The sequence below is a fragment of the Diabrotica virgifera genome, chromosome 9 (genome assembly GCF_917563875.1).
Source record: "Diabrotica virgifera virgifera chromosome 9, PGI_DIABVI_V3a".
Lineage (NCBI taxonomy): Eukaryota > Metazoa > Arthropoda > Insecta > Coleoptera > Chrysomelidae > Diabrotica > Diabrotica virgifera.
In genome coordinates this window covers 102,278,960-102,351,048 of record NC_065451.1, presented here as the reverse complement: position 1 = coordinate 102,351,048, position 72,089 = coordinate 102,278,960, and the positions used below count along the sequence as shown (strand labels likewise).

Sequence of the window (72,089 nt, the reverse complement as noted above, 5' to 3'; positions counted from 1 at the left end):
GAATCTGCTATAAGGACTATGTCTTCCGCATACAATAGGGCTTCTATTTTTATTGGCTGTAATCTTTGGTATCCTATTGTTGTCTGTATTTGGTTCGTTCTTTCTCCAGTATTTCTAGTCAATTCATTCATGACTATTATGAATAGTAGCGGACTAAGACTGTCTCCTTGCTTGATACCTCTTTCCCAATTGAATTCTTCAGATCTTTCTCCTGCTATCTGTACACGTCCTTTTACTACTCCGTATATATTTTCAAATATTTTTATCAGTGTACTTGGTACTTTCATGTTCTGCAATCATTTCCATATAATTTGTCTTTCTATAGAGTCGAATGCTGCCCTTAGATCTATGAATGCTAGAATGAGCTTTCCCCCCGAGTCAATACTTATTTCTATTATATTTCTAATGATGTAAATGTTATCGTTTGTCTGTCTTTCTGGTCTAAACGCTGCTTGTTCTTCTCCCAGTTCTTTTTCTACCTCTTGTCTTAGCCTCTTCTCTACTATTTTCGTGTATATTTTAAAACATACCGATGATAAACATATTGCTCTATAATTTTCGCAGTTGACGTGTTCTCCCTTTTTGTATATTGGCACTATAAGGTTACTTTGCCAGTCTTTTGGGATTTGCTGCTTTTCCCATGCCTCTTTGTATATTTTCAACAACCAGTTTATCCCTTCTTCTCCCATGTACTTGACCATTTCCGGGTCTATGTCATCATCCCCTCCAGCTTTACCTATTTTTACGTTTGATACTTCCAATATTATTTCTTCTCTATTTATTTCCTCTAATTCTTTGTTCTCGTTATCTTGATATGTTTCATTTCTATCATCTATTATTGCATTTCTAAATTTGTTTTCATAGTATTCTTTCCATACTTTAGCTATTTGTTCTGGAGTTGTTTGGATTTGGTTTGTTGTATCCCTTACGGCTGTTATTTCTTTATGTTTTCCTTTCTTCATATGTCTGATTGTTGTCCAGAAGCTTCTATTATTTGTTACATAGTTTTGTTGTAATTCTTCTCCAAACTCTTCCCACGTTTTTGTTTTTACTTGTTTTATGGTGTTTTTCTCTAATCGTCTCAGCCTTTTGTATTCTTCTTTATCTTCTTCCAGTTCGGTCTCAATGTATTTTTTCCATGCTATTTTCTTTTTCTTCACTGCTGTTTTAACTTCATTGTTCCACCATCTCGTTCTTTTATGGAGTTTGTTATGTTTTCTGATTCCACATATTTCTGTTGCTGTAGACTTTATGACTACTTTGAAGGCGTTCCATCTTTCTTCGTGTCCACGCCTCTTTTTGGTTTTCTAGTTGTCTTAATCTTCTATTTGTTTCTTTTTTGTAATGTTCTCGCACCTGTTCTAATTTGAGCTTATTTACTTTTACTCTTTGGTAATCTTTTCTTTCCACCTCCTTTATTTTTTCATCCTCGAGTTTTGCAGTAACCATCCTGTGCTCTGTAGCTAGTTCCGGTTCCTTTTCAGTTAAGACGTTATGTATTTTATCTTCTAGGTTTATCGTATAAACTATGTAATCTATCAAACTTTTCGCTCTTCTCTCTTCCGCCACGAACGTATATTTGTCTTCGATGTTTTGGTTTGTAAATGTGTTTCCTATTAGTAGGTCATTTGCTTGGCAGAAATCTAGCATTTTGACACCATTCCTGTTCAAACATTCCTCTCCGTATTTTCCAATGCATCCTAATCCTTTGTTGACATCCTTGCCCACTCTTGAATTCCAATCTCCTAAAATTATGATTTTCTCTCTCGATTCTCTTAATTTGTCTAGTGCTCTTTGGAGTTCATTGTAGAATTCTGTCATCGTTTCTTCATCTCTGCCTTCAGTTGGTCCATATAATTGTATGAATCCTATTTTGTCTTTTAGGTCCGTTTGGATTGTTATAATTCTAGATGATAATGTTTCATAGTGTGTTATTCTTGGTTCTAGTCTCTTATTTACTATTATACCAACTCCTTCCTTTGCTCTTTGTCCCTGCAGTACTCCTGAATAATAAAGACTATATTCCTCATTTAGATTTATGTGCCCTCCTCCTACCTTTTTTGTTTCACTTATTCCCATTATTTGGATACCCATTTTTTCCATTTCTTCAGTTATTTCTATTTCCTTTCCATTTAGAGAGGTCACGTTCCATGTTGCTATTCCTATTTGTTCTGATTCTTCATTTACAAAACTAGTATTTGATTTTCCATTATTGTTATTACTACTACTACTACTATTTATACTACCTATACTACCAATATTTCCACCACCCATCCTATTTCTATTATTATGTTTAACATTTGAACTCCTAAACCTAATCTTATCACTAATCGAGTCTATACTTTTATTTTCATTGTCCAGTGTATTCGTAATTTCCTTGTTCTCTGATCCTTGTCTGGCATCTACTTCGTCTCTTCTCTGTCGCTCTGCTAGTTTTTTGGACTCGCTACCTCCACTACCTTTTCCTCATTGTAGTTCCATCTCCATTCCTTACCATCCACTGTAATTTTGTTGTACCCAATTTTCACTGTTTTTCCTTTATCTCTCATTTCCCTTGCTTTGTCTCTTAGAGATTTCATTTTTTCTCTCTCTTTTTTTGTAAGGTCCTCTGTTATCCATATTTTCTTGGGTTCAACATTCTTTAGTTTGTTCCTATTTCGTAGAATGGCTGTTTTATCTGTTTCGTTTCCTAGTTCTATTAAGCATGTTCTTATTCCAATCTTACATGCTCTTTTAATATTAATATTTACACCTAAATGTTTTCCAATCATATTTGTTGCTCTTTCTTTCAATGTTGCTGAATCGTCAGTATCAATTTCTAACCCACTAATAATTAAATTATTTTTCCTTTTGTCTTTGTCCATTATTTCTATTGTTCGTTGGAGTTCTTTTATATCTTCTGTTATCTTTTTATTTTCTTTTTTAAACAATTCATTTTCTTCTATCAAATTTTTCTATCAAATTCTTTTATCAATTCATTTTTCATTTTTTGGATTTCTAGTTTTATAATATTTATTTCTTCATTATTTTGTTTTATTTCTTCTTTTAGTTCTTTTATATCACTTCTGGTCTTCTTATTTTCTTCCTTCATTTCTGTTTTTAAGTTATTTATTTCTGTTTTAATCTCCTGCTTCAGTTCTGCTAATATGTTCTTTATTTCATCCATTTCTTGCTTTTCCTTATCGTCTTTTTGGGGTGGTGTTCTTATTGTTGACTTACTTTTCTTAAATGCTTCCCCTTTGTCAAACGAATTGTCATGCTCCGGTTTGCTCCTTTTATTGTTCATTCGAGTGGGATTATACCCGTAACCTTATTTTGTTTAAAGTTGGCGTCCGGCAGTGTCTTCCACCCTATCCGTTCAGAGAAAAACACTACCTACCTACTTTAATTTAATTTATCTTCCACCTGATTAAATTTTCCAAAGCCGTCCCTGACTTTTATATTTAATTTTGCTAAACGGCTGGTCTTAATCTATTCTCGACAAGTTTTTTGTTCCTGGTTTATTTTATTTAGTTTTTGATTATAATATGCTTAAATATTAGGTACTGGATTTTTGATTTTATGAATATTAATCTAGGCATGCATTAACTTACAGTTTTTCTGAAGGCTTTTGCGTTGTGTCGTACACTGCACTTTCCTTTAACTATTAATCTTACTTTTAATATTTTATTATTTGTTTATACCACTTAATTTTTGATTTTTATGAGAGCTAAATTTTTCACGTTGTTCACTTTCGATTTCCAGGACCGACCACAAAATTATATTTGTCTTATAATAATAATAATTCTCTTTTATATTTGTCTCGTCGAAACTCTAAGATGAACAAATGATCTGGGAATTTTTAAAAAGGACTAAGAGAAAAATTTAACTTGTACTGAATAAGTGCGGTTGAATGTGTTTAGCAATTATTGTTTTTTTATGTTTATCCTTATGTAATATTACCTCCCTATGAAATTGTATTAAGTAAATTTTGCAGGGAAGTAATAAGAATAAAATTGTATAAAAATTTATATTGAAAAAACTTTATAAATAATAAATAATATGTATACATAAAAAATTAAAAAAAAAACCAAAAAAAAAATATTGAAAAACAAAAAAGAAAACAAAACAAAAAAGTAAAAATCAAATCAAATTAAAAAAGATAATAAATAAAAAAAAATAAAAACACAAAGAATGCCAAAACTTCCGAGGTGTTGAACCGGGTTGGACACTTAGTGCTGTGAAAAAAACTTTTGTTATTATATCTGAGATATTGTAGCAAACAGTAATTTAGTATCTATCGTTGGTGAATGGATCAAGCAATACAAAGCCAATAAGAAAAGAAAAAAGACTTAACAGTTATTATTAGGTTATTAGAGCTTTGTACTCTGTAAAAAATCTTTTTTATGGAAAAAAAAATTGTGCAGGTGCGCATAATTAAAGATGGCCGCCGCCAGCTGCTATTTAAGACTACTTTGAGGTTATTTGGTAAATATCTTATAATATTTTTTATCAAATGTTAATTTACATGTTAATTAAAGCTCTGTCAGACATGATGTGTCATGTAAACACCAAAAGAATTCAGAGAAATTAGTTTAAAAATAAGAAAAAGAAAAGGACATTACACATATTACAGATTAATTTTGCTATGCCCTTTATCTGCGAGTACCAGAACGAGGTACAGAGTGCGTTATGGTCACGCAAAAGTGTCCCCTTTTTTAGGACAAAACTGAGTTTGATGTGACACAAAAAACAAAGACAAAGATACAATTTTTGTGTTTTTGGATTTCTTATATTATGAAGAAATTATTAAAGAGGACCTCGAAATTTTAGAAGTGATTTGGAGTGATTGTCCCTCTTCAGAATTAAAAAGTTAATTCATGGTGAAGACAGTGCAGTTGCTATCTGTTGGAAAAATATAGTTATTATTAATATGTAAACTGTAAGTTTAAGCATAGTTTTAAGTTCACGTACACTGTGTGTCTGACAGTAGTCAGTTAATTATATATTAATTTGTCATGTTGAAGTTTTTCATTAAAACTTAAAAAGCACCATTTATGATTGTATTCTATATATTAAAATAAAATCCTAATAGGTTATGGGCCCAGTTTGCGCCACATACATATATTTCCATTGTGCTACAAAAGTGAAGAAAACAAATATTGTTAAAATCTTTTTCACGTGGTGCCTATATTTTGTGGCGTCTAAGTTAGACGTGTGTTTGCTGCTGTTCTATTGAATTATTTAACTCGACGAAATGTCTGAACAAAAAAAAAATTGAAACGAGAACCATTAATAATGTTTTTGTTAGCCCTGGTGCCCCAAATATCGAAGAATTAGATGGAAGACGAAACTACGAAATCTGGTAGTTTCAAAAGAAAATGTTTTTGATAGATTATGGTCTATGGAATTGTATTACTGGAAATAATAAAGATTCAGATAAAGACCAAAGAGCGTTAGCCAAACTAAGTTTATCGGTGAAACCAACTTGCTTAGCTCATCTAAGAAAAGCAACTACCTCGAAAGAAGGTTGGGATAACTTAAAAAAGGCGTATCAAAGTGCCGGTTTAACTAGGCAAATGTTTTTAAAAAGAAAGTTATATCATGCAAAGTTAGAAGACTTTTCTTGCATTAGTGATTATATATCTGGAATACTTGACATTGTTCAGGAACTTGCAGAATTAAATATAGTGATTGATGATAGTGAACTTGGGACACTGATGTTATGTGGACTTCCTGACACTGAAGAACACGGTTGTTAATGGATACTGTGCAACACATTCAGTTATTAAAAGTGAAGAAGTCATAACCTTGTTGAATGATATTACTGATCGTGAAAAGTTGAGAGAAAATGGTGAGGATTAAAAGTGAAAAATACAAGATGAAATTTTTTATTTTTTCCTAATATATACATATTGTTCTGGTCTGCCTATCCATCCTGGTCTGATTTGCGACCCAGAGGAGAAAGCCCGAGTTATTCTGGAGCATGGTGTCAGCATGGAACCTCTCCAGCCCATCTATGAGGTAAATAAATATTGGATACACACTCTATCATTCTCAATTACCTGTGTCAGTCCGGGCATAGCTGAAGAACTCAAATCGACCAATGTTAAAAATCTAAGATACCTTCATGAGAATATAACAGCTTTCTACGCTTCTCTTGCTACTTCTCAAATTAACTCTACCCAAGGCATTGCCTCCCGGGGCAAAATGGAAGTTATAAATATTAGGAATAAATATATAAATAAATATATAAATAAATAAATAAACTTTATCCTAATAAATATCAAAGAACATTTACCTGGAAATCCCTTGCCACCTCGCATGGCAAGGGTGTAGTAGACGAGATTTGTGGAAACATCAAGCGCTTAATAAGAACAAAAATGATGGCTTAAGGAAAGAATGAGTGTATAGTACAATCAGCTAAAGACTGCTGCAATAGCAGCTGAAGTAAGTTCTAACAGTGCAGTATCGTACATAGGGGAGGACCACATAAGCAGAGAAATTTTATGTCAAAACCCTTGGGAAAATTTCCAGCCCATTCATTGAATAAAAGGACTTCATGTTTTACAGTGCAGTAATAGTTCTCTTCTAACAAAAAAAACTGTTTGATGGAATCTCTGAACCTGTCTCGCCAGCGGGTTCAGTTAATTTTGTTCTTGGCAATTGGGTAGTTGTTACCTATGATGAGAAAGAGCTCCCAGGAGAAATTTTGTTCATAGAAAATGAATATGTACAGGTGAAAGTGATGGTTACAACTGGTCCACCAAATCACTTCAAATGGCCTCAACCACCCGACTGCATTTTCTACTCTAAGGAAGATATATTACGAGAGATTGACCCTCCTATAGTAGTTAATAATAGAGGACTGTACAAATTTATTTTAGTTTAATAATACGTATTGATATTTTGTTTCTTTACAGCCAATAGCAACTTTAACATTTTTGGTACGTACTAGGTTTGCCAATATTTTGGTAGTGTAATACCAAAAACTACAACTTATTGCAAGGCCAAATTAAAAAGTGGAGTTTAAGTTGTGTGTTATATTTTAAATATTAAAATTGCATTCTAACCAATAATATTAGTTTTTATGTCATAATATGTTAATATTTATAGAATTCATAGATATCTGCATACACGGTTATGTTGCTTGTAATTATGGCTTCACACACAAAAATTACACTTAATACTATACTACGCATTTGAGCTGAAATATCACAATGAGTTCCTGCCTACAAACAAGTGGTTGACTTGAGATGCCCCCTAAGTGACAGCTCTTCTTTTTGAGGCAGTGAACTCACCGGACGCAATAGTTATTGATAACACATGTTAAAAAATATATTTTGCAAGTCTGTTCAATGCGAGTCTATGAAATATATAAATATTGTGCTCTAAGTATAAATTGTCAAACATTATAATCTTGGAAAAATTGTGCGAATGTCCCGTACTTAACAGCGGAATTCTTCAACAGGCCACATATTCTACATATTATGGAACCAACCCCTTTAAAATACTAATACTTAGCATGCTCTGAAAAGAGTGAAATTATTCTTTACTCTTCTTAATTATTATACTTTCGGCCAGTTTCATTGGGAAAGTAACATACGTTAACTGTAGAAAGAGGACACTTAGGCGGTCTCAAAAATACCATACTTAATGGGTCTTTTTTTTGGAGGTCGGCTGACATATGTCTCCGATGGCACTGCAGCCTCATGGGCTAATTGTGCCAACCATCCTACCTTTTATGTCACCCAATCCACAAGCTTGGTTCCACGTACCAAATTGCACACCCCTAGCATGGGTTGGGTGGCATATTCTGCTGAACTTAATTTTGGCTGTCCATAAATAGCCTGCCTCTTGTGATCCAAAGCCTCACACTCGTACAGTACATGGTATGCTGTTTCAGTTCCCCTATTGCACAGCCTGCAGTTAAGGTTCCCTTCGTACAGCCCAATTCTATTCAGGTGTCCTTTCAGGGCACAGTGACCCGTGAGAAGACCTGTAATTATGCGGAGCTGACTCCTATGTAGTTTTATTAGTTCCTCTGTAATTATACGGAGCTGACTCCTATGTAGTTTTATTAGTTCCTCAGCTCTCCGTTTTGAGGGTTCCCTTATTAAGGGCCTCCCGTGTCGCTGGCCAGGTACGTTCCCCCAGTATTCTTTGTGTTTGTTTTTGACCCATTCCCTGACTTGTCCCCTAATTATTGTTTTAGGTACTCCTAGAGCAGGTTCTGGGCCAAAATATGAAGTTGATGAACCGTTCCTTGCCAGCTCATCTGCTTTCTAATTACCGTCTATCCCGGTGTGTCCTGGCACCCAGAATAGAGTTACACTATTTCTTTCGGCCAGTTCTTCCCGGTATTCCCATACCAGCCTTGACGTCACTTTCGGGCTCATTAGTGCCTTCAGTGATGCTTGGCTGTCTGTGAGTATATTGATCCGTCTATTATAGGCCCTCAAGTTGTTCATTGTGACACACTGCAGAATTGCGTACATTTCCGCTTGAAACACAGTTGTGTATGTTCCTAGTGAGAAACTGAGTCCGACATTCTCTGTTTTACTAAAAATACCGGCTCCAGTGCCTTCATCGGTTTTTGATCCGTCCGTATACCAGATCGTTCTCCTGATTTTGCTACTGATGCTGTTCCACTCCCTTCGGTCATTGATTTCTATTCCGAAGTTCCTATTAAATGTGTATTTTGGTACCATGTGGTCAGTGTATGTATCAGATATACTTACCCCACCTTGGTTCCAAATTTGATTATGCCCAAGGTTCTCGTATTTATCCCTTCGTTTTCCTTGCAGCCTGTATGCTCCCATCCTCGCTTCCCCTTTGATAAATATATCAAGAGGGGGTAGGTCTAACAGGGTTTCCAGTGCCGCCGTAGGTGTTGTTTTTATTGCTCCCGTTATTCCCAAGCATGCAAGTCTTTGTATCCTGCTTATCTTGTTTATAGCGGTTCTTTGCTGCATCTTTGTCCACCATACCAAGGATGCATATGTTATCATGGGTCTGTATATTTATTTTATATTTAACACGCGAATATTCTTTTAGGTGTCCAATCAATTAATTTGTTTACAATTATAAAAAATCCAGATCTGGATTAAAAAATATTGTAATTTCCGACCCAAAAAAACACCCTGTATGTTAAATTTGAATTCTGAAATTATGTCAATTGCGAGAGCTCTAAGTAGAAAAAATTAAAATATGTCTTTATTTTAACTAATGCCATTATTTAATCTAAATTGGTAAAATGTTAACATTTCAGTGTTTTTTATTATATGTGAGAAATAGTTTATAGCGAATATTTATCTTTAAAAAATGAATAAATAATATCTAAAGAGTCAATAAAGAATACAATAGTCAACAAAGTACCTAAAAATTAAAACAAAACAGCGAAAATTTGCAGGATAATAACTATTCACAACTAAAGTACTTATTCAAAATTACCGCCATCAAATATTTGGTATTTTTGACATATTATGTCTGAATAAGCAACAATACCAAGAAAAAAATGAATAATATGCATTAATATTTTCAAATTTTATAACAGTGTGCGGTGAAAATGACAAGACCTCTTTGTTGCTTAGATACGGTGATTGTCATTTGTTTTAAATAGTTTACTACTGTCAAAAATACTAACTGTTATTTGATTTTTTATCGCATTGAATAATCTCGTTGTATTTTCATACATTATTTCTGTAAACTAATAATACGCCTTATCAATTCAGCAATGAAGAATATGCGGATATGATATATGTGTACGGTTTTTGTGATGGTAATGGTAGAGCAGCTAAAAGAGAGTATGAAACTCGGTTTCCTCAACGAAGAATACCAAGTTATTGAACTTTTGGAAAGGTATATGATTATTCCAGAAGACACGATCAATTTCCAACCGTAAGACTACACGAACGTAATGAAAGACAAAACGTTAATATGGAAAATAATATTATTAATGTAGTTGAGAATAATCCAAAAGTGAGTACCCGACGAATTAGTAACGCTCTGCAAATTCCGCATACCAGTTTGGCGCAGAATTAAAAAGAATAATCTCCATCCTTACCATATACAGGAAGTACAAAGATTGATACCAGGAGATGAAATACTCAGAATTGACTTTAGTAGGTGGATCATCCGAAATCGAAGGATTGCAAGCAGATGTTTATTCACTGATGAAGTACAATTCACGAGAGATGGAGTATACAATCTAAGAAACTCTCACATTTGGGCAGAGCAAAATCCGTTTGCCACAAGACACAGTCGCTCCCAACAGAAATTTTCTGTTGACGTATGGTGTGGAATATTTGATAACAAATTAGTAGGACGTAGGATCATATATTTTACCTTCCACCCTAACCGGTGAAGTGTATTTAGATTTTTTAGAAAATATTTTACCAGTAATTCTACATGATGAAAATATCAATAATACAGGTGGAATATATTTTCTGATGGTGTTTCACCGCAGTACCGACGCATAGTCAGAGATTTTTTATCTGACAATTTTCCCAATTGATGGATTGGTAGAGGTGGTCCTCATGTCTGGCCTTCACGATCATGTGATTTTAATCCTATCGATTATTATGTTTGAGGATATCTAAAATCCAAAGTTTATAACGAGGAAATAAATAGGGAAGAACTTCTTGACCGGATTCAAGACGTCTTCCAAGAAATGAAGAATAACCCTGACAAGATTAGAAAGTCAGTCAGACAAATATCAAAAAGGGCAAGACTTTGCCTTCAACAAGGTGGTGGTCATTTTGAACAATTACTATAGTTTTGTTATTTTTATTATTTTTCTTATTTATTTGTAAGTCATTTTTCAGCAAATTTGTTCTCTTGTTTTTTTTTATTTTAAAATAGTTCGTTGATAAAAGTTATGTATTTTTTTGGACCTTTTATTATTTATTGATTTATTAAAGATGAATATTAATCATGAATTATTTGTATTTGTATAATAAAACAACACTAAAATGTTAATATTTTACCAATTAAGATTAAATAATGGTATTAATTACAATTAAGTCACATTTTATTTTTTTTACTTTTAGCTTCGCAATTGACATAATTTCAGGATTCAAATTCAAAATTTTACCAGAAAAATCATTTTGCCGAAAATTCAAAGTGTAAAACTAAATTTAGTTTTTCATCTTCTTTTCAAATGCAAATTCCATTAAAAAAAATAATATACAGGGTGTTTTTTGGGTCGGAATATTTTTACAATATTTTTTAATCCGGACCTGGAATTTTTATAATTTTAAATAAATTAATTGATTTTACACCTAAAAGAATATTCGCGTGTTAAATGTAAAATATCCAGTAAAATCTAAAAGTTAAATGTTAAGTCCAGTTAAATGTAAAATCAACCAGTAGAGCAGGCAGGATTCCGAAAGGGATATAGCACCCCTGACCATCTTCTAACAATTAGGACACTAATAGAAAAAGCTAACGAATACCATATAGATCTGCACTTAGCGTTCGTTGACTACGAAAAAGCATTTGACAGCGTGGAAATGTGGGCAATAGAAAAAGCTATAAATAACTGTAGAATAGATTCCAGATACAGAATGCTAATACATAATATATACAGGAAAGCAACAATGACAGTACAATTGGAAGAAACCACAAAACCCATACCAATTAACAGAGGAGTGCGACAGGGAGATGTTATTTCCCCTAAACTATTTACATTAGCACTGGAAGATGTTTTCAAAACAATGGAATTGACAAACATGGGGATAAACATAAATGGAAAGAAACTAAACCACGTAAGATATGCAGACGATGTAGTAGTCATAGCATCAAGTTTTGAAGAATTACAAACCATGCTAACCGAACTAGCAAATGAATCCGAACAAATAGGTCTAAAAATGAATTTTGCCAAAACAAAAACAATGACAAACACACAAGACAATAGAAACGTAATACTAAACGACACCACAATAGAAGCGGTTAATGATTATATATATTTGGGACAGATGATAAAAATAAATAAGGAAAACCAAACAGCGGAGGTAAAAAGAAGGGTCAGATTGGCCTGGGCAGGATTTGGAAAATTAAAATGGGTCCTAAAGAATAAAAAAATACAACAACACTTAAAAACAAGAGTGTTTGACCAGTGCATACTCCCAATTCTCACATACGCATGCCAAACATGGACCTTGACCAAGGCAAACATGGATAAAATAATGAAGACACAAAGAGCCATGGAGAGAGCAATGTTAGGAGTAAAATTGACAGACAAAAAGCAAAACAACTGGGTCAGAAATAGAACAAAAGTCAAGACGCAGGCCAACATATAGCCAGGCTAAAATGGAGCTTCGCAGGTCATAACGCTAGACAAACGGACAATAGGTGGAATAGCACGATACAACAATGGAGACCATGGACAGGAAAGAGAGCAAGAGGACGACCCCGATGAGATGGAGAGACGACATTAAAAAGATAGGAGGAACGCACTGGAAACAGAAAGCACTAAACAGAAGCGAATGGAGGAAACTGGGGGAAGCCTATGTTCAAAATTGGACGAATTAAAGGGCAAAAGAAATGTAAAATAAATATACAGGGCGGTTCACAAGGTGTAAGTTGTATTTCAATTTTTTTCTATTTAGAGCTCTCGCAATTCACATAATTTCAGAATTCAAATTCAAAATTTGACCAGAAAAATCATTTTGCCGAAAATGCAAAGTATACCACTAAATTTAGTTTTTCATCCTCTTTTCAACTGAAAAATCCACTTTAAATAAAAAATTTAATGTACAGGGTGTTGTTTGTCCCCTTACTAACAAAGAAACGTATCTCGAATTTCACTGTTTTTGAGATAAATTTATGTTTGAATAACAAATAACTAGTTCTATTTAATAACAAAGCCACGTATCTCAATCTTTCTTATTTAAGAGTCTAAACCTTGGCGTATCTCTGTAATACGAAAAATATTTAGAAACAGATACACCTATGTGCAAATACGTTTATGTATTTCTGCTATGCTTAGAAATAAACAAACGTAACTGTTGTACACATTTATTAGTGGCATCAGCTGGCAACTGAACACTGGTCGATGTTAGTTTGTAAACTTATGACAATAGGCACTTGTTTCAACGTGGTTTTTAGTTTAATTTCTGTATTTGAAGTAATTAATTATCAGCGAGATGTCGAGAAATCCTAGAATAGCTAATATTAACGCTTTATTAGCAAAAGCAGCATCCGAAGAATCAAATAAATACGTTACTACTGGTAAGTTGAAATATTGTTAATAATAAAAATAAAAATAAAAAATAAAAATAAAAAATAAAAATAAAACGGGATAATACCCGAAGGTTGGCTGTATACCATCTAGTTAAATAAAATTAACATCAATTAAAACTCACTAGTGTAGTTGGTATATTTAATAAAAATTCTAAAAAATTTTAAAAATCCAAACGGATTACGTTCAACACGTTTTCGGACTTATCAGTCCATCATCAGTGAACCTAAAAGTAAGTAATCTCACTTAATAAAATTGAAAAAGGGTGAAATTTTGAATGTTAAAAAATTGAAAAGTGTGGTTACGATTACTTACTCTCTGTCCTTGCTAAATAGCCACAATGACAAACACTGGTCAAGATGTATTTTCTAATTACATGGTGAAATTTGTTAAATAATTTGGCTTACATTGGATGCCAAAGGATTATTACTAGGTACATGATGCTCTACTCCATTAATTAAGAGATTTTTTATGAATAGGTCTATATTGAACTAAGTTTAGTCTGTCAATGATTTAGAAGGAAGTAGAAATACTTCAAATGTCAGTGACATTGACATCCAGGAAAGGAAATTTTTAAGGTATTAACCAAGGTCAAGATCCAATGTGGTTACGGAAATGTAAGTTTAAGTCTGTGTTGGAATTTTAATTTTTAATATTAGAATTTAAATTTACTTTTTTAAATATTACAACCAATACTATAAAATTGACTATAAAATTAAATTTGATCGAAATTATTGTCATAATATGGTAATGAAAACAAAATGTAAGATTGAATTAGTGGTTAATGAAAGTTAAAAAAATTTGTATATAGCCTTGGGGGTGAAAGTTAAAACGTTGAATTGATAGAGAAGTTGTTTAGTGTGAATAGAAAAGGTAACTTTGTTAACTGTAATGTTGGTTGTATAAGTATAGCAGGATATTGATTCTGTATGAAAATAACTATTTGAAAAAATTGGTGAGAATTGAGGTAACTGATATAAGATTTTGAGGTGAAAAAATATAAATAATTAACGGAATGTGAAAATGTGTTAGTTATAGTCAAGTTATAGTCACATTCCGTTAATTATTTATATTTTTCACCTCACAATCTTATATCAGTTACCTCAATTCTCACCAATTTTTCCAAATAGTTATTTTCATACAGAATCAATATCCTACTAGACTTATACAACCAACATTACAGTTTTTACCTTTTCTATACACACTAAAAAACTTCTCTATCAATTCAACGTTTTAACTTTCACCCCAAGGCTATATACAAAATTTTTTAACTTTCGTTAACCAGTAATTCAATCTTACATTTTGTTTTCATTACCATATTATGACAATAATTTCGATCAAATTTAATTTTATAGTCAATTTTATAGTAATGGTTGTAATATTTAAAAAAGTAAATTTAAATTCTAATATTAAAAATTAAAATTCCAACACAACTTACATTTCCGTAACCACATTGGATCTTGGCCTTGGTTAATACCTTAAAAATTCCCTTTCCTGGATGTCAATGTCACTGACATTTGAAGTATTTCTACTTCCTTCTAAATCATTGATAGACGTACTTAGTTCAATGTAGACCTATTCATAAAAAATCTCGTAATTAATGGAGTAGAGCATCATGTACCTAGTACTAATCCGTTGGCATCCAATGTAAGCCAAATTATTTAACAAATTTTACCATGTAGTTAGAAAATACATATTGACCAGTGTTTGGCATTGTGGCTATTTAGCAAGGACAGAGAGTAAGTAATCGTAACCACACTTTTCAATTTTATAACATTCAAAATTCCACCCTTTTTCAATTTTATTGTTAATAATATTTATATTGGGGGTATAAAATCATATTACAAGTGACAACTATTCCAATAGTACCTACATATTTTTTATTTCAATACCTACCTACTTTCCTACATATTATATAAAAGTAGATTCTTATAAAATTTTAATTTAGATAATCATTAATTTAAGCAATTTAAGGTTGTGCCTAACGTGTTTCTTGTAGTGAGATTCTGGCACGACAGAATGCGGTGTTGCCGGTTATAAAAATTTTATATGTTTCTGGAGACATATTTTTCTTTTCAGAATATCCGACTGGAGACTTTTCAAATGATGATTCGTCGGATTCTTATATCGCTTCTGGTGATTCTGATGATAGCACCGATTCTGGTAATTCTAAAAGACGTGTTTACATTTCATTAAAACCTAGAAAAAGACGCCAATCCATTCTAAAAAAAAAACATTCTGTGAGTACTGCTAGTAGAGAAGAAGTTCCTTCAACGTCAGTACTTCAGTCATGATTGAATGCCCTGGTCAATCGAATGATATACTTACAGACGAAGTACATTCTGCGAGTAGTTCTAGTAGAGAAGAAGTTCCTTCAACGTCAGTATTCCAGCCAATAATTGAATGCCCTGGTCAATCGAATGATACACTTACAGACGAAGTTCCTACTGTGTCAGTCGATCAAGACTTGTTTCAACATCCTAATCCATCAGTAGAAGAAGTCTCTAAGAAATCTCGAAACAAACGACCTGTTCCTTCTCAATGGAAACAAAATATTAGAAAGTGTTTACGACAATCTGGAAAAGCCTACATTTCAATGAAGGGTGCAGAAGTAAATTCCCGTGTCGTAAAACAAAAAGATTGAGTTTTGAGTGAAGTGTCCCAGAAAATGCAGTCAAGTTTTTTCTGAAGATCACAGATTAGAAATCCATAATACTTATTGGGCCTTAGGAAATTCGGAAAAACAAAGGCAATATATATCAACGTTGGTTGATGTGACGACCAAAAAAGTCAAAACTACTGGCGAAAACTCAAGACGGAACAACTCGCGGCAGTTTTTCCTGTTCAATGCTGGCCAAAAAGTACAAGTATGCCAAGGATTCTTTCTTGCAACATTACATATCTCTGAAGGATTCGTGCGAAATATTTTAAATAATAGAAATGAGGCTCATATTGTTGTACCCAGCAGACGAGGAAAGCACCAACCTGGTATCACTAGATCGACTGAAGCCAAAGAAATGATAGAAAATCACATACTATCATTTCCTAGCGTGCCATCCCATTACTGTCGAAAAAAAATTATAAATATTTAGCAGAAGATCTTTCTCTTTCAACAATGTACAATTTCTACGTTGATCGTTGTAATGAGCAAAATTCTATACCAGAAAAAATATGGCACTACAGGAAAATTTTTAATAATTTAAATATTAAATTTCACAAACCAAGCAAAGATATGTGTGATTCTTGCGTCAAATATAAAAATTGTACTGTAGAACAAAAGCCTAAGTTATTCCCATTACACATATCCAAGCTATATAGCAATGTTAACAACTTTATACAAATCGATTTAGAGGCTGTGAGATATTGTCCAAAAGTATTATCAAAAGCAATTTATTATAAACGTCGACTTTCTGTGTATAATGCCACAATCTATGAGGTGAAGTCAAGACGTGCATCAAATTATATGTGGCACGAGGGTATTGCTGCAAGAGGCTCTAATGAAATATCCTCATGTTTGTATAAGTATTTATCAGACCATGCTAATGGTAAAAAATTTGTCATCATGAGTGATACTTGCGGTGGCCAAAACCGGAATGTTTTTTTAGCAGCGACTCTTCTTTATGCCGTACAGGTTTTGGATATTCCTGAAATTGAACATGGTTATTTTGAACCAGGTCATTCAATGATGGAATGCGATTCGGTCCACGCTCATATTGACCAATCGACCAGAAACTTGAATATATCATCCTTCTGGGTGGTATGCAGCGGACGGAATGGCATCAAAACAATCCAAATACAAGGTAATAGAGATGAATCAAGCTATGTTTTTTGATGCTGCAGCTTTAAAAATAGAAATTATTAAAAACAAACAATTTGACACTGATGGTAACAAGGTTAACTGGCTGAAAATAACCGTACTAAAATATATTAAAAATGATCCAAATCATATTTATTTCAAATACAAGACGTGACCCGAATTCAAAAGAATAAAAATTGTACGACGAATGACAAGGGAATGTCGCCAGATCGGGTCACTCCCATTTCAGATTCTGACCAATCACGAGCCCCGATCTGAACGGATGCTGCACTAGAGCTCACAGAGACGTCTGATTGGCCCATCCAATTCCGGCATTGTTCAGGACAAGTGAAACCGTTAGATCCTTTGTTCGGAATTGGATAAAAGCACATGCAAACTTTCAGACGGCATCTTACCGAGTCCGAGCTCTTGGTGATCAGACCTGGTATGAGGAATACTCGACCAGAAAGTTGTTTCATTAGTTCTCCTTCTCGTGCCTTCGGAGTTCAGGCTTAGAGCCCTGAACTCACCTTGCTCCAGCTTATTCTATAAGTGTAAGAACTTGAAAGTGGCCTTAGGCCTTACTTTGCGGTTGGAACTTATTCCCAACCATTTTACGTATTTATTCTGTCTTGTTTAGTTACAGGCATCTACAGTCGCAATCCTCCACGCTGGTTATGGAATATTGCAACACTTATATTTCTAATTTACTTTATTTCTCTAGGTATATATTTAGTTTTACGTTTATTTTTACTTACTTTTATCTCTAGGTTATTACTATTTATATTTCTATTTTACTTTTACCCTCTAGCATTACTATACCGTATTTTTACCTTTATTTACCTATCTCTTTATTTTTACAGGTTGTTTGATATTTATATATTTAGTATACACTGTTGTGCTTCTTAGTAACTATTACGTTACCTTATTTTACCTTATTATATACTTCGACATTTAACTCGCTTTATTTTCTAGAGTCTCCGACGTCTATATTATTTTACTTTATAATTTTGCTGCTATTTTTATTCCTTATTTCTAGGTTTATATTATCATTTTATATATTTATATTTGCATATACATATACATACGAACTTTTTGCTGAACATTTTCCATCATTTTTCCAAATTTCCTAATTTTTCCTTATTTAGTTATGTTGTCTCATGGAATAAGAACTGTACTGAATTACAAGTGAAGTAGGTGACTTCTCTTATATTCAGCCTTCTCTTGTGTATCTAGAGGCAACGTTACTCTCATATAGGAGAAATTAGGCTTTGGGTTATGACTCCCAAACCCTGGGGTAGTCAACTTCTATAAGTATAGTAAATTTTTCCACTGTTGTCTTTTCTTGATTTCTAGCTAGCCTACCGTGATGTCGAAGGCTAGCTCACCACCCTACAGTCTTAGGTCTGTAAAAGAAGCAGACGGAGCCTCTGTGGACGCTCCTGAACAACCAGAGAACGTCCCACAAGGACATGGCGCACAACTTACGGGGATTGATACGACCCCACAACCCAAGACGGAGCCAACGATCGAACAGCAGACAAACCCACAGCCCGCCAACCAGCAGGCAATACCACAGCCCGCTAACCCTACACAGCAGGCAAATCCACAACCGGACCTGACAACATTAATGGCCCAATTGATGCGAATTATGACGACCCTATGACGACACAGATAGCCAAGATAGAGCAACCAACCCCACAACCGCCTACACACCCCAAGTGGAGGTCAACCCTCCAGCGATTCTCCGGCGGGAACACGAGAGCCCGGATGACTTTATAGAAAATGCCGTGGACCACCTCATCAACATGGGGCTAGAGAACAGATACTGGACGGCCTACATCCTGGACCAAGGCCTGACCGGCGAGGCAGCCGCATGGGCCGAGATACACGCTACCCAGAGGCTGGAATTCCCGACGTTTTGCAACAGGCTGATAGATCACTTCAGCCACTCCACCCAAATCACCAAGCTACTGTCAAAACTATACGGCCACTGGCAAAGAAAAGAGACGGCCACCGAGTTCATCACGACAAAGATGGCCCTCTTTAGGCGAGTAGCGCCGAAACCACGGAGGAAAGACGCTGCCGCATCATAATAGATCAGCTCAAGCCCGAGCTCCGCAAACACATGCGGATTTCCCCTCCAAGGACCGAAGAGGACCTTCGCCGACCAGCCGATGAATTAGAAATTGACAACCGCTTCCAGAGCTCGTCCAATCAAAGACAAGCAGAGCGACCCCAGAGACAAAGGGAAGACAACCCTCCAGCCCAGAGACCACCCCGGGCCTCCGAAACAATTGATGACTGGCGTAACCTAGGACAAAACCGCCAATCCAACCGCCCTACACCCAGGCCAAGGGGACAAAACTCCGAACGGGACCAGGGAAACGACGACCGGGGCGACCAACACTAAGGACCTCAACTAGTGTGGTGCCCCAGCTGAATCCGATGGAACAGAAACACGCCTCTACCCATCTCCCTAAGATCTCAGCCGAGGTCAACTCCAGGAGGATCAGAGCCCTGATAGATACTGGCGCCTCAGGGAATGTTTAGACATTTTATAAAATTTATTTTGTTACACTTTTTAATGTAAGCTTTGATTTAATGATGGATGTTGCTATGGTTGACGCAAACAACTGAAATTAATATTAGAAAACTAACTCTTGTCAAAGCAGCAATAAAAAACTCAAAATATATCCCTTTTTGCAAATGAAGTTTTTATATTAAAATGATTAATTCAAGAATATGGTCAATCATCATTGATTAGCCCGAAGTTTATACATAATTAGTTTGGTCCAATTCGAGCGGATAAAGAAATTTTTTGCAGCAAATAAGGTTTGCTCCAGGTTACGACATTCAGTGCGAAGGAAGCCGATGTCCATTTGAAAAGGTTCACACAAGGTTACGACATTCAGTGCTAAGGAAGCCGATGTCGATTTGAGGTTTAAAAAACCGTATACGGTAGGTGACTTTTGATTCATTGTATTTTTTCATCTGTGCAACAATGGCTGAACAAGAGTTAAAGAGTTTAAAGGCAAGAAGGGGAGTAGTTAAAGGTAAACTTACAAGGTTTAAGAATTACTTTGATAAAATTGATAAGGATGATGTTTCTAAAAAATTGATCACATATGTAGAGTTTAGGTTAAGCAAAGTTACACCCTTGTATGAAGAGTTTCATGAGATTCAGGAAAAAATTGATGAACTAGAGGTCAGTAAGGATAATGAGAATGAAATTAATACTTTTGAAGCTTCGTATTTTGAACTTGTTTGTGATATGCAAACATTTTGCGATAATTTTAAAATAGAATATAATGCCGATATTGTATCAGTTCATAGTGATTCAAATCAAGAGGTTAATAATAATAGTTTTCAGGCATTGGTTAAGTTGCCCCCTATTTCTTTATGTACTTTTAACGGGCACTATGACTCGTGGCTCGAATATAAAGATTGTTTTCTAGCATTGGTTCACAATAATGCTTCTTTAACAGATATTCAGAGATTTTATTATTTGCGATCTTCTCTTGAAGCGGGTCCTCAACAAATAATAAAATCTATAGAGGTTTCGTCAATAAACTATAAAATAGCTTGGCAAATGTTAACAGAGCGTTATGAGAATAAAAAACTTATTATTCACAACCACTTGAAGGCAATTTTTGATCATCCTACTATTAATAACGAGTATCATCTTGAACTAAGAGATTTATTTGATAATGTCACTAAACATTTACGGTCATTAAATAGTTTAGGCTTAGACACACAAAGTTGGGATAGCATAATAATATTTATAATGTGTTCTAAATTTGATGCTACCACTAGAAGGGAATGGGAATGTTTCAAACATAAAAATGACTTACCCAGTATGACAGATTTAAATATATTTTTAAAGGAAAAATGTCAAATGTTAGAGAAGCTTCAAATATCTTCTGGTTATAAAAATAATAAAGCAAGGGTTCGCAATGTAAATTCTCGAAGTTTTGCTTCTATTGAACGTCAGTCTAGTGTCAAATGTTACTTTTGTCAAAATGATCATCCGATATATAAATGCGATGCATTTTTAAAATTAAATATAAATGACAGAATCTCGGCTGCCAAAAGATTAAATTTGTGTTTAAATTGTTTAAGAAATTCACATCCTACATGGAAATGCAAGTTACAAAAGTGTATAAAATGTCATAAATTGCATAATTCATTATTGCATTTAAATAATCCCAACGCAAATGTTCCTAGAAATATGGTTACTACTGATATAAACGATCCAAATCAACATAGAACAGGATCGAATCCAAATATCGACATAATCGATAACTGTATTGAACGCTCAGACAACGATCAACGTCAGCTAAGTTCTTCTCTTCATATTTCCAAAGACGTTGCCAATTCATACGAGATTTCTGAGGTTTTATTGTCGACGGTCTTAGTTCGCATTGTAAATGGAAATAAATCGATTGTTTGCCGTGGATTATTGGATAGCGGTTCTCAGAGTAGTTTTATTAGTGAGAAAATTTGTAAATTATTAGATTTAAAATGTCAAAAGGTAGAACATTTGGTCAAGGGTGTTGGAGAGGCGCTAGCAAAAATTAATAAAAAAGCGATTGTCACTATAAGTTCTTGCCAAGGAGATTTTATTATGGATACTCATTGTTTGGTTATTCCCAATATTACGGGAAAGTTACCGATCAGGTCTTTCAATAAAAATTATTTAAAAATTCCCTTAGGTTTAAAGTTGGCAGATCCAGATTTTCATGTATCTGATGATATAGATTTATTGCTAGGTTCGAGTATATTTTGGTCTGTTTTGTTAGGAGGTAAAAAATCTTTAGGTCCTAATATGCCGATTTTGCAAAATACAAAATTTGGTTGGATAATTGCTGGGAATTTATACCTTAATTCCCTAGAACCTAAAAATTCTCATACATTTTTTAATGTTAATTCTTATAATGAATCAATAAATAATCAATTAGTAAAGTTCTGGGAGATTGAAGAATTGGGTTCGTCAAGAAAAATATTGTCAAATGAAGAAATGTTTTGCGAAAATTATTTTAAGGAAACGGTTAGAAAAAATTCTTCAGGAAGGTATGTAATTAAAATCCCATTTAAAGATACAATAAATGAATTAGGGGATTCTAAAACTATGGCGTTGCATAGATTTGACTTATTGGAAAAACGTTTAAACAAAAATAAAGATTTGAAGAGTATGTATGTTACTTTTATGAATGAGTATATGGAATTGGGACATATGTCGGAGACGGATTTTAACAATGATAACGGATATTTTTTACCGCATCATGCTGTGATAAAACATTCTAGTTTAACGACTAAATGTCGTGTAGTCTTTGATGGTTCTGCAAAATCAAGTTCAGGTCTGTCTATAAATGATGTGCAATATATAGGTCCATCTCTTCAACAAGATATATTTTCAATTCTTCTAAGGTTTCGTCTACACAAGTATGTTATAAGCGGTGATATATCAAAAATGTATCGTCAAGTTTTAGTGGATGAAGGTGATTGTCAATTTCAAAAAATAATTTGGCGTGCAGACTCAAATGAAGAACTAAAATGTTATAAGTTAAATACTGTTACATACGGTACCGCATCTGCTCCGTATCTTGCTGTTAGGAGTTTGTTACAAGTAGCTGAAGATAATAAGCATGATTATCCATTAGCATCAAAAATAATTCAGCGAGACTTCTATATGGATGACTTGCTCAGTTCCTCAGATACTAAAGAAGAAATAATAAAGATACAGAAAGATGTTTCGAAAGTTTTAGCTGATTCAGGGTTTGAATTACGAAAATGGCTTTGTAATGAACCAAATATAGTTAAAGATTTTAACATTAATAATGATTTAGATGTTGCTGTACTTCCATTAGGTGAACAAAATAAAATGTTAGGGATCTATTGGGATCCACAGAATGATTTTATTGGATATAAAATAAATATTGATTTTTCTATTGAACCACGTCAATGGAATAAACGCTGTATTCTATCGGTAATTTGTCAGATATACGATCCATTAGGACTATTAGGCCCTATTATAATAAATGCAAAGTTAATTATGCAAGATTTGTGGAAAAGAAAAGTTGAATGGGATCAAGAGTTACCGCAAGACCTTATTAAATTTTGGTTAGAATTTTATAGTAATTTAAATTCTTTGAATGAATTAAAAATACCACGTCATGCTAGTATATCAGATTATATTAATATTGAATTACATGGTTTCAGTGATGCATCTACACGGGCTTATGGTTGCTGTATCTATATAAGATGTTTAATGTCGTCAGGAACTTTTATATGTAATTTGTTATGTGCAAAATCACGGGTTGCACCATTGAAATTGTTAAATCTCCCTAGATTGGAACTTTGTGCGACAGTTTTACTAGCTAATTTAATAAAAAAGGTTTCGGATTTTATATGTATTCCAGTGAATGGTATTTATTGTTGGACTGACTCCACAATTTGTTTGTATTGGATTAAGGGTGATCCAAGTAAATGGAAACAATTTGTTGCCAATCGAGTGCAAGAAATACAAAATTTGACTAATATTACTTCTTGGAATCATGTTCGATCAGAACACAATCCAGCAGATTTGTTGTCACGAGGAGTTTCGGTAGATAATTTAATGAATAATAATTTGTGGTGGTCTGGGCCAGAATGGCTTCTTAAAGATAGTAAAAAATGGAATATTTTAAATCCTGAACAATGTCAGAATGTACCGGAGGCAAAGGTTGTTTCTTGTGTTGCTGTTAATGACTTTAATTTGGTTAACTATTTGTTAGAGCATTTTTCTTCATTGAACAAAATTTTAAGGATTTTAGCATATATTTTACGATTTTGTAATAATTGTAAAGTTAATAATAAATCAAATAGAAAGACTGGTGTACTAACACCAGAAGAGATTGAAGCAGCTCTAGCATTAGCAATAAATTCTGTTCAAAGAGAATGTTTTCCATTAGAATACAAGCGTCTAATGAATAATAAAGAAATACCAAATAAAAGTAAAATTATTTCTTTGAATCCTTTTATTCATGAAAGGTTACTAAAGGTTGGTGGACGTTTAAGAAATAGTAATATTCCGTTTGACAGCAAACACCAAATTATTTTACCAAATAATCATATTTTAACAAAAAGAATTTTATTAAATGAACATGAACGTTTGCTTCATTGTGGTGTTCAACAGTTAATTTTTTCATTGAGGCAAAAATACTGGCCTATTTCAGCTCGTAGCTGCTGTAAATATGTTATAAATAAATGTATAGCTTGCTTTAAAACTAAGCCAAAACCTCTAAACTATTTAATGGGTGATTTGCCGCAGAATCGGGTAAATAGTTTTTCAGTTTTTCAAAATGTAGGTACTGATTATGGTGGTCCTTTCCTTATCAAGGATCGCAAAACTAGAGGTGCTAAATTAACCAAAGCTTATATATGTATTTTTATTTGCATGTGTACTAAGGCTGTACACATTGAGTTAGTATCAGATCTTACCACTGATGCGTTTTTAGCAAGCTTCAAAAGATTTATAAGTAGAAGAGGAAGACCTTGTAATATTTATTCTGATAATGGTTCAAATTACATAGGTGCAAACAAGGAAATAAATACTGTTTATGAGTTTTTAGAAAAATCATCTGACTCGATTTCTCAAAGTCTGTTACATGAAAAAATAAAATGGCATTTTATACCTGCAAATTCTCCAACGTTTGGGGGTTTATGGGAAGCGGGAATAAAAAGTATTAAGTCTCATCTAAAAAGAGTAATGGGTTGTCGATCTTTCACTTTTGAAGAATTTAGTACATTGTTGCATCAGGTGGAAGGTATATTGAATTCTAGGCCACTTTGTCCTATTTCTGGCGATCCTGATGATAGCACTGCCTTGACGCCAGCTCACTTTATCATTGGACGTACCTTAACTATGTTGCCAGAGTGTGATATCACTCATGTTCCTGAGAACCGTCTCGACAAATGGCAATCTATACAATTAATGGTTCAACAACTATGGTCAAGATGGTAACTAGAGTACTTGAACGAGCTACAAATGCGTCAGAAATGGAGATCTAATTGCCACCAAATGTTAAAGCTAGGATCTCTGGTGCTGATCAAAGACGATAGGGCTCCTCCACTTCAATGGCCTCTTGAACGAGTGACAGAAATGCATCCAGGTCCAGATGGAGTTACTAGAGTTGTGACTGTTAGAGTGCGTGGTCATGAAACAAAAAGAGCACTCAATCGTGTACGTGTTTTGCCAATAGACTGTTAATTTTATTTGTGTTTTGTATGTTAATTTGTTAGTTCTGTACGTTTTCGAAAGAACTGCGTCCTTTCAAGGGGGCCGGTATGTTTAGACATTTTATAAAATTTATTTTGTTACACTTTTTAATGTAAGCTTTGATTTAATGATGGATGTTGCTATGGTTGACGCAAACAACTTAAATTAATATTAGAAAACTAACTCTTGTCAAAGCAGCAATAAAAAACTCAAAATATATCCCTTTTTGCAAATGAAGTTTTTATATTAAAATGATTAATTCAAGAATATGGTCAATCATCATTGATTAGCCCGAAGTTTATACAGGGAACTTTGTCAGTATGGATCTGGTCGGAAGGGAAATGGTACGAGGCAAACCCACCATGGTTCGGCTCGCCTGTGACGGCCACACATCACGAAGTCCAGGGGAAACGGACATCGAGATCAGATTCGGCGATTGATTCTGCAGCTCAGCAAGATGTACCGTAGTGGAGCAACTCAACCACGACCTAGTGCTCGGCATGCCATGGCTGAAAACCGAGGAAGTCCTGATAGACATCCCACGAAGATGTCTACACGCTGGGACTCAGAGCCGCCGAACACTATTCTGGGAAGCTCCACCAAGATTAGTAAACGTAGAGAACAATCAACAACAACTACAACCGAATCAAGCCCCTGACTTCGCATCCGAGACCATCAAGGATATTATCAAGGCCTACAGTGACGTCTTCGACGATAAAGTCCGCCAGCCTACAACGAAGGCAGCGACGATGAAGATAGAACTGACTGACGACCGACCCATCAACGTCAGGCCTTATATAAATACTCCCAAGAAAAAAAGCGGATAATGTTCCAAGAGGTCCAGGAAATGTTGTCCGCTGGAGTGATAAGGCCCAGCAAAAGCCCCTAGTAGATGATCTAGACGGGTGTCACTATAGATATAGGGAATTCAGTGTGTTAGAGAGAGAGGTATATGATGTCACAGCTGATATAGGGAATTATGTGTGTTAGAGAGAGAAACATGGAACTATACGTATCTCTGCTGCTATTGGTCCGATTTTAACGTACGACGGCTCGTTGGAATGGGGGGGAGGTAACGAATACAAAAAAACATGGCGACGTAGTGCCAAAAGGGCGCTTTCCAATGTGACGACGTCCGATGGGGCGCGTTCCGATGTGACGGCGTCCGAGCGCTGGTTGCGCGATCGGTGCGCGATACCAGATGTGCGATCGGTACCTTTATTTTTCGCGGAAGCGCGAACCAGATGCGCGGTCGGTACCTTAAGTTTTTCGCGGAAGGATCTCGTAGATACGAAGCGCGCGGCTGGTAATTTTGGAATTTAAATAAAACAACAACATAATGCAATTTTTTTATTAAAAGAACTATCACTAAAAAGGAACACAACAATCTTTATTCGTATATAGTTACAATTTTGTTTAACAAAGTTTTTAATTGTTTTAATAGACCGTCTTCAGGGCAGGGTATCCCAAAAAGTCCCCAACTGAACGTTCCTGCTGCTACAACTTTACGTGTGTATTCGCTGTACTTATAATATGTATTGTTTTGAAAAAAGTAAATAAACCCATCCGTGTACCGGAATGCTGATGTTATTTTATTCAGTATTCCGGGGAAGAGATTTAACCGTGGGCCACGGTTTAAGACATCTCCAACTTCATTAAATTCAATGTATGAATTATTATTGTACAATAAATATGTTTGACCGCTGTTTGTTTGAAATAAGGCATTTATTTTGGTTCTCGTAGGTATAGAAGGAAACACAAAACTTTTTTGAAGTTGTAAATTAGGGAAAGATGCGTCGTAATACCGATTATTGCTTACAGTTATTAAGTGCCCCTCGGAATTCTGAAAAACATGTGAAACTTTCGTAAACCTCAACTCTTTATGGAGATAATCGGTAATTAATTCTGGATGCTGTGGAAGACGCATCTCATTTAAATCAAACTTCCATAAATATTTGTCAGACCCAACGTACATGCGATAATTTGGAAACTGTGGAGATGTAGCTAGAAACATGAAATCGGGATAATGAATTAGACAGATGTTTTTTATTGCAGGTGTTGTCGACACATAGACCCTGTTTTGCGAAATTGTTGTTTGCGTAACTGGGGCTGTTGGCATCGAAGAGGGGGCTGCTGTGTGTCCATATAGCATGCTCATTGCCTTTTTATCATCATCACCAAAACTTGTCGCATCTTGTTGATACCAAGGATACATAATAGACGAATCACTATTACTATGTTCTAGTCCTAGGGTATGACCAATTTCATGCATTAGGAGTCAAAAAATTGGCTTCACCATCAGGAGCTCTACCATTACCTGCATACCACCGTTCATTAGCATCAAGATGGATTTCGATACACTCGTTTACGCCAGGATAGTATGCGTGGGCCAATACTTTTCCAGGACCATCGAAATTAAATGGGCATTTAGAGGTTCCTTGACAATTTGCTCGAAAATTATGGCACCACAGTTATAGTAATATCCGGCTTTGAAGAAGGTATTATTACTCGTTTAAACTTTAAATTAGATATTTTCCCCCATCTAACGAAAGCGTCTTCAGCAAGATGTATATAAACGGGATTACTAACAGCTTGAGGAAAATACCAACTTAATGTCGTTTTATTCCACTTCGAATGAATTGCATAGTTATTGTCGCCAACAGAACATCGAGGCTTATTGATCATCATATTCATAGTATCATTATTTAATGTTCCGGTCACCGGAAGATTGTATCTTTCTTGAAATTCAACTAAGGCCATATCTATACTAGAAATAGCATTACTTGATGTATTTAGATATCCAAATCGTTTAAGAAAAGAACTAGCATACTCCAGAGTGCTATTCTCTGCACACACAGATACAGAGAGCAACAATAAGACATGTAAACAGACAAGCATCTCGATTTATACTAAACCCAAAATTTTTTGGTAAAGTTATTTAAGAAAATATTAGAAGTAAAAATCGTTGAAAATAATTAAAATAGATAATTCACATATCGCATAGGAAATAGCGGTTGAAGGTCTAATCGCATTACTATGATTTTTTGGTAAAGTTATTTAAGAAAATATTAGAAGTAAAAATCGTTGAAAATAATTAAAATAAATAATTCACATATCGCATAGGAAATAGCGGTTGAAGGTCTAATCGCATTACTATGCAATTTTTCGTTATCATACCGCATTTGGTTATTGAGCTATATTTCTTATCATGTGCATAGAAAATGTTGGAATTTTTCAAACCAATGACAATGATAAAACTGAATATAATTTTGCACACGCAAACATTCTACAACACGTCATAGGGTGGGGCACGCAACCATATAAATTTCAAAATGCACCTCAGGACGGTCTATTCCATACTGTTAGTGTTCCATACTGTTAGTGTGCGCTCGTTGTGGTTCAACTAGTTTTGAAAGGTAAGTGTTCTCTTAATTATTCTTTATTAAATATTTTCGATGTTTCTTGTTTGATTTTGAATAAAACTTAATGTTTTCTGCTCTGCCATTTATAAAATCTCTTCATTCCAGCTGAGATTTATTATTTCGACATTAAATAATTGTCTAACTGTCGACATTTTGAAAGACAATTATTATTAATTTTTTATTTTCTCGTAATTATTCGTTTTTAAATCTTTTCGGTTTTTCAAGTTTTTGGTCAGCTATTTATAAAATTCCTTCATTCCAGATGAGATTTATTATTTTAGCACCTGATTGTCTACAAAAAGACCTCATACCAGCATTTTGAATGACAATTATTCTTTTTTATTTTTTTGCAATTATTCTTTGTTAAATCTGTTCGGTTTTTCTTGTTTGATTTTTTTTTTAATTAATGTTTTCTGCTCTGCTATTTATCCCTTCATTCCAGATGGGAGTTATTATTTCAACATCTGATTGTCTACAAAAAAGACCTAATGTTAGCATGCTGAATGGCAATTATTCATCATTCTTCGTAATTATTCTTTGTTAAGTCTTTTCGGGTTTTGATTTTGAATACAACTCAATGTTTTTTTGCTTGGTTATTTATAACACTCCTTCATTTCAGATGGATTTAACAAAAATTAATGTGGCATCTTTCGTAGCGAGGAAACCTGTGAAGAAACTGAAGGATCTGCCTATCGACATTCCGGTACCAATTACGGGAGCCCGGATTGTGACGACAAAATTTGGTCAAGCCGTTCTAGTGTTTTTACCTCCAAGAGTGACAGATACCTACAGCCCCGTCATCGAGGAGTTTTCGAGCGGCAAATACTCAATAGTATTTCACGGCCTGGCGGACTGCGGACCGAAGTACCAACCCATGACATCATTTAAAATCATTTAAGTGAAAATACTGAGAGAAAGAGAGGTAAGCATTATGGATATTGTTAAAAAATGTGAAAATTTACTGTTATTCATCAAAAGAGTCAGAAAGATAATTTGTGATAAATTCACGGCTAAAGACAAAGAAATTTGGGTGAAACGCTTAACGAAACAAATCAAAACTTGCAATAAAGTAATAAAAAAACGTAATTTGCCTATAGGTACAATTAGAAAACTGCAAACGCATGTAGGGCTTAAACAGATTATTTTCAATAGACATGTAGGTATGGGGTTAGACAACAAACTAAAACAGAGAGTTAAATGGGAAAATGTAGTTTCCGCGTTTAAGAGTCGAATTAAAACTGGAGTTATAGTTAATTTATGGCATAAGGACTTAGCACATTTCCTAAATGATTGTTATATTATTTTTAAAAATAAAATCAGAAAAATTTTAAAAGCAGATAAAGTTGTTAAAGTTAATGTTTGTTTTTGTGGAGAATTTATTAAAAAATCGGGGGAGGAGGAAATTATAAATTTTAAATATTTTAATACAAAAAATGCTGTACTAGACGTATCTACCGATACAGAGCGGTGGTTTTTTGAGAATGTTAAAGATAAAATAAATCTTAAATTATCCGAGTTTCAGGAAAGGGACTCTGGTTTTGCATTAAATAGAATTGTATCTTTAGAAGTAAATATTAATCGATATTAAATTGGAAATGGTTCATCTTATATTAAACTTCCTGAGGCTATTCAAAAAAAGCGTGCTTGTATTAACGTAAAAAAATTCTGATCAGGCATGTTTTTATTGGGCAATAGTTAGTGCCCTCTATCCAGCTAAAGCAAATAAAGAACTCCCATCCTCATACCCATGGTACAGTACGGTACTAAAAACAGAAGACCTAGAGGCACCAATGCCGTTACATCAAATTTCAAAATTTGAAAAATTAAATAATATATCAGTCAATGTATTTGCTTTAGAATTAATAGAAAATAATGAAAAGTCATTTTTCACAGTATATCCAGCAAGATTAACTAAAACAGTCGTTGCCAAACATGTAAATCTTCTTTTAATTCAAAATCACTATTTTCCTAAATTAAACGATTATGAAGCACCTCCAGTGGATAATGATAATTCTCAGAAATTAAGTACCACTACTGCCACATTACAAATATGTCTAAATTAATTGCTGGTCAATTAAATAAAAGAAAGACCAAATTATTTCTTTGCAATAGATGCTTAAATTATTTTTCAACTGAAGGGAAATTGTTGGAACATGAAAAAATGTGTGCAGATATGAATAATTGTAAAATGTCTTTTCCTAAATATGATGCTGTTAGTTTTAAAAATTATACTTATAAACAAACAACGCCATTTGTCATATATGCAGATTTTGAGTGCATGTTAGAAAAAGTTACAGACCTCCAAACATCCCGTTGTACTAAAAAATATCAAAAACATATTCCGTATAGTGCTGGATACTATGTAAAATGTAGCTATGATGAAAAGTTGTCTTTTTTTAAGAGTTATAGAGGCATTGACTGCATGGAGTGGTTTGCTAATGAATTACCAAATTTAGCTCAAAATATTCATTCGAAAATTAAGAAAATTATACCACTACAGGAAAACCCTTGTACCAGTAAAGCTACAAGGTGTCACATATGCGAAAAATGTTTTTCTCCTACAGATATCATTGTTAAAGACCACGACCATTTTACGGGGGAGTTCAGAAATTTCGCCCACCAAGCATGTAATTTAAATTTTAAAAAATTGTTTGTCGTCCCAGTTATTTTTCACAATATGAGTGGCTACGACAGCCATTTTATAATTTCAGAGTTAAGCAAAAAAGGAGATATTAGTCTACTTCCAGTCAATAAAGAAAAATACATTTCATTTACACTAACGATGCAGTTACTAATATAAAATTTCGATTTATTGATTCATTAAGATTTTTAGGAGCCTCTTTAGATGAATTAGCAGCAACATTAAATAAAAATGACTTTAAAATTTGCAAGCGAGAATTTAGCAGGTTAAGTGACGATAAATTTAAATTAATAACCAAAAAAAGGGGTATTTTGCTATGATTTTATTGATTCTTGGGAAAAATTAAACATTACCGATTTACCTCCAATAGAGGCATTTTATAATAAACTAAACGATACGAATCTTACAGATGAGAAGTATGCTCATGCTAAAATAGTTTGGGATACCTTTAACATTGAAAGTTTAGGTCAATATTCAGATTTGTACTTAAAGACCGATATTTTGCTTTTAGCAGATGTTTTTGAAACTTTCCGCAAAAAATGTTTTATAACTTATGGGTTAGATCCAGCCTGGTACTACACAATGCCCGGTTATTCTTGGGATTGTATGTTGAAATACGTGGGGTGTAACCTCGAGTTATTGCGTGACGTTGACATGATACTGTTTATGGAGAAAGCAATTCGTGGAGGAATTTCAGTATGTAGCGGTAGAATGTCGGAGGCCAATAATAAGTACATGCCTACATATGACCCCACACAGCCCTCAAAATACTTAATGTATTTTGATGTCAATAATTTATATGGGTGGGCTATGGGAGAACCCTTACCCTACGGAGGGTTCGAATGGATGGATGCCAAAGGCATTGATGTTATGTCTGTACCAGATGACTCTCCCGTAGGGTACATGTTACAAGTTGACTTGGACTATCCTCGCAAATTACATGATCTGCACTCCGATTTTCCATTCGCTGCCGAACACCGCAAACCTTTGGGTTCAAATCATACTAAACTAATGACAACACTTTATAATAAAAAAGAATATATCGTTCATTATAGAAATTTAAAACAAATGCTGGCTAATGGGTTAGTTTTAAAAAAGATTCATAAAATTTTGAAATTTAAGCAGTCTGCGTGGCTGCGACCCTACATAGAATTAAATACTCGACTTAGAGCTGCAGCTACGAACGATTTTGGAAGAAATTTATACAAATTGGCCAATAATAGTGTATTTGGAAAGACTATGGAGAATATAAGGAAAAAGAATAGTAAAACTAGTCAGATCATGGAATGGGCGATATGGTGCTAAAAATTTAATTTCTAGTGCCCGGTTTCATAGCAGAAAGATATTTAATGAAAATTTAGTAGCTATAGAACTGATTAAATCAGATCTAGTTTTTAATAAACCCTTATACATTGGCATGACTGTTTTAGATATATCAAAATTATGTATGTACCAATTTCATTACGACTATATGCTTCCAAAATTGGGCGCAGATAAATGTAATTTAATGTATATGGATACCGATAGCTTTATTTATGAACTGTACTGTCATGATGCATATGAAGAAGTAATAAAACAAGATCTATCAAAATTTGATACATCCGATTACGCTGTAGATAATATCTATAATATTCCTCGCGTAAATAAAAAAGTTTTAGGAGTAATGAAGGATGAAAATAAAGGAGAAATTATGACAAAATTTGTGGGATTACGATCAAAAATGTATACTTCTAAAGTTCAATCTGGTCGAATCACTAAAAAAGCAAAAGGGACTAAATATAATATAGTAAAAAATGTTATAAAATTCGATGATTATGTAAACTGTTTAAATGATTTTAAGGAACAAACTGCTACTCAACACTCCATTCGGTCATATAGCCATAACGTCTATAGTATAGAACAAACAAAAATTGCGCTAAGCCCTTATGACGATAAAAGATATTTAATTCCAAATAGTTTTAGAACCCTACCATTGGGGCATTACAGTATTTTAGAATAGATTTTTTTTATAGATGAATGTTCCATCATTGGCCGACCTGTCATATCAAAACAATCTGTGAAACAACAGTATCAGCATCATATTTCATTGAGCAGTCCCCCTTGCCGTGGAACGTAACAAAAATAATTTTAAAAAAATTTCCTTTATATAAATGGGAAGCGATGATAAGCAGTGCTAAAAATGATTCTATTCCTTCATATCAAGGAATAGAATTCATTGCTTGCTCTAAACACATACCGGCACATTTAAGAAATGTCGTATTAGGAAAGTCAGATTGGGGGAATATATTTGAAGATGAACACTCCAGTTATTGTGTATGGGTTAGTGGATATTATCTTCAGCAGCATCGCCTAAACGTGTGCAAATCATGTTTTTTTGCATTCAAAAATGCCCATGAGAGCTTAAATAAATTTTTACTGGTGCGTTACGATCATACTCACGAAGTTTATGATGCTGATGAGATCGTTGAATGCGTATATCAGCAACCATATTATTGGTGCAATAGTTGCTTTACACACGTTTTATTTGATTTAAAAGATTACGAGTCTTGCGTTAATGCATTACATGAAATGCCTAGAAATAACAGGTTTGATGATTCTGAACCAGAAGTCTGAAGTAGGCAGTAATATTGATTCTTTTGAGACGAATGATAGTGTCGAATATCCATAAGCTACTATCTCTCTTTCTCTCTTTTATATTATAAAAAATAAGTGTATATATATATATACATGTTTTTCTTTCTCTCTTTTAATAAAGATATATGTAGACATTTTTATTTGTTGTATTATGAACACTTCCCTCATATTATCATCACATCATAATAAAAATCTTATACTTTTTATGATAAAACGTTACGTTTTATGTGAATCTTATATGTTTTACGATAAAACGTCACGTTTTATGTGAAATAAAACTCCAAATTTGCAATTTTTATCATTTATTTAAATCATTAATTACCTTAATTTTATAAAAATAAATGAACTCCCTACGAGCATTATTTGTCATATCATCTGACATTATAGAACAAAACGCATACAATATTTGCAAGGGGTTTAAACTATCTACAGCATTTTTACAAAAATCTAAAACATTATAATAATATTCACAAAAGTTCAAATTTTCTAACAACTGCATACGAGGCGATATCACACTGGTGTTAAGTTCAACAATTTGCTTCACTTCTTCTTCATCCATATAGTACTCCACACCATGCTTCTTAACAATAATGAATTTACAATCATCGTAAACTATCGGGGTAACAGTGCAGTATTCTTCGCATGGAAAAGTTGGGTGCATGAGGTCATCAGTTGATTGGAAAAAATCAATTAGTTGTTGTGTGATGATTGAAATAAAGGAATACCATTCGTATGCGCTGAGTGATATTCTGGTAGGTTTATATTGTTGAGATAAAATCACTGCAGGCGAAAATGATCTTGCAGGGATTATACCACATTGTACTTCATAGCCCGATAACGTGTATTTTGTTGCAAGCAGGTAGAAAACTTCTGATTTGGCGGCAGCCTCATAATTTTCCAAAGCTCTATCTAATTCTTGATTATAGTCTTCGCTGTTAGGCATATCGATGCTAAATTCACAACCACCAGAAGAATACCCACTATCTTGAGAGCCACCTGAAGAATACCCACTATCTTGAGAGCTCATGTTCACTTTTACTGACATTGATACTGAAGCATGAGTTCTTTTATATTCCCCTACTCCTTGTGGTAATAACAACCTCTTTGCAAAAAATGTATTGCTACGCGGCGGATTAAAAGATAGATCCTCCTAAACTACGTCATTAACGTTAATCCAGCTGTTATGTTTGCTGTCCATACTGAGCCATTTCACGTACATCTTATTGCCTTTTCGTCTAAGTACTTTTTCAACCAAGTAAATGTCAGGGCTTAATGTTTTCTGTAATTCTTCTTCGTAAAACCCTCCGCTAATCGGTATACCTTGCATGTCTTCGAGCAAATACGTTATAGGATTTGTTATCTTAACTTTTAAAATTTTAAATAATTCCGTTGTCCAATTGGGCGTGTAGGCCTTTTCAAATAAATGTTTTGTCTTTGAGACACGCACAATGTCACCAATTTTATATTTTCTTGGGCCAGCAATTTTTAAATGACTATAACTCTTGTTTAAAATAGCTTTTTCGTTGGATTTGTTGACCTGAGATGGTTTGTATCCCGTTTTACTGTGCCTTCTATTGTTGTATTCCTCGGTAATTACAGGTAGAGCTTCTAACCATTTGTATGATCCATGTAAACTGAAATACTTGTACAACTTTGCTTTTAACGTTCTAATGACTCTTTCACAAATGGCGGCTTTTTTAATCGTGTAAGTGCTGTAATGATTAATGTCGTGTTTTTTCATTAAATTTTGAAATTTTCTGTTGTAAAATTCTGTTCCCTGATCGGATTGGAGGTTCTTCGGAAGTCGTCGAGTATGGGTGAGAATATCCGAAAATGCTTGAGTAATTTCCTCGCCAGTCTTGGTCTTTAGAGGGCGTGTCCACACATATTTTGAAAAACAATCAATTACGACTAGTATTAGTTTATAATTTTTATTTTGGTGTGCGTAAGGACGCATTTCGGCCAAATCCATTTGCCACAAGTCATCGATTCCGTTTATTATTGTTCGTCGACGAGGATAGTTTTTTCGTGCTGGTTTATGCAATTCGTTCACCACCTGTTCCTTTTCTGTAGACATTTTCTTATTAACGACTTCCAGCATCTACATCTACAACATGTGTGCGCAATAGATCAATATTATGTACTATACCCTGTAATGTTTGCTCCACTTGTTTTAACCTCTGTTCCATCTTCATATCGTGCATCGTATGGTTTGCTAAGGCGATGGAACACATCGGCTCAGGTCTGTACCTGCGTAAGAAACCAAGAGGCGGATTCGGTTTGTATCTGAAAAAAAACTTCCAATAAAGCTACCCAATCGTCCGCTGTACGACTTAGAGATTGCGCATTACGCGAAAACACTTAAAATACCACATTTTCGAGGTGTTTTCATGAATGACACTCTGCCTAGACACGGTCCTCGAAAACGTGAATGCGCAATAGTTAATCTAGATGCATCAACACACAACGGAACACATTGGGTAGCATATAGAAAGATAAACAACGACGTAGAGTATTTCGATTCATTTGTAAATTTGAAGCCGACCAAAGAACTTGTTAAATATCTAGGTGCACAAACAAAAATTTTCTATAATAACCATCAGTATCAAACCTACAATCAAATCATTTGTGGACATTTATGCTTAAAGTTTTTATATAATGGAGCGTATTAAAGGCATGGAACTGCTTATAGACCATATGTTTCACAAAAAACGTTTTGAAGAATTCAGTGAAGAACTAAAATTAATACCGCTAGATTATATTATACGAACTGTAGAACCTAGAGAATATATATATATATATATATATATATATATATATATATATATATATATATATATATATATATATATATATATATATATATATAGACGTACACACCGGCCATGTGAGTCCCATTTTGCCATATGCTGCGCACCGTCCGAGACCCGTTTTGACCATGCGAGACCCTTCAGCGGGACTCGCATGGTTTTATCGTGTATATCGGTTGCAGAAGGTCCAACTTATCCAAAAAAACTGATCAACAAAAAATTTTTTTTGGACTCGGAAGTCTGTTTGCTATCGCAAAATATATGGAATTTAGTTCATAGAAACGCATCATAGGCGGCGCACAGGTAGACTGTATGTAAGCTGTATGTCCATCCGAGACCCAGATTGATCAAACATTATATGCGAGACCCAAAACCCGGCAACATTGCTTTGTTATAATTTACTAAAGGAATTTCATTTGAACTTTATTTTAGCCAGGGCCGCGATTCAAAAAGAACGACTGTCCGCCATATTTAAAGACGGCGTAAATCGTGTAGCCGAGAAGCAGAATCGCGGGACTGATATATTTTGTCAGAAGGCTACTTTTCACCAGATTATTGATTACGTATTGGTTGTATTCGGTGGGATTTTGTATTGGATTAAAGAAGGGCTCCCGCCATTCTTTAATACCGCTAAGTTGGAAAAAAAAACGTTTGTGCGATGAAAAAATTTAAAGTTGTATGTATTTTTTAATCCACATTATAAAAAGATAATAAAATACAAGTCCAAAAAATGTTTTAGGGGTGGACAACCCTTATCATCTAGGGGGATAAAAATCGGTCGAACCGTTTCAGAGGAGTTTGGGAACGTACTTTATGACACAAGAATTTTATATAATATAAGATACTATTTTATTAATCATATTTTTGTTAAGAATCTGATTTGCTAGATTAAATGAATTTTTACCGAAAAATATATATCAAACGAAATCGAATTAAAACACAAATGTTTAAAAACACGTTATTTAATAAAAAACTTCACAAAAACTACACTCTGTAAGAATTGTAAACAAACGTTTTAATTTTTACCCAATCAATTGATTGAAAGTTTTCTCCAGCTTTATTTTTTTTTAATTTCTGTACGTCTGCTTTTTTCGGAACCCTTTTTTCTTTTATGAATCTTGTAAAGTATTTAAGCATAGTTTGTTTGTCCTTTTCGGTCCATCGGTGCCTTGCAATCGCTAAAAAAAGTTAATACATAAATAGTTATTTATGATATAAGTGTTAAAATTACACGTTTAAGGCACGCATGTGAAAGTTTGCAGAATGAGCTATAGCAAGTTCTGCAATTCACATGAGTGCCTTAAAAATGTACTTTTTAACACGCATATCATACAATATTTTTTCTACAAACGTAATTACAGAACAATATCTACAAAAACTTTTACTTGAACTTGACTGACATTCCATTTTTTATATTTTTTGACATTACATCAAAATTGTCTATATTCAATACGAACTGCAGTGCCTTAAAAATATTTTAAAGCACTAGTGCCTTAAAGTAGCATTTTTAACGCACGCATGGAGTGCAAAAAATTGCATTTTTAACACGGTTGTAGAAAAAAAATAATACTTAAAAATTGTAACAAAAAATATGCCGTAAATTAGTTATAAAATTTGGAAAGCATTTTTAATTTTAACAAAAACAGGTAATTGTCCGTTTACAAATAAAATTATTATATTAAAGTTTTTTACGAATAAATATTTTTTAAATCCTATTAGGTAATAAATGTATTATTAAATTAAAACAATTGTATTACGAGTAGCAGAGTAATAGTTATCTAAAGAAATTACCATTTGAAGTGCTTTCGGTTTTTTCAGTAGTTGGCACCTCCTTTCTTTTTGTAACTAAAAAAATCAAATAATACATGCATTTTTTCGATATACTCTTATTAAAACTGCTTTACCTTTATTATTTTGCATTGGATGCGTCATTTCATCGGTAAATAACTTTCTTTTACCCTTCGACGAAACTTTTTCTGCAAATTAATAATAATTAGTTATTTGTTACTTTTAAGTAGAAAACTGCTTTTAAGAGTTAGGAGCTACTCATCTTTTTTTTTCATTTATAACATTTATTGTAATGATTTTTTAAGACTTCGTTTATAATAATCTTTTACCTACCATTTTTATTAGCTTGTTCAATCTTTTCGTCGGTTACATCGCTAAAATTACTTTTAGGACTCCAAGAATGAGTAGGCTCTGTTAATTCTAAAAAATGGATTATTAAACTTTTAGGCAATTACCAATGCGAGTACACTAATTCTACCTTTTTCATTTATTTCATTTACTTCTGTTTCTATGTTTTCAATTTCCAAGTAGTCATTTTCTTCTATATTGATATCGTCTAAGCTCTTTCCTTTGTAAATATTAACATCACCTTTATTCAAAGCGATCATTAGTTTGGCTATTTTTGCAGTCTGGTATAGATCTTGAGGAAGTCTAAAAAATATTACAACTATTAATTATGCTAATATAATAATAAACCACTTTAACAAGATTGGCTTACCTATACCATTCTTCATGGGTTTTTTTTGTATGGCCCATAAAAATGGCTAATTGTTCCATGTCAGTATTATTAATGTCCATAATCTGTAAAATTGTTGCAGTCTGTTTTCGAAATTTGGTAGAAGTTAGAGAGTTGGGATCCTTTGCCCCACAGTTTTGTGCAAATTGTTTAATTACACTTGTTCCATGAAACCAACCTTTCGACGAATTTGGATTTGCAAATATGTATTTATTATCTTCTGGAATTAATTTTATTTTTTCCCTTATTTTAATCATCAGCTCAATTTTCTCGTTTAAAAAAGGAGACATTAAAATAGCTACAGGTTTGCTACCTTTTCCACCTGTAATAATTCTTCTAAAGTTTCTACACAATAGTTTTTCTGAAACAGTTAAACTTTCAGCAATTTCTTTTTGAACACTGGGCTCCGCAAATGATCTTTTGTAAGTAGAAATTTCAAGGTATTGAATCTCACCGATGCGGTTTCTATTTAGTATTAAAAGAAGGGCCATTATTCCTTTTGCTAAGGTTTTATATAAAGGAAGTAAATCATTTTTGTCATTTTGTTTCCCCTCCTTTTCTAAAAGTTTGTTTAATTTTTTGGCACTGTCTTCAAACTGATTTTTGACAAAATTATTAAACTTAATTACGTCACTTGTCACCGGAAGTATTTGGGGTTTTTCCCATTGCTGTTCTTTCATTGTTTTAAGGGCTAATGAAGAAATTTCATTGGCCCAACTGGTCTCTAATAATGTTTTTAAATCTCGAATGCTTTTTTTTTCCTCATTAGGGTTTTTAAAGGTAAATAATGGGGATTTTTTTAAAATCATTCGATTAATTATATCGCATACTTGTTTTAAAGTGGTACCCATATGAAGTGCTAATGATGAAGATTTAAAGCTTTTATCGGCATTACTAAATCCCGAAATTACTTTTGTGGCCGTAACTAAATCGTCAAATAATTCTGGTTTCATAGCATCAATTAGGTTCTGAACAGGTGTGAACTCTCTAAGAGCAATCAAAAGTCTTGCTAATTCTCTCATTTTGTTGGACGTTACTGTTACAATTTGCTTTCTTTTATGTTTTTTAAGATGATTTTCCCCGAATAAACATATTAAAATATCATTTTTTGCGGTGGCGCTTATTTTATCTGCTTTCATAATGCAAAATACCTCTTTCTTTAATCTTGACTGTGATAAAAAACTGTTTTGGCAGCGAGAAGCCGCTAAAAATGTTTGGGATTGAGTTAAGGCATTTAGTCGCCCACACTTTGTACCAGTGTGTTTTTCTTGGCATTTTTTAGCATGCTTATAGAAAAAAAAATTTTTGTACACCCCAGAACAGTTTTCGCAAACAACAAAATGGTCAAAGTCTAATGCTTGGGCTTCCGTGGGCCTTCGAACAGCCACCATTTTTTTTTCTTCTCTAAACAAATGAAAATTTCCTTCCTTGCGTAAAGAATCCCATAAGGTTTTCCTTTCATTAGATCCTTTTGGAAAAGATAAAATCTTTTTTACTCGACTTTCGTCAGCATGATTTCTTTCCAAATGTCTTGCAAAATGACTCACTTCTACGAAACAAATTGGACAGAAATTCTTTCTATCCCAAACTCTGTTTTTTCTATGTGAAAGGGCAACAATGGAATTATTAGTTTCGATCTAAAAAAATTAAAAGTAAGACTGTAAAAAAGTACATTTTAAAACTAAATTTAAACAATTTAAATTAATTAAAAAATTACAAGGGACAGGCCCGCGCCAAACACACTTGGCGCCCTTGTGCATTAAATTACTGTGCGCCTTCACCTATTAGGCCAGGGTAGATCCTGTTTCGAGATAAAAAAAAATTTAACAGCATTATGCATACTTTATTTTGTAATTATTCGTTTAAGTACTTGAAGGGAAGTGGATCGGGAGGAAAAAAAAATTGAATGGGGGTTGGTGGGGGTGGTTTATAGGGGTGAAAAATTTGCCTTGCGATTTCCGGCTTAGGTTCGCAATTTTTCTAATAACATTGAACGTAAAAGTTGTAGATATTAAAAAAACAAACAACTTTTGTTCTATGTATTTTTCAACATAACCTCAAAATTTACGAGAAAAATGCCAAACACCACTTTTTCATGTTCTTCGGTGTAACTTTAACAAAAATTATTTAAATTTAACCAAATTCCGGGAAATATACCTTTTTGCATCTAATATTTTTTTTTATTTTTTTTAATGGCGGATATTGAACGGTTTCCGAGAAATTTCAATCGAAAAATTTGGTAGCTCAAATTGAGCTTTTTAACTTTTGTAGGTGGGCATTATCTTCGTTGAAATGTGTACTTTCGAATGAAAAAAAAGGTCACCTTAAGAAAGAATTTTTTTGAAAATCGCAAAAAAACCGAAAAAACCGGTTTTTAGGTTATAGAATTTAAGTGATCGTTATAATTTTAAAGTTATTTACTTAAATTTCGGTTCAAACTTTGTAAACATAGTTATTTATAAACAGTTTTCAATTATTTAAACACGATCAGTTAATAAAACTATTGTTTTAACAATATTTTTGCATACAATTTTTTTGCAAAATTGACATGTTTGCTTGGAAAATTTTTTTTTGTATTTAAAAAAACAAATCGAAAGTATTACATATATGCAATTTTATTAAAAAGGCGATAGCTTTTGAGTAAAAATTCTTTGAAAATTTTAAAAAGTGGTAGACTAGTATAACTTTAGGTTTTTATGTGTTCAGGACCGTAGAAATAAAAAAGAACGTAATTTTAATTTTTTTTATTCAAAATTTTGTACAGATGTTTTAATTACAAAATTAAAAATGAAAACTTGTTACACGTGCACTTTACAAAAAAAATTTGATCAATTTATTTGTGCCTACTTCTTTTTGGAACTGGTTCATTAAAATTTTCAACGAATTTTTACTCAAAATCTATCGCCTTTTTCATAAAATTGCATAGAGTACTTTCGATTTGTTTTTTTTTAAATACAAAAAAAAATTCCAAGCAAAAATGTCAATTTTGCAAAAAAAATTTTATGCAAAAATATTGTTTAAACAATAGTTTTATTAACTGAACGTGTTTAAATAATTGAAAACTGTTTATAAATAATAACTTAAAATTATTATAAATAATGTTAACAAATATGTTTTACAAAGTTTGAACCGAAATTTAAATAAATAAAAAAATGAATAACCACTTTCAATTTCGTTGCAAAACGAAAATACAGCCGAACCATATCCTAGTCCAATCAGAGAGTGCTGCAAGCACCTCTACCGGTTTCGAAACTTATTAGTCTCTCATCAGGAGGCACATATGCTGCTCTCCCCGATCCAACCAAAACAAACCCCAGCGTGCACTCCCGAATTGCAACGAACGAAATGGCATAGATGCCCTAGCGGCAACTGCTAGCAAAAAGACGTAAGTTTTCACTCTAATGGCATATAGAATATCCCACCAGAATGAAAACAATGGGAACCTTCTCTGGTTACACCTCCGAGGCTTCTACAATTTGCAAGCCATACGGATGCTGAGACTAAGGAAGATGAGGGAATTCTACAATTTACAATTCACGTCCCATCTGCTCAGCACGGTAAAGTTCCAACGAGAATGGTTCCCTTCGTACTCCAACAGAGTAAATGTAAATCAAAAATGAATAACCACTTTCGTTGCAATTCGGGAGTGCACGCTGGGGTTTGTTTTGGTTGGATCGGGGAGAGCAGCATATGTGCCTCCTGATGAGAGACTAATAAGTTTCGAAACCGGTAGAGGTGCTTGCAGCACTCTCTGATTGGACTAGGATATGGTTCGGCTGTATTTTCGTTTTGCAACGAAATTGAAAGTGGTTATTCATTTTTGATTTACATTTACTCTGTTGGAGTACGAAGGGAACCATTCTCGTTGGAACTTTACCGTGCTGAGCAGATGGGACGTGAATTGTAAATTGTAGAATTCCCTCATCTTCCTTAGTCTCAGCATCCGTATGGCTTGCAAATTGTAGAAGCCTCGGAGGTGTAACCAGAGAAGGTTCCCATTGTTTTCATTCTGGTGGGATATTCTATATGCCATTAGAGTGAAAACTTACGTCTTTTTGCTAGCAGTTGCCGCTAGGGCATCTATGCCATTTCGTTCGTTGCAATTCGGGAGTGCACGCTGGGGTTTGTTTTGGTTGGATCGGGGAGAGCAGCATATGTGCCTCCTGATGAGAGACTAATAAGTTTCGAAACCGGTAGAGGTGCTTGCAGCACTCTCTGATTGGACTAGGATATGGTTCGGCTGTATTTTCGTTTTGCAACGAAATTGAAAGTGGTTATTCATTTTTGATTTACATTTACTGTGTTGAAGTACGAAGGGAACCATTCTCGTTGGAACTTTACCGTGCTGAGCAGATGGGACGTGAATTGTAAATTGTAGAATTCCCTCATCTTCCTTAGTCTCAGCATCCGTATGGCTTGCAAATTGTAGAAGCCTCGGAGGTGTAACCAGAGAAGGTTCCCATTGTTTTCATTCTGGTGGGATATTCTATATGCCATTAGAGTGAAAACTTACGTCTTTTTGCTAGCAGTTGCCGCTAGGGCATCTATGCCATTTCGTTCGTTGCAATTCGGGAGTGCACGCTGGGGTTTGTTTTGGTTGGATCGGGGAGAGCAGCATATGTGCCTCCTGATGAGAGACTAATAAGTTTCGAAACCGGTAGAGGTGCTTGCAGCACTCTCTGATTGGACTAGGATATGGTTCGGCTGTATTTTCGTTTTGCAACGAAATTGAAAGTGGTTATTCATTTTTGATTTACATTTACTCTGTTGGAGTACGAAGGGAACCATTCTCGTTGGAACTTTACCGTGCTGAGCAGATGGGACGTGAATTGTAAATTGTAGAATTCCCTCATCTTCCTTAGTCTCAGCATCCGTATGGCTGGCAAATTGTAGAAGCCTCGGAGGTGTAACCAGAGAAGGTTCCCATTGTTTTCATTCTGGTGGGATATTCTATATGCCATTAGAGTGAAAACTTACGTCTTTTTAAATAAATAACTTCAAAATTATAACGATCACTGAAATTCTATAACCTAAAAACCGTTTTTTTTCGGATTTTTGCGATTTCCAAAAAAATTCTCTCTTAAGGTGCCCTTTTTTTTCATTTGAAAGTACACGTTTCATCGAAGATAATGCCTACCTACAAAAGTCAAAAAGCTCAATTTGAGCTACCAAATTTTTCGATTGAATGTATAGTGTCATTTTATGAAAAAGTGAAATTTCTCGGAAACCGTTCGATATTCGCCATTAAAAAATTTTAAAAAAATATTAGATGCAAAAAGGTATATTTCCACCAAATTTGCTTAAATTTAAATAATTTTTGTTAAAGTTACACCGAAAAACATAAAAAAGTGGTTTTTGGCGTTTTTCTAGTAAATTTTGAGGTTATGTTGAAAAATACATAGAACAAAAGTTGTTTGATTTTTTAATACCTACAACTTTTACGTTCAATATTATTAGAAAAAATGCGAACCTAAGCCGGAAATTGCAAGGCAAATTTTCCACCCCTATAAACCACCCCCACCGACCCCCATTCAAAATTTGTTTCTTACCGATCCACTTCCCCTCAAGTACTTAAACGAATAATTACAAAATAAAGTACGCATAATGCTGTTAAAATTTTTTTAGAATTGTGACTATTTTGAGAGGATCTACCTTGGCCTATATACCGCTTTTCACAAAATTTTAACTATGCACGTTTAAGAACGACAATCATAAATAACAGGTAAATGACGCTGGCCTATTGCTGGGCTCTGGGTTCATAATCCATAATCCGCCCTTCTGGCTAGTGGGAACAATGGTTAAGCATGCTGTCCTTGACTATTGAAGGAGGACAAAGATGTTTTCGTGCATAAACGTAAATTATGTATTTAACCTTTAACTACACGCGCTGGCGTATTTTGTACGCCAGATATAAGAATTCTACTGCACATATATTAAAAAATTTAATTTTTGACCTTGTTTATCTATCTAACCTGTCACTGGAATGTGATTTACAATTTGGTTTTAGTTTCGTTATAATCGGCGTTCTGAGAAGATCATAATTTAAAGTTTGTTGGTGGACAATAATAGGTGGACAGTAATTTGTTGTTTCCGGTGGTGGTCAATATACACCACGATTATAATAATCTAAGTAGTAATATAAGTACATATTTTAATTGTTTTTTAGTCATTATGGCACAAAATATATTTTTCTTTATAAACAATACTTTTTCTCCTGTAAAAAAAGCACATTTAAAAAAAAATTATTAGTAATTTTATTTATCATGGAATCCAGTTATTCCATGATTCCAGTTATAAATCCCAATTGGCTTACTGAGAAGGAACTCCAAGTATTCACTGATGCCGAATAATGTTTATAACAAACAACTAAATGTATTTCTTCAAAAAAAAAATAAACAAATCCGCTGTTTTTAAGTGTATTTTCTTGTGGCGTATAAAGTACGCCACGCGTGTAGTTATGTTATAACTTGATGCGCGTGTAGTTAAAGGTTAAGATAGTTCTTGCGCTTTTTGTTATTTAGCCAAAAACCCGGAGCGCCTTTTCATAAATATATATCACTTATATATTATATCACGTATGGACAGAGCGGCCCTGACAAGGGATTCCCAATGACTGCTAATAATTATTAACCTAATAATTCTTTAACTTACGTTAGAAATATGGGGCTTTTCCGAGGGTTCGTCCTTTGTTAAAGTTGATTCAGGGCAAGTTACGTTTATGGTCTAAAATTAATAACACACAATCAGTAATGTCTATAAATAAATAAAGAATTACATTGAGCAATATCTTTTAAAATAAGTATCTACTTGTCATTTTGTATTTTACTTAAAATAAGGATTTATCCAATACTTTTTTGAACTGATTAAATATGTCGTATTAAAAAATTACCTTAAAAATTGGAATAATAGTTTCCTCTTCCCCTCCCTCAGACTCTATTTCCGTTTCGGGTACATATGAGGATGTGTCACGTGACTCGCTAAAGTCTTCATTGTCTTCATAGTCTCTATGGTCAGTAGTGTTGCCAGGTCCGATTTGTTTTTAATCGGTACATAAGCAAAAACAAATCGGGATTTAGGGTTGTAGATCGGGACAAATAAACATCACAAGCCCAGTAAATGACCGTTTTGGAGTGTAATTTTCGGAGTCAACTTCGAATTGCATGAAAATCTGGTTTTAGGTTCTACTTACTGTCTACTTCAAATTTGAACTTGTACCGTTGGTTGCTTTTACTTGGGGGGTGACAGTTACCCCTTCTCGGGGGTAAAAAAACGCGCGTTTAAAGTAAGTCCCAAAATGGATCAACTGACTAACTCTAAAAAACTTTTGTTCTATATAATTTTTAAACTAAGTCAATAATTTTCGAGTACTTAATTTCATCGAAAAAAATATTCTTAGCAAAAATGTAGCTTTTAAAAAAGCAAAAAAATTGTTATGTTCAGAAAGTCTATAAAACCAGCAAAAGCAAAGTTGTAGCTCATCAAAAATACGTTATTATTCGTCAAATTCCAAATCGAATTTTTCAACTTGAAATAACTAAGAAATTAAGCAAATTTTGGGCAAAACCTATTTAAATTTTTTAAAGTGTTTAAAAAATCTTTAATTTTGTTTTATATAAAAGTCTCTAGCATTAAAACTAAGCGAGTTACGCTCAAAATAAAGTTGGCCCTTTTTTTGGTAAAAAAAAATCGTGAAAATCTCCCCCTACTTAGGCACCGTAAATAAAATTAATCGTTACCGCTTTACCATTTACTTTATATGTGTATTATTTATAGTTTATACGATCTGTAAGGTTGGGAGTGCTTAGTTTTAAAAAATTTGATTTTATAGCAAAAAAATTTTCCTAAAATATTGGAAAATGTCTTTTTTTCAAAATAACTTAAAATGTATTAGGGATACTAAAAATCTCAAGGAGCAAAAAGTAGGTAGGCTTTGCTTTTATAAATGAGACAGATTCATTTTGTTTTTCTGTAAGACAAAAATTGGTTAAAATATGGCGTTCATATTTTGCATCTACCCGTGATTAGTGACTCGTTCAGCCCCTTTCAATTATGTAAAAAATACATAAGTAAAGTAAATTGTTTGTAAAGCGGTAACGATTAGTTTCATTTGAGGGGCTAAGTAGGGGGAGATTTTCGCGATTTTTTTACCAAAAAAAGGAGTCAACTTGATTTTGAGCATAATTCGCTTGGTTTTGATGCTAGAAACTTTTTTAAAACATAAAAATAAAGCTTTAATAAAAAAGTTTTAATTGGTTTTCCCTAAAACTGCTTAATTTCTTGGTTATTTCACGTTGAAATATTTGATTTGGAATTTGACGAATAAGAACGTATTTTTCACGACCTACAACTTTGCTTTTGTTGGGTCTATAGACTTTACCAGTTTACAATTTTTCTCATTTTTTATATTATGCTACATTTTTGCTAACAATTTTTTTTGATCAAATACTTACTTTTAGTTATTTGTGAAAATCGCCTGAACACGTAATTTTTTTTTGTCGAAAAATAAACATTTTCAATCATAAATACCTCGAAAAGTATTAACAACTAAGTTAAAATTCTATAGAACTAAAATTGCTTAGAATTAATCAATTTATCCATCTCCTGACTTATTTTAAACGCGCGGTTTTTCACCTCAACTAGGGGTGACTGTCACCCCCCGAGTAAAAGCAACCAACGGCACAAGCCGTCCAAATTTTCATGCAATTCGGAGTTGATCCTGAAAATTACACGGTATCGCCGTATTTACGTGTTTCTATAATCTGTATTTAATCCTACATAATAATAATATTTAGACGAAATTACAAAAAAATCGTAGATTAAGTAAATTATTTATGTTTTATTAAAATTATATTTTTCATTCGATTTTGCCGCTTTTAGGAGTGCCTTGTTTTTATTACATAGTTATAAAATTCACTGCAACTCCTCCTGAAATTGGTTTTCGTGGATGAAAATCGGGACATTTAGTGTCCCGATCAGGTACAAATCGGTACGCGTCCCCAGACCCCTGAAAATCGGGACGTCCCGCGCAAATCGGGACACCTGGTAACGCTAATGGTCAGTATTTAGATTCGTGTCAATTTTGGTCAAAATTGGATAGCAATCAAAATTTACAGCTTTTAATGGAGTGTAAGTTTTTTCTTCCAGCTAAAGCAATATTTAATAATTAACACCAAAATAAGACTTTTTTAAGATATTACGTTTTATAAAATAGAGCAAATAAGTAGTATGAAGGTGCAATAATATGTCGATAGGCGACTTAAACCATATTATATTTTTCGACTGCACTAAATATACACTTGAAACATTGGAACTAATGACGGAATTAAATAATATAAAATTTCCTCTTCCAGTAAATATTTCAGCACTCCTTGCTTCATTTGATAAAAGAGTCTATGACATATTAGTTCATTTTGTGATTAGGACGAAAGTAGACATTTGATCTTTCTTACGTCATAGTTTGTGGCAAATAGACTTTGTCTGATGCCAAAAACACACACACACACACACACACACACACACACACAAGTAGTATGAAAATAAACAAGTTTTTGTTAAATATTTTGTTTAAAACAATTTTTACCTTGTCGTACTCAGGCGATTTTGATGCTTTTTCCTCTAAATCATTTTCTTGAAATTCATATAAATCCAAGGTTTTGTTTAAAGGTTGTGAGTCGTTATCAATGTTATCATTAAGTTTAACATCTGGTTCCAGTAAAATATTTGCTTTGGGTTTTAAATGGTCCTGTTTTTTTTTCTTTATCATACTTATTAAATGGAGTCTAAAAATTAAAATAGTTTTCTTGGTGTATACTTTAATTTACACTAAATGAGATCAATACTTACCTCTACATTATTTTTACTTTCAGATAATGTTGATTCATCTATTTTATTTTCTTGACATTAAAAAAAAAGGGAGTTGTTATAGTTTGCAAGTAGTTATCAATTTTTTCTTTAAGGTTAACGTTCGATAAGATCTTTACATTGGGCTCTAAAAGCTCAGTTTTTTTCTTCGCATTTTGTTTCGTTTTGCTAGGCGGCCCAAAATAAGATTTCCCCATCTTATTTGCATTTGAATAATCTTTTTCTAAAAATTTAAGAAATAAATAAGAATAGAATAAAAAATTATTTATTCCACCAACAATTGCCAATAAAAAAACATAATTTATAAAAGCGCTCCGAAGTTTATAATAAAATGGCATTTTTTAATTTATTAATTCATTTATAATAAATATTTTGTAAAAACTTTAAATAATTAGACGTGTGTAAGTAATATTAACTACTTTGCATAAATTAAAAAACACTTGAGGTACTTACTTTTATTATTTTCGTCCAACGCGAGTTCCAAAATTTTTTTTGATCTATTTTCCATAGGTACCTAATATTTATCCTTGCGCCTAAAATCACTATTTTACGTCCGCCCTTACTATTCACAAGAATTAAAATAACCGCTGAAACAAAACTGTTCAATTCGAGGTGAAATATACAAACCGGGGAAGTACCTAAAATATTCGGCAAACAATACGAGACCCAGCGTTGTGGCAACATCGCTGGGTCTCATATTGTTTGCTGAGTGTGCCATGTATAACTGGCGGGACTCGCATGTCCTTTTGACTTGTAAGTGGGACTCGCACGGTATGCTCCGTATAGATTTTTTAAACTAAAAGATTTTTCTTACCCCTCTCTGGGGCCCATAAAAGTTCATATTATATTCTTTATTTTTCTATAATAAAAATCTAATTATACACTTTGGTTATGGTGGGTCTCGGGTGGTCTGCTGGATATATCGGGACTCGCATGGTGCGTTGCTCGCGTATATATATATATATATATATATATATATATATATATATATATATATATATATATATACAATATATATATATATATATATATATATATATATATATATATATTGTTATATTTCTATTTGATATGAAAATTAAATTTTGATAATTATAGACAAAATTCAATTTAATATAAAATATTTTCAAGTTTCTCAACCACGGGCATATAAATTTAGAACAACCTGTATACAACAAATTGTTATATTTAATTTTAAGAAGTGATTAAACGAAACTCGGGAAAATGCGCTTAGAATAAACAAAGTGAATGGCGCGTACCATTATCGTTGTTCGCGGAAGGTTCGATCATTAGCCTATGCTAAATAAGACTTAGTTGGAATCGATAATAGGTCATTATCGTTGTTCGCGGAAGGTTCGATCATTAGCCGATGCTAAATAAGACTCAGTTGAAATAGAGAATAGGTCATTAAATTTTGTAAATAGTAGAAAGTAATTTTAGAATGGGAATTAACTATTTCTTTTTTGAAATCCATTAAGCATATTTAAAAAGATTAAAAATTGGTTTTGAGGAATACTGCGAATGAGAGTTGGTGGTGGAAGGTTGATTTGTGAATCTGGAAGGGATATTTAGAAAGTAGGGAAATGAATGAAAAATAGAGATCAGAATGTTTTGAGCTGTCGAGAAGTGAAGTCCAGTAGTAGACGGTAGTGTACGGAGAGTGAGAAAGCCGGTGTAGTTCCGTGAGTGTGGAGTATCTATCGTGGAACGAGAGGTAGGCCAGGTTGAGAGTAAAAGAACCTCCTTGAGCCAAGAGTGTCCCGGTAGCTGATTGCAGTTTCGAAAAAGATAGAATACAGCATCACGACAGAAGCAGGAACGAGAGCTATACGAGCTAGTTTTCAAAGGAGAACATTACTGAAAGCCAGGACGAGGTTTTGATCGCAGCCAAGGATAGCAGGAAACGGGTCTTGTGTGAAGACATTCTCAGTTCACCAGAAAAAGGTCAGTCTCATTTGTTTGGACATGAATGTATGGGTTTTTCGTATTAAATACCACATTATAAATTGAAGAACATAATAAATAATATCAGAAAAGCTTCATCAAACTTAAATAGAATTGTTGCTAATAAATCCTAATAGTTAATGTTAATAAAAACTTTCAATTGGAAACCAAAAGGAAATAAGATTCCCATTTGTAAATGTTATGTTTAAGAAAAATAAGATCTAGCAAATATTAAGCAGTGATTGCCATTTAAATAAAATAAACAATATTTTGATTATAATTGTAACCCATATGTGTGTATTATTTTACTCTTTTCTTTCCTATCCCGATTAGGAACCATTGAGAAATATTTAGAAGCCACGAGAGCAAGTAATTAATTTTATAATTCGCTCTGAGATTGAAAACATATTGATATGTGATCTGGTAAATTAATTAGATTATGATTAATGCATTGATTAAATTAAATGACATATAAGAATATTATCTCATATCAATAATCAAGATCACATCAACTGTCGTCCAACGTGGAAAGCATTGAAAAGTATTTCTAGTGGCAAATTTGAAGGATAGAAAGAGTAAAGCCGGTATTTGAAAATTTATATGCCTGTGGTAAAAAGTGAGATACTTACATTTGATAACATAAAATTTTAGATCTCTTTAGGTACAAATTTTACATGACTGATTTAATATTTTATTTTACGATATTTACATTTGATATATTTATTGACAATTTATAATATTTGGGTGAGAAAAAGTCGTCTTGGTAACATACTAGTAAAATTTCATATTTGGCGGGGACAGTACTTCTTGAAAACAAATGTCTGTGACAAGAAGCCAAAGCAAAGACAACAAAAAACAAAAAGAACATTCAAATCAAGAGAATAATTCAGACCAAGAAGATATTTTAGACACGACAATCATAGCATCAGAACAGCAAGAATTATCAGGAATAGATAAATTATTACAAATGATGCAACTCCAGTCACAAAGAATGGAACAGAAAATGGATGAAACACAACAAAAACTGGATGACAATCAAAGAGAAACAAAAAAAGCAATGGACGAAGCATCAAAGAAAATGGATAAAGTGGATCAAAAAATGGATGAGACACAACAAAAATTGGATCAAAAAATGGATGAAACACAACAAAAAATGAAACAAGCAATAGAAGAGAACAACAAGAAAATGGAGGAACGCATAGGAAAGTATGAAAAGGAAGTAAAAGGATGTTTGACAATAATCAAGAACGATATGGGACAACAAGAGACAGAGATTAAAGAAATCAAAAGCAAAATAAAGGAAATAACGAATTGCCAGAAAAAGGAAATAGAAAGTTTGGAAAACAAGTTGCAAAACGCTATTCAAGCAGACATAGAAGAAGTGGAAAGAAAGATTGCGGAAATCAATACTCAACAAAATGTAGGAGAAAGAAGAGAAATGGTTATACATAGCACAGATGACGTGAAGATAAGGTTTGGCGGGGATGTAAGAAGATTACACCCAGTGCCGTTCATAAATAGCCTGAAAAAGAAAATACAACACATCGGAAATTTCGAAACAGCAAAAGAAACTATCAGAAACCATCTAAAATATGAAGCAAGCCTATGGTTCGATTGCAAAGAAGAAGAATTTGACAGTTGGCAACAATTTGAACAAAAATTTTTGAATTATTTCTGGGGAAAAGTCCAACAATTGGAAATTAACAAAGAATTGCAAAATGGGAAATACAATGATAGGATGGGTATATCAGAAAGGACATATGCATTACAAATTTACTATAACGCAAAACATTTACAATATAATTACTCATCGGAACAATTAGTCGAACTGATTGCAAGACATTTCGAAGAAACGCTGGAAGACCATATCACATTGCAAAACTACAAAGACATAGATAGTTTATGCCAATTCCTACAAATAAGAGAATCACGTTTAAGAGAAAGAAAATCAAGAAGGTCGCGAGAAGATTACAGGCCCCGAGAAACACAGGATTACAGAGATAGAAATCAAAATAAAAGGGACTATACAAGACGAGATTTTAATCCCAGAAGGGAAAACGAAAATAGAGACAACGGAAGAGGAAATTATGAACAAAGAAATAGGCATATGAAAACGAGGATGCAGAATACACGGTAAAAGTATGTGAAAAATCTGAGGAAAAAGACAGAAGATTGATATGGGAAAAAGGGAAAGACAACATAATAGCCGACACTCTAACACAGGATGAGGACACTGAAAATAAGGAAACAATTACTCTACAGGTGGGACAAATTAGAGTAATACAAGAAGAAGGGGTATAAGACGTAGATTAAAGGAAGGAAATATACAGGGAGTTGGTTTTGCCTCGAGAAAATTTATTTAAAAATGCAGATAAATTTTATCGAATACAAGGCGGGGATTTGTTATATTTCTATTTGATATGAAAATTAAATTTTGATAATTATAGACAAAATTCAATTTAATATAAAATATTTTCAATTTTCTCAACCACGGGCATATAAATTTAGAACAACCTGTATACAACAAATTGTTATATTTAATTTTAAGAAGTGATTAAACGAAACTCGGGAAAATGCGCTTAGAATAAACAAAGTGAATGGCGCGTACCATTATCGTTGTTCGCGGAAGGTTCGATCATTAGCCTATGCTAAATAAGACTTAGTTGGAATCGATAATAGGTCATTATCGTTGTTCGCGGAAGGTTCGATCATTAGCCGATGCTAAATAAGACTCAGTTGAAATAGAGAATAGGTCATTAAATTTTGTAAATATTGAAAGTAATTTTAGAATGGGAATTAACTATTTCTTTTTTGAAATCCATTAAGCATATTTAGAAAGATTAAAAATTGGTTTTGAGGAATACTGCGAATGAGAGTTGGTGGTGGAAGGTTGATTTGTGAATCTGGAAGGGATATTTAGAAAGTAGGGAAATGAATGAAAAATAGAGATCAGAATGTTTTGAGCTGTCGAGAAGTGAAGTCCAGTAGTAGACGGTAGTGTACGGAGAGTGAGAAAGCCGGTGTAGTTCCGTGAGTGTGGAGTATCTATCGTGGAACGAGAGGTAGGCCAGGTTGAGAGTAAAAGAACCTCCTTGAGCCAAGAGTGTCCCGGTAGCTGATTGCAGTTTCGAAAAAGATTAGAATACAGCATCACGACAGAAGCAGGAACGAGAGCTATACGAGCTAGTTTTCAAAGGAGAACATTACTGAAAGCCAGGACGAGGTTTTGATCGCAGCCAAGGATAGCAGGAAACGGGTCTTGTGTGAAGACATTCTCAGTTCACCAGAAAAAGGTCAGTCTCATTTGTTTGGACATGAATGTATGGGTTTTTCGTATTAAATACCACATTATAAATTGAAGAACATAATAAATAATATCAGAAAAGCTTCATCAAACTTAAATAGAATTGTTGCTAATAAATCCTAATAGTTAAATGTTAATAAAAACTTTCAATTGGAAACCAAAAGGAAATAAGATTCCCATTTGTAAATGTTATGTTTAAGAAAAATAAGATCTAGCAAATATTAAGCAGTGATTGCCATTTAAATAAAATAAACAATATTTTGATTATAATTGTAACCCATATGTGTGTATTATTTTACTCTTTTCTTTCCTATCCCGATTAGGAACCATTGAGAAATATTTAGAAGCCACGAGAGCAAGTAATTAATTTTATAATTCGCCCTGAGATTGAAAACATATTGATATGTGATCTGGTAAATTAATTAGATTATGATTAATGCATTGATTAAATTAAATGACATATAAGAATATTATCTCATATCAATAATCAAGATCACATCAATATATATATATATATATATATATATATATATATATATATATATATATATATATATATATATATATATATATATATATTAAATCCTTTAAATAACAGCTGACTTTTTAGATGAAAATGGGGTTGAAGTTTATTGGGTATCCAGCTGAATAAAACCAAGTGGTACTCTGTTTAACAAAACGTTATATTTCGCTGATTTTCATCAGCATCATCAGACGAAAGCTACAATATTTAAAAATGGTACAATTTTATAGTATGGTTTTTTACAATTTTTATCTTACCTAATTGAGGTTGATGGTATTTAGATGATATTTAGATGACATCGAGATACTGCAATTTTGATAAAATGTGGGTTAAATTTAGTTAATTATGTAATAGGATTAAATGAAATTTGTTTTATATTGACAAGAATGAAAATTTTATTTGAAGTTGATTAATGTCAATTATTTATAAATATATTTTATAATTTAATTATATTATATTTAATATATTTCAATAATTTAATTATTCGTCTGATGATGCTGATGAAAATCAGCGAAATATAACGTTTTGTTAAACAGAGTACCACTTGGTTTTATTCAGCTGGATACCCAATAAACTTCAACCCCATTTTATATATATATATATATATATATATATATATATATATATATATATATATATATATATATATATATAATAAAATGATGTTGGATAATCGAGTACAAATTTAAAAATAACTAAGTATATATATATATATATATATATATATATATATATATATATATATATATATATTGATACATGTATCCATGTGACTTCCAAAGTAGATTCTCGTAATACGTTGTTACTTCATATATACCGTTATGACTTCCGATTTCGGAAGTCACAACGTTTTGCCTATATTTTTACGAATTTGGCTACTAGATGGTATCAGAAGGCTTATATTAAAAATTTCGCTGGAAGTCATATCGTATCTAACATACTCATAAGATCAGATTTTAGTTCGACGGTATATCACCAGCGCTAGTGTCCCTCCCGTGCTACTATACAGGTTATGTACACAACGCGGTTATGTATACCACACCGCTCGGTGTGACTTCCGTTTTTTGGCAACCCTGTGTAACGGTTTCCAGACATTTATCTGTTGTAGATTCGCGGTCCTAATCGTACTTAGTGTTTTGTGTGCATTTTGTTTTTAAACATGAATAATAGCAGATCTGCTTTACTTTTAAAGTTAGCCTTAAATGAAGGTACAATAAGTGATTATATATCTCTATAATTATATATTTTCTGTACTTATTTTAATCTATAATATTTACTTACCTATTTACTTATATAAATTCATTTTTCTCGTGTTTTTGTTTACTTCCTTTTTTACAATGAACTTCTAATTTAATCTACACTCACCGGCACGAAAAACGGGCACCCTAAAAAAATGGGTAATTTTTGATGTCTCGTATCTCCCAAACCTTTGGTCCGATTTAAGTAATGTTTTTAATATGTTATAGCCTTATTATTTAACAATATAGCTATGATAACATTGTTGATAGACAGGTAAATTTTCATTGTATACCGGGTGTACCAATGAAACTGGGTTTTATTCTCAATTTTCTCAAGGGGTAATTTCTGCATGAAAAAATAATGATCGTGTGGCAAAATAATTTTATATTTGCAAGCATTTGCGGACATAGCTTTATCAAGTAAATGATCATCAGTTTTTCATGCAGAATTACCCCTTAAAGTTTGTCGCACTTATTTAGAAACACCATGTATTGATAAAGAACATGTTTAATTGTTAAATTCCCTAACTTTTTTATTATCCAACATAAGCGAATGAATAACAAACAGAACATTAAGAAAACCTGGGGCTATAGTTGGGTTTTAATTTCAATATTGTATAAAGGCTAGAATATTCCACAGAGTGTTGTGAAAATTGAAAAAAAAAAAACAGTTTGATTGGTACGCCCAGTATACAATGATAATTTACCTGTCTAGAAACAATATTATTACAGCGATATAGTTAAAGAATAAGGCTATAACATATTAAAGAAATACTTAAATCGGAGAATAGGTTTAGGAGATACGAGCCATCAAAAATGACCCATTTTTTGGGGTGCCCGTTTTTCGTGCCGGTGAATGTATTTATTAAATAATCTAAATTATTTTTAAAAATCTTATTAAAAGCTTAAATACAAGAAATGTAGGTAAATGTTCTCATTTAACGAAATTTCCGAAAATTGTGTATTTTTTTGACCCAAGTAGGCTGAAAAATCGATTTTATAGTTATTGTTATTTCGAAAGTAATAAAACGTGCAAAAATTACAAAAAAATTGAATGTACAATTACAATTGAATGGAATTAAATACACGATAAAATGAATCAAGAGCGATAAAAAGTTTAAAGTAATAAATTCTAGTAATAATATAAAATACAGTAAACTCTCTCTTAAGGGGGTAGGCGCAAAATCTCTGTCCAATGCTATTTAAATACATTTATTTTTTTCGAATCCTGAGAAAACTAATAAATATTTTTTAAAACATACACCCAGAATGTAAGATAACATTATTACGGGGGACCGAAAGTCCCTTAGAATAAAAAAAAGTTTCTTTTGAATGAAATATTCGAAATTAAAAATCACACTAACTTTTCTCTTGTTTTTTCATCCCATTATCTTTATTAAAATAAACATATATTAGGTATATAAGTTATTAAAATAAACATTATATAAGTTTTCAGGGACTTTCTGCCCTCGGTAATAATGTAAGCTTCCATTCTGCGTTTAAATTTTTCAAAAATACTTATTAGTTTTCTCAGAATTCGAAAAAAATTAATGCATTTAATTAGCACTGGACTAAGATTTTGCGCCTATCCCCAACGAGCACCTCCTCTATACGGACGGTATTTAAAACAAAATTCATTTGCCGATATATTGAGCCTGTACTCTTCCGGACAATCCCTTAAAATGATGTGTACCTAAATGAAAAAAAAATACATAGATATTTTTTCCAAATATTTTAGAATACAAAACTACAATATTTATATTTTATTATTTCAAATTAACACAGAGATGACAACGAGTGATATTTAATAACTCTTTACCTTATCAGCAGTAGGTAATAAAAATCTGGTTCTAGTGTGGGATCCGTCATTAAAATATTTTGTGTGTCGGTCATTAAAAGAAATGTGACACCATAACCCGTTGCTCTAATAATACTTTAACATTGATATTATGTTGTGACTAAAAATGTTAACGGAATGTCTGCTTGGCAAAAGAAAACATCGGCACAATATCAATTTTCTTCTTTGATATGTTACCAATGTGTATGCCAAATTTCATGTCAATCTTAAGTGGTTTTTTAAAATTTATGGGTTTTGCAATATTTTACCGTCAGCGAACGGACTAATAGAAGAGGATCCGATATAAGGCCGATCTGCATCGATCTATTTAATGGATAACAATAATTATTGGATATGTAATTTAGTATGTTAACAATTATAAAAAACAAGGGGTGCATGATCTAATTTTCTTCTGACTATAATCAATTAATAATTAATAAATTACTTTTATCTACTCTATGTCATATTATAATTGATAAATTTTTAGTTTGTGAAAACTGTCATTATAGATAGCAGTGCTTTAAAGTAAGCATGAAGTAACAATGTATTTTAAATGGGATTTACTTTTTCTCACTGTTTTTGACACACTTTCATATAATTAAATATTCTTTCTTAACTTTCGCGTTTCATGGTGATGACATCTTCTTTTTCTTCAAGTGCCATCTCCGCGAAGGAGGTCGGCAATCATCATAGCTATTAGGACCTTGGAGACGGCTGCTCTGAAAAGTTCGTTTGATGTACATCCGTACCATTCTCTCAGGTTGCGCAACCACGATATTCTGCGTCTCCCTATGCTTCTTTTTCCTTGAATCTTTCCCTGCATAATGAGTTGGAGCAAGTTGTATCTCTCTCCACGTGTAATATGTCCGAGATATTCCAATTTTCTGGTTTTAATTGTATTTAAGACTTCCATTTCTTTATTCACCTTTCTCAGAACCTCTTTGTTTGTGACGTGTTCTGTCCATGATATTTTTAGAATTCTTCTATATACCCACATCTCGAATGATTCCAGTTTTTTCATTGATGCCGCATTCAAGGTCCAAGCTTCCATTCCGTAAAACAGAGTCGAGAAAACGTAGCACCTAGCCAACCTTATTCTTAGCTCTAACCTTAGATCTCTTGTGCAGAGCACAAGAGAGGTGATGACATAATGAGCAATAAATTACAAAAAAAAATTTGACAGTTTTGTGGTTTGAAAGAAATTAGAATTTTTATATGTCACAGTTCTAAGAATTGTAGAATAGAAATGAATTCCAGTGACGAAGAGTTACAGTATTTTTATTTGTTTATCGTAGATAAAATATTGTATGAAATTGTGCGTGAAGTACTTTTTGCGAACTTACGCGATGTATAGCACTCACTCCGTTTCATAAATAACTATTTTCATATATTAAAAAAAAATGTTTCGACCCGGGTAGATATTATTCCAGATTTTCTGATTTGGGCACAGAGTTGGATTGTTGGGGCATATATGAAGAGCAGGTAGCGCAACAACTATAAACTCAATTTTACAATGGAGACCAGGAGTTAGAAGGAGACGCGGAGGAACTAGAATAAATGGTTACAGGAATTAAAGGAAGATTTATATAGGGCAGGAATTAGAGACTAGCAGAAAAACAAAAGAGGATAGAAAGAAATGGAGAAGCATAGTCAATAGTATCGAGTAGCAGATTGGGAAAAATCTGCTCGAAAAAGATGGATCTAGATAGCTTTTTAGCGGGTAATCCCCACCTGGAGGGTTTAGCCATTTAATTTTTTATTACATATTATTATTGGTACATCAAAAATTAAAAGGACGGTGCCTGTAATAAAATCTAAAATATTAAAATTTTCTATAAGTTCAAATTTATTTATTAACATTTTTGATATAATTTTCGTAAATAAATGACTTACTATTAACACTTTTTTAATTAATTCCAATAAATCCATTTTACAGCAATAATAATATATTAGTATTTTTGTAAAATAAATATCAATCATATTATCATAAATAACACAGGTTTACAAAAAAAACTAAATTTCGGACAATTTGACGAAACCATATGACAAGGGGGTTTTTGGAGTGGCTGATCACAAATCCGGGGTCTGCTCACCTCTATCGCGTCAGGTAAAGGTCATTTCAAGGTCAAATCAAGATAAATCGACAGTCGCTCTGAAAAAGTATATTAGGGGGTTCTTGGGGTCGCTGAAGATGAATCCGGAGTCCGCTGACCTCTATCTCGTCTAGTTCAACGTCATTTTAAGGTCAAATCAACATAAATTGACACAATTGCTCTGAAAGTATAGGGAGTTTTGCGGTCGCTGATCATGAAAACTGCGGTCCGTTGAGCTCTACTACGTCATGTAAAGGTCATTTCAAGTTCAAATCAGGAGGAGTTAACAAAATTGATTTGACCTTAAATGGCCTTTACCTGACGTGGTTGAGCTCAACGGGCCCCAGTTTTGTGATCAGGGACCCCAAAAACACCCTAATATACTTTTTCACAGCGATTGTGTTGATTTATCTTGATTTGACCTCGAAATGACCTTCAGCTAGACGTGATAGAGGTCAGTGGATCCTGGATTCGTTATAAGCGACCCCAAAACCCTCCTAATAGACAACTTTAAAACACAGACAACTGTATTCACAGTAAAAGTTTCAAAAGATAACACATTACGCTCAAAATAGGAGGTAAATCTAGCAGACGAGTCGTTGTGACTTCCAAAATATGACAACACCGCTGGAAGTGACAACGCGCCTTGAACTACCCTATATATGGAAGCCATAACGTATGCTGTACGCTTTGGTATATACGTATATATATACAAAATTTATTTTGGTAAATCCTTTCCCCTCAATAGGTAGACCCATTTTATAAGCCCCCCTTTTACCAAATACACAATTTTTAAAAAATAATTCCTAGTAGAAAAGGTGGAAGTCGGACAGCCTCTTCTGTATACCGGAAGTCACAACTTAACGTGCATCAATATATATATATATATATATATATATATATATATATATATATATATATATATATATATAACAAGGAGAGGTTAGCGCGAGTTAATAGATATCGGCATGGCTCGCAATAAGTATGAAAAACAAGTTGCAGTATGCTCCTGTTTAGCTATATCATACTATATATATATATATATATATATATATATATATATATATATATATATATATATATATATATATATATATATATATACAGTTTTATTGATGTTCTTGAACCGTACTAATTATATATAATATATATTTGTTTTTCTTGGGTTTAGGTTCAGAGATTATGTTTTAAATTTGGAACTAGATTTTATTGTTCATTTACAATCAACGTTTCGGCAGAAACTCTTGCCTTTGTCAAGATTGATTTCTAAAAATTTTTACAAATAAAAAACAATACATTATTTTAGAACAATATTAAAACTTACCAAACACGTAAAACGACACACTAACGACGATGAACAGATACAAATTAAAAATTGAGTGTTGATATCTCATTGCTTACTGTGCTAGTTAATTACAGGAGCGTATCTTTAATGTAGTAAAAGGGATACAAAATGGAAATATGTTACTTTAATAAATTTTTTAATGGTGTTATTTATTATTAATTAAATTAGATTAAAATAAATTCTATTCAGGTTGTCTGTGTCTTTCCTATCGTTGATTGAATTTTTGTTTCTTTTTATTTCTATTGATTCGTAAATCTCCCTCTTCTTTTTGTTCTTCTCGGTTTTTAAAATCTTTGTGCTTTCGAAGTCAAATGTATGCTTCTTCCCCTTCTCATGTTTTGTCAGTGCAGTTGTGTTGTTTTTGTCGTATTTGTGGGAACGAATTCTGGATTGAAGCAGTTGACTAGTCTGACCAATATAGACACCATCACAGTTTGTACAGGGTATCTCATAAACAACATGCGATTTTTTGAGTTTGGGAGTTTTTGTTTTTAGTTTGGTGAAATATTTATTTAAAAGGTTGTTGCCTTTATGAGCCACTGTTATGTTGTGTTGGGCTAGAAGATGCATTAGTTGTTCGGATAAACCTTTTATATATGGAAGAGTTGTATACGTAGTTTTGGTTCTACTACTTTTATTGTTGTTGGTGTTGTTATAAAATTTGTTTATTCTTGTCTTAAATACCGATTCGATTAGATGTTCGGGATATGCATTACTTAGGAGAGCATCTTTTGCTTTTTTTATTGCAGTTGGTCTGTATTCTGGATCTGTTAGTTTTATGGATCTATCAGCAAGGCCTATAATTACCGACTTTTTCTGGGAGAATGGATGGTGAGATTTATAGTTGAGATATCGTGAAGACCATGTTTCTTTTGTGAACCACATAGTTTTGATTGTGTTATTAATCCGATGTAAAGTGACATCCAGAAAATTTATTTTATTATGCTGTTCAATCTCTATAGTAAATTTTAGCTTTGGGTGGTAGTTGTTAAAATTTTCTAAAATTTCGTTCACTTTATTTGTTGGGACAGCACATACACAGTCATCAATGTAGCGGTAGAAGAATGGTACATTAAAACCTAAGTGACTTATGACAGATTCCTCTAAATCTTCTAGAACCAGCTGGGCAATAACACTAGAAATACTTGCACCCATTGCACATCCATCTATTTGTTGGTATATTTCGTCTTTGTATAAAAAGTATGTTGAGTTTAATGTTAACTCCACAGATGATTGGAACTCTTGCAATGGGATATCAGTGTATTTTTTTATGTCATTCCACTTCTTTTTTATTATTATTTACAAGAACGTTCTTGAGGGAAAATCCTAATGTAGTTGTACTAAAACCTGACAAAGCCAACAAAACCGTCATTATGGAATCTAAAGATTACGACAACAAAATGAATGACCTTCTAAGAGACGAAACCGTATATCGTAAACTTAAAAATGATCCCACCAACATTTTCCAAAAAAGAAATAATGAGCTTATTGACAGATGGGACAAAAGTGCTTATATATCACCAAACACGGCAAAATCACTTAAACTACAAAATGCTATAGCACCAAAAATTTATGGGTTACCTAAAACACACAAAAATAATGTACCTCTACGTCCTATCGTTTCCTGCATTCAATCGCCCTTCGAGAATCTTTCAAAGTTTTTGAAAAACATTATTTCTAATATCACAAACAATAATCCATATTACATTAAAGATTCCAATGACCTTATTTCTAAAATTAAAAATATCCATATACCAAATAACTACATATTAATATCTTTAGATGTCGTTTCACTATACACTAACATCCCAATAAAACTTGCCACTGACATCATAAAAAAGAAGTGGAATGACATAAAAAAATACACTGATATCCCATTGCAAGAGTTCCAATCATCTGTGGAGTTAACATTAAACTCAACATACTTTTTATACAAAGACGAAATATACCAACAAATAGATGGATGTGCAATGGGTGCAAGTATTTCTAGTGTTATTGCCCAGCTGGTTCTAGAAGATTTAGAGGAATCTGTCATAAGTCACTTAGGTTTTAATGTACCATTCTTCTACCGCTACATTGATGACTGCTTATGTGCTGTCCCAACAAATAAAGTGAACGAAATTTTAGAAAATTTTAACAACTACCACCCAAAGCTAAAATTTACTATAGAGATTGAACAGCATAATAAAATAAATTTTCTGGATGTCACTTTACATCGGATTAATAACACAATCAAAACTATGTGGTTCACAAAAGAAACATGGTCTTCACGATAGCTCAACTATAAATCTCACCATCCATTCTCCCAGAAAAAGTCGGTAATTATAGGCCTTGCTGATAGATCCATAAAACTAACAGATCCAGAATACAGACCAACTGCAATAAAAAAAGCAAAAGATGCTCTCCTAAGTAATGCATATCCCGAACATCTAATCGAATCGGTATTTAAGTCAAGAATAAACAAATTTTATAACAACACCAACAACAATAAAAGTAGTAGAACCAAAACTACGTATACAACTCTTCCATATATAAAAGGTTTATCCGAACAACTAATGCATCTTCTAGCCCAACACAACATAACAGTGGCTCATAAAGGCAACAACCTTTTAAATAAATATTTCACCAAACTAAAAACAAAAACTCCCAAACTCAAAAAATCGCATGTTGTTTATGAGATACCCTGTACAAACTGTGATGGTGTCTATATTGGTCAGACTAGTCAACTGCTTCAATCCAGAATTCGGTCCCACAAATACGACAAAAACAACACAACTGCACTGACAAAACATGAGAAGGGGAAGAAGCATACATTTGACTTCGAAAGCACAAAGATTTTAAAAACCGAGAAGAACAAAAAGAAGAGGGAGATTTACGAATCAATAGAAATAAAAAGAAACAAAAATTCAATCAACGATAGGAAAGACACGGACAACCTGAATAGAATTTATTTTAATCTAATTTAATTAATAATAAATAACACCATTAAAAAATTTCTTAAAGTAACATATTTCCATTTTGTATCCCTATTACTACATTAAAGATACGCTCCTGTAATTAACTAGCACAGTAAGCAATGAGATATCAACACTCAATTTTTAATTTGTATCTGTTCATCGTCGTTAGTGTGTCGTTTTACGTGTTTGGTAAGTTTTAATATTGTTCTTAAATAATGTATTGTTTTTCATTTGTAAAAATTTTTAGAAATCAATCTTGACAAAGGCAAGAGTTTCTGCCGAAACGTTGATTGTAAATGAACAATAAAATCTAGTTCCAAATTTAAAACATAATCTCTGAACCTAAACCCAAGAAAAACAAATATATATTATATATATATATATATATATATATATATATATATATATATATATATATATATATATATATATATATATATATATATATATATATATATGGCATAAATTGCCTGGGGAATATCGACAAGAATTTAACCTGCAGATACTACTTCCCTGCTTCGTGCATTACAACAGACCTGATTGGAGGACTCATTGGGATGGCCCACCCGGTTCTCAAGCATCTTGTCATTTATGTAAACTTGCTTTAGAACAAATAAAAAAAATGTGAATAAAAAAAATTTTTTTACTGTATATAAACCTATTAATCTATTGACCTGAATCAGTCATCATGTCGCAGTTGTTGAGAGTAAACAGCACCAATTACATATTCTCGTTTCATCCTCCCACACCGATCGTATTAGATCCGAAAAAAGATTACGAAATAGCTCTTCGATTTTTCCATTCTTACAACAGTATACCAAACATCGAAAATTGCAAGTTTTATTACTACGATGTCAATAACCAACTGCAACATTTCGATTTCCCCGATGGATGTTATGAAATTATAGATATTGAGGAGTACATACAAAAGAAATTGGGTGCTGCCAATACGTCTAAACCGGAAATGATATTTAGTCTAAAACCTAACCACAATACATTGCAGTGCCAAATCTTCAGTCAATTTAAAATTTCATTTAAGCCAAATGATAGTCTAGGTACAATATTAGGGTTTTCTCCTGTAATACTAAATCCTAGACAGACACATTCTTCAGATCTACCTGTTAGGATTATTAAAGTATCTAGCATACGCTTTGAATGCAACATTAGTACCGGAGCCTTCGACGGTAACAGACCTGCTCACACGCTCTACGAATTTGTCATACAATCAAATCCTGGGTACGCAATTGACGAAACCCCTCACAATTTGTTGTATTTACCTGTTGTGCCACAGCGTGAAATTACCAATATCACTGTGTTGGCTGTCGATCAAGAAGGACGACCTGTGAACTTTAGAGGAGAAGAGAGCACATTGGTGCTGAAACTTAGATCAAAAAGCAGATGGGATTAGTAATAGAACAATCTACCCACAGAACGCCATTAGTTGTGCAACCATCTCAGCAGCAATATCTTAAACAATCTACCCAGAGAACGCCATTAGTTGTGCAACCATCTAAGCAGCAACATCTTACGCCTGCAAACAAATTGTTTTTACAAACGTTTGGTTTTAAACTGAAAAAATGACTACAATGTATGGAAAACGAACACGTTCAAACAACAACATCATAATGCCTCCAATATTTGATATTTATCGTAAGCCAATATTTGATGAATCGATTCGAAAGGCTGAATACCGAACTTATGCACCATTCATCAAATCATTCTACTGCAATGATATTGTTGAATTTAGCATTAATCAAGTTTACTCGTTTTTTGCAATGAGCGAAACCTTGTTATGCATTAAAGGATCACTCGAAATAACTGGAAATGGTGACGTCACACTAGCAAATAATGTGGGTGCCTTCCTTTTCGATTCGTGTATGTACAGTGAAAGCGCAAGGGAGATGGAAACAGTGCGGGATCCTGGCATCGTAAGTGCTGTACGTGCCATGACATGTTATACGCAAGAAGATTCTAATTATATGGTTATGGCTGGATGGAATTACCCTAAGGATCCAATTCTAAACGCTGCAGATCATTCATTCAGCATACAGATGCCTCTTAAGCATGTTTTCAACATTTTTAATGATTATCCATTGATTACGTGTGGTCGTCAAACAATAAGACTAGTTCGAGCTCGAAATGACAACGATTGCGTAGTTATTAAAGAAAAACAAAACGCTGACAAAACTACAACTGTTACAACCGCTAAGATTAACATTACCAATATTGAGCTTAGAGTGAAGCACATATTCCCCAATGATGATATTAAATTGGAACTCATGAAATCCACTCAACAAGATCAACCTATAGTTATTCCGTTTAGAAAGTGGGAATTGCATGAATTACCTGCTATTACGAGAGGTGCCAGGCGTGAAGTTTGGGCTGTTAAAACTAGTACATCAGTTGAAAGACCTCGTTATGTCATTGTTTTCTTTCAAACCAACAAACGCGACAAGACTACAGCTGATCCTACTTTATTTGACAATGTCAACATCCAAAGTATTAGATTATCGTTAAATGGAGAATACTGGCCGAACGAGAGAATGCAATTGGATTTTAGCAAAACCGATTACAATGAAGCCTATTTTAACTATACAGAATTTTATCCTAGCTACATACATTCCCAACAAAAACGACCTCTACTCGATTTCTCAGCTTTTAAGACTCATGCATTGTTCGTTATCGATTGTTCGAAACAAGAAGAAAGCATGAAAGCATCCACCGTTGACGTAAAACTCGATATTGAAGCGAATAACGGTTTTCCCGACAATACCAAGGCCTATTGTATTATTATTCACGACTGTGTAATGGAGTACTTCCCTCTCACCGAAATTGTAAAAAGTCTAAATTAGATGCATGAGGTGTCAGTAGTACACGAGCAATCATCATGAGAATAGCATTCGTAGATATTCAGGGATTCGTTGTGGATGGGTGGTTTGTTCCTAAAGAACTTTCCATTGAAATAGGTTATAAACGAAGTCATTACATCTTTTTGCCTCCGAAACCATTCAATGCGCTAATTAATGTGGATAAGAAGACTGCATCATACGTGGAGAAGAATCTGCTAGGCATCCGGTACTCTGATGGAGAAGTTGAACTATCTGAAATAAATAAGATACTACAAACCGAGTTGTTATATACAGCTGACTGTATCTACGTTCGAGGGAAACAAAAAGCAGAATATTTGGATAAGAAACGCCACGTTTTTGGAATTTTTCCTCATATTATTGATGTTTGCAAGTTTGATGGTACGCCTCGTGCTGCTGGAAATCTTGGTTTTACTGCAAACCCCCCATGTCATGCCGCTGGATTATTTTCATGTGCAGAAACAAATGTGAATCGCCTGCGTGACTGGTTTGTCAATAAAATAATGCCAATGTAATTTTTCTGTGTACAAAATAAATATTTTTTAGAGTTATGGGTTTTTTATTTAAACGCCTTATTTATTGATCAAGTCTTATATTACATGATGATTCAAATTTTCTCTTAACAATTTTAAATATAATCTTTATAATTAAAATAAACACTGAAGCTAATATTACACAAGACATTGCAAAAACATTATCTATTTCACTTTTCATGCTTTCTTTGTTCATCGTTGTTGGCGCCGGCGTCGATAACATCATTAATAGTAATTTGATGAATTCGCCTTGTTGGAGTTTCCCTAAATAAGTAATCCGCAGCACTTGAATATTCCTGTCGCAGCTGCTGACTAAATTCCTTAGGTGTCCAGTCTATGCTGCTTCCAATAAGTGTTAGGTTCTCTATTTGTTTTATAATCTTATTTTTATCCTCATAAAATAAAACCTGACTTCTTAACTGTGTCACTTTTTCTCTAAATTCTGCTAATTTACGTCTATACTCATTCAAAGACATGATGTTACTACCTCACGTCGCGCTGTGACAATAAGTTCTTGCGACCGAGCCCCACGTGACGATGTGACTATAAGGCATACGCGACATTTCACGAGCCCACGTGGCGGTTTGATGTAACGTTTTACGTGACGCTTTCACGTGAAAATAAGGTCTACACGACATTTCACAAGCCCACGTGACGTTTTGATGTGACGTTTTTACGTGACGCGTTGACGTGCTTTGACGTGACGCTTTCACGTGACAATAAGGCCTACGCGACATTTCACAAGCCTACGTGACGTTTTTACGTGACGCGTTGACGTGCTCTGTTCCTTTTTAGTGATAGTTCTTTTAATAAAAAAATTGCATTATGTTGTTGTTTTATTTAAATTCCAAAATTACCAGCCGCGCGCTTCGTATCTACGAGATCCTTTCGCCAAAAACTTAAGGTACCGACCGCGCATCTGGTTCGCGCTTCCGCGAAAAATAAAGGTACCGATCGCACATCTGGTATCGCGCACCGATCGCGCAACCAGCGCTCGGACGCTGTCACATCGGAACGCGCCCCATCGGACGTCGTCACATTGGAAAGCGCCCTTTTGGCACTACGTCGCCATGTTTTTTTGTATTCGTTACCTCCCCCCATTCCAACGAGCCGTCGTACGTTAAAATCGGACCAATAGCAGCAGAGATACGTATAGTTCCATGTTTCTCTCTCTAACACACATAATTCCCTATATCAGCTGTGACATCATATACCTCTCTCTCTAACACACTGAATTCCCTATATCTATAGTGACACCCGTCTAGATCATCTACTGCCCCTACAACAGCCCCGTGGTGATAGTGACAAAGAATGACGGCAGCCCCAGATTCTGCGTCGACTACCGGAAGATCAACGGCATCACCGTCGACGAGGTGTCCAATATGCCACCAATCCACGACTCCATAAAGGAACTGGGAACGGCAAAGATCTTCTCCACCCTCGACTTGAAGGGTGGTTTCTGGCAGATACCACTGGCCGAGGAATCCAAGGAGAAGACAGGGTTCAGCCTACCAGACGGGTCGGCATACGAATTCACGGTGATGCCCTTCGGATTGAAGAACGGTCCCGCTGCCTTCCAAAAACTAGTCACCACTGTCTTTGCCGGATATGTAGACGAGTTCGTCAAGGTCTACATGGACGACATCATAGTTTTCTCCGACGACTGGGACGAGCATCAACGCCACCTACTTCTGGTCCTCGAGAGACTACGTACACATGGACTCTGGGTCTCCTTAAAGAAGTGCAACTTCGCAGCCAGCGAATTGGAGTACCTAGGCCATCGCATAACCTCAGCCAACACTCAATCGCTAGACAAGCATCGACAGAAGATTCAAGGGTTCACCACTCCCAGAACCCTCAAACAACTGAGAGGCTTCATCGGAACCGCTAGTTGGCTGCGAGACTTTATACCAGGCTTCGCCCAAATGGTCACAACACTAACCGACCTAACTGCGGGCAAGAAAAAGTTCAGATGGAACGACGATGCGGAGAGAGCGTTTAACGCAATCAAGACAGCAATCTCCGGCAAACTAGAACTAAAACGGCCAGATGCCAGCCAGCCCTTCAGCCTGCAGACCGATGCCTCAGAGTTCGGTATGGGAGCGGTCCTATTCCAGGGATCACCAGAAAACAGACAAATAATAGCCTACAGCTCGACAAAGTTGAAATCAGCCGAGCGTAGGTATCATATTAATGAGAAAGAATGTCTAGCGGTGGTCTGGTCTCTAAAGAAATTCAAACACTTCCTCCAGGACCAGAAGTTTACCCTCTACACCGACAGCAGAGCCCTGTTATGGTTGGATCGCTACAAGTCCGACAAAGCGAAGCTGTCACGTTGGGCCCTACTACTCCAAGAATTTAATTTCGATGTCGTCCACATACCCGGCAAAGAGAACGAGCTCCCCGATCACCTGTCCCGTAACCCAGAGAAGGAAGAGGACGGCGCCCACGACCCCGACGCCGAAGTCGACCGTTTAGCCTGGCCACATCAACACCACGAAGACGACGAGAACTTCCCCTTGCTGTGCCTCCTAGACGACACGGAAGTAGCCGCCAACAACCCAATCCTCGACCTCAATGAAATGCCTCTACAAACCCGGATCCAGAGGGAACACCAGACCTACATCGGCATGCAGAGGTTCATCAAACGCTGGCACCACATCCGCAACAGAGGGCCACGAGACGATATGGAAAGAGGCCTCGTCGAGGAATTCACGGTTGCAGACAACGCCGGATTCTATCTAGACGATGGTTCTCGCCGACTCATAGTTCCCGGATGCTTCCGAACTGTACTGAAGACTGAAGGTACTGAAGACCTACCACGACAGCGAGGAAGCCAATCACCCCGGAGAAGAAGAGACCGCCCGAGCCATCCGCCAAATCTACTACTGGCCAACACTCCAAGAATGTCGTCAAGCACGTGAAATCATGCTTTAAGTGCGCCACCACCAAAGCCATGCGACGACAACCCAGAGCACCAATAGTACTGCAAAACCCCACCAACCCCTGGGAACGAGTGTCATTCGACGTCCTCGGAGCTTATCCTCCAGCCAGGATAACAAAGAATAGATACATCCTAGTAGCCACCGACTGCCTCAGCAACTGGATAGAGGCCAAATGTACAACTTCAGCCAAAAGCAAAGACTGCATTGCGTTTCTACGAGAACAAGTTTGCAATAGATGGGGCCGTCCTTCGACAATAATCACAGACAACGGACTAGAATTCCGCACAGACATGTGGGAAAGATTCCTCCGAAAACATAACATCGAAGGCGAGAAGAGCCCTATCTACCACCAGCGTGCAAATCCAGTAGAACGCAGAGAGCAGGAACTTAAGAAAGGTCTGAGGGCTCGAGTGACATCCCCAGAAGATCCACGATGGGACACATACGTATCTGACATCGTCTTCAACCTAAGAACACGAGCCAACGCCTCTACGGAAGAAACCCCAGCCGAACTTCTACTAGGCTATCGCCCCCGACGCCCCGAGGAAACAGAGGCAGAAGTTAGACGACAAGAAACCCGTGAGCAATGAGTCCAGCAAGCAGTCAACCGAGCCACAATCTACGCTCGCAATCTGTTCCCGGACAGCCATCCAACCAACCAACGCACATCATCCTCCGAGGTACATCCCAGGCGAGCAAGTCTTGATCCGGAACCACCTCAGAGGGAACTTCGGCCCAACCTCGACTGGTCTTCACACAATCTTACGAGCAACAGGACACCACACCTACCTGGTGCAGCGAGAAAACGGCCCAGACCACCTAGTCCACATCGACGACATCCGTCCGGCATCTCCTCCACCAGAAGAAGTCAACGCCGACGCTGACGCCGAGTCAAATATGTGCCATAGACAATCTTTTTCCCCAAAGACAATTTTAAATCTTTAATAAATATACTACTTTCACTTTAACTTTGTTTTTTCTGCCTTGACTTACTTAATAAAGGAGACTGATCTCCACACTTAAAGTCAAGAAAGAAATATTGCTAAAAACCCTATACTTGTAAATTTTTTTATACTTGTAAAAATATACACCTTTTTTTTTCAATAAATAAAACTCTAACCAGAAGGTCTCCAAAGGGGGGGGGATGTCGCCAGATCGGGTCACTCCCATTTCAAATTCTGACCAATCACGAGCCCCGTTCTGCGCGGATGCTGCACTAGAGCTCACAGAGCCGTCTGATTGGCCCATCCAATTCCGACATTGTTCAGAACAAGTGAAACCGTTAGATCCTTTGTTGGGAATTGGATAAAAGCACATGCAAACTTTCAGACGA

The 72,089-nt window shown here is 34.1% G+C and overlaps 2 protein-coding genes across 2 annotated transcripts; one reads left to right on the top strand and one right to left on the bottom strand.

Moving 5' to 3' along the window:
• Positions 1 to 37,746: 37,746 nt before the first annotated feature.
• Positions 37,747 to 46,318, bottom strand: LOC126892699 (uncharacterized). The gene is made up of 8 exons (XM_050662332.1): positions 46,199 to 46,318; positions 45,961 to 46,032; positions 39,292 to 40,946; positions 39,052 to 39,224; positions 38,907 to 38,993; positions 38,690 to 38,761; positions 38,577 to 38,630; positions 37,747 to 37,963 (listed from the first exon to the last, which is right to left on the bottom strand). The coding sequence occupies exons 3-8, from the start codon at positions 40,698 to 40,700 to the stop codon at positions 37,770 to 37,772; spliced, it is 1,989 nt and encodes a 662-aa protein (XP_050518289.1). The 5' UTR covers positions 40,701 to 40,946; positions 45,961 to 46,032; positions 46,199 to 46,318; the 3' UTR covers positions 37,747 to 37,769.
• Positions 46,319 to 65,997: 19,679 nt separating this feature from the next.
• Positions 65,998 to 67,263, top strand: LOC114341432 (uncharacterized). The gene has a single exon (XM_028292229.2). The coding sequence runs from the start codon at positions 65,998 to 66,000 to the stop codon at positions 67,261 to 67,263; it is 1,266 nt and encodes a 421-aa protein (XP_028148030.2).
• The last annotated feature ends 4,826 nt before the right edge of the window (positions 67,264 to 72,089 follow it).

What these genes read in the sequence shown, in the direction of transcription:
- LOC126892699 (XM_050662332.1), bottom strand. Translation starts at nt 40,700, where the DNA reads ATGGTGGCTGTTCGAAGGCCCACGGAAGCCCAAGCATTAGACTTTGAC. An exon ending in TCCAATGCAAAATAATAAAG is followed by an intron (nt 38,631 to 38,689) that starts GTAAAGCAGTTT and finishes TGATTTTTTTAG; the next exon opens with TTACAAAAAGAAAGGAGGTG. An exon ending in AACCGAAAGCACTTCAAATG is followed by an intron (nt 37,964 to 38,576) that starts GTAATTTCTTTA and finishes AACTTTTTTTAG; the next exon opens with CGATTGCAAGGCACCGATGG.
- LOC114341432 (XM_028292229.2), top strand. Translation starts at nt 65,998, where the DNA reads ATGTATGGAAAACGAACACGTTCAAACAACAACATCATAATGCCTCCA.